This window comes from Cricetulus griseus (genome assembly GCF_003668045.3).
Source record: "Cricetulus griseus strain 17A/GY chromosome 1 unlocalized genomic scaffold, alternate assembly CriGri-PICRH-1.0 chr1_1, whole genome shotgun sequence".
In the NCBI taxonomy this organism is placed as follows: domain Eukaryota; kingdom Metazoa; phylum Chordata; class Mammalia; order Rodentia; family Cricetidae; genus Cricetulus; species Cricetulus griseus.
The window spans coordinates 42,878,849-42,950,937 of record NW_023276807.1 but is presented as its reverse complement, the minus strand read 5'-3'; the positions used below and the strand labels follow the sequence as shown (position 1 = coordinate 42,950,937).

The 72,089-nt window shown below is 41.8% G+C and overlaps 2 protein-coding genes across 2 annotated transcripts; one reads left to right on the top strand and one right to left on the bottom strand.

Moving 5' to 3' along the window:
• Nucleotides 1-3,067: 3,067 nt before the first annotated feature.
• Triml1 (tripartite motif family like 1) lies at nt 3,068-12,790 on the bottom strand. The gene is made up of 6 exons (XM_027391011.2): nt 12,365-12,790; nt 12,020-12,115; nt 9,467-9,688; nt 7,728-7,750; nt 7,453-7,550; nt 3,068-3,606 (listed from the first exon to the last, which is right to left on the bottom strand). The coding sequence occupies exons 1-6, from the start codon at nt 12,788-12,790 to the stop codon at nt 3,068-3,070; spliced, it is 1,404 nt and encodes a 467-aa protein (XP_027246812.1).
• A 24,900-nt stretch (nt 12,791-37,690) lies between these two features.
• Nucleotides 37,691-48,964, top strand: Triml2 (tripartite motif family like 2). The gene is made up of 7 exons (XM_027391010.1): nt 37,691-37,879; nt 38,402-38,497; nt 40,592-40,786; nt 42,794-42,934; nt 45,720-45,742; nt 46,086-46,186; nt 48,441-48,964. The coding sequence occupies exons 1-7, from the start codon at nt 37,691-37,693 to the stop codon at nt 48,962-48,964; spliced, it is 1,269 nt and encodes a 422-aa protein (XP_027246811.1).
• Nucleotides 48,965-72,089: the final 23,125 nt, after the last annotated feature.

Below are 72,089 nucleotides of genomic sequence, written 5' to 3'. Positions count from 1 at the left end.
CATAGTCCTAACAGGGCTGGGGTTTTGGCCCGAAGTCCAAGTCCTGCACTGCCACTAATGGTCACATAGAGGCCAAGGGTTGGAGCTACAATCTGAGGCCTTGGTGTTGTCTGGCGACCACACCGCTGCCAGAACAACTCCCACCTGACTGGCGGTTCCCTCCATCCAGAGCTAGGATGTTATCCAGGCCTAAGGTATGGCTAAGGGCCAAGTATGGGGCCATGATCCAACTGCAGCTGGGGTCTGTGTCAATGTCTGTGGCCAGTGGCACCTCAGGAGGTGTTAGGAATCATGCAGATGAAATCAGACGGCTATACTGAGCCTGTCCTGCTCTTCACTGCCCTGGGAAATCTGGCCTTACCTCTCCCTGTCCACTATAGCAAGATAACTGGCCCTTGCATTAAAGAGAGAGGGCCCCATCCCTCACCATAGGCAAGGATGAACCTACCCTGAGGGCATGCATATACGAGAGCTGAATCTGTCCACCACACGGGAGGTAGGTGGCCCTGACTGGCTAACACTCAGGCCCACAACTGGGCCATGGGTTGGCCCACCTGGCATATACACCGTCTACATCCTGCTGGAGCTGGTGAAGGGACTGGTCCTGTGGAAAGATACTCACAAGATCTCCAAGACAGAGATACCCCAGAAGAGCTCCAGTGAAAATCCAGTGAGGGTGGTATACCAAAAACCAGAGGCCTTGAACCAGACCAATGACTCATTGCAATGGACAGTTGCCACTCAAGCTGATGGGACAAAGAGTTATATGACATACCGAAGCCCTCAGTGTCTTCAGGACTGAAGAAGAGGTGATGGAGAGGCAGGAGAGAAGAAGCAGAAATTTTGCTGTTTCACATTCGGCTTTTTGTTTTGTTTTGGTTTAATGAGTTTTTTTCTTTTTTCTTGGTTTTGTTTGCTTGCTTCCTTGCTTTGTTTTCTTTCATGGTGGGGGGATGCAACACAGATGAGGGGGGAATATCGGGGAACCAAGAGGAGAATAGAATTGGGGTGCATGATGTGAAACCCCCAAAGAGTCAATGCAGAAGTAAAAAAAAAAAGTCCTTGGGAATACCTAAGCCTTTGTGGAACATATACATAGGTATGCAGCTATAAGCACAGGACACGGGGTCTGCCAGGAAACACAACTGGGGAACCCTTAGACACACTCAAAGGCTTGTGCACATGTGGTATAGCTACAAACAGAACACATTATATGTTCACAGTAAGGGAGTGACAACATAAATTGTAAATTGATCAAGTGTGGTGCTGCTCACCTTCAGTCCCAGCAGAGGGCAGGGGCAGGGGCAGGCAGCAGGAGGATCTCTGAGTTCAAGGCCAGCCTGGTCTACAGAGCAAGTTCCAGGACACCCAGGGCTGCACAGAGAGACCCTGTCGAAAAAAACCAATGGGCGGGGATGGGGGATGGAGGGGAAGAAGAGCTATTTAATTTAATAGTAAATATAAAACAAATCTACAAGTCATCTAAAGAGGTGGTGCCACCCCATCCCCATTCATTGATTGTTACTATATATGTGATGACAGAATGAAATGTAAGTGTGAACACAGAGAAGAGTGTTTTCTGTCATCTGAAGCCTGGTTCACATCTGCTCCCTACCTTTCTGGGGCACAAAGTTGAAGTGTATTACAGTAAAAGAGAAAGAAGATTTAGGTCTATGAAAAGGATGAACATGAACCATAACACAAACCCCAGTTACTGAATTCATGTGGACCTTGCATGCTGAGTAAATAGGGTTTGTTTTGTTGTTGTTGTCTTGTTATTGAAACAAGGTCCCATGAATTTTAGGCCTCAAACTTACTGTGTAATCAAAACTGATTTTGAATTCCTGATCCTCCTGCCTCCATCCCCACTGTGAATTGTGATTATAGTGATTACAGGCACGCACCACCATGTCCTGATCAAGATTAAGACCCCCCTCTCTCCTCTCTCCTTCTCTCTCTCTCTCTCTCTCTCTCTCTCTCTCTCTCTCTCTCTCTCTCTTCATCTAGTTTCTATTTTAGACAAAACCCATGACATTTTCCCCCTGAAAACCTTTAATTAGGCAGCTGTGTGGTAGTCAAGTCCTATCAGTTTGCTTGTCTTTTCTATGACATTATGATTGGTGACATTCTTCAGTGTAAGGTACATTTCTATTTTAAATAAGAGGGACAGGAAAATGTCAAAGGTAAAGACCACAGAATGGGATGCAAGTTTGCAGACCTCTTCCTGAAGGTGACATGAGATTCATCCAAAGGAGTTCCACCTGGACACACTTGCATCCTTCCAGACCCCAGCATTCTGAGATGAGAACGTTTAGTTCCCACCTTCCAGGAACTAAAAGACCTCTACTCTCAGCAAGTTCCATGTGTAGCCGACACCCTCAGCTAAAACCCAAGCCATTTGGCATCCGTTGCTGATGCATTCATTAACCAGACCTTTAGCTGCAATAAACTATAGAAAAGTCTAGGCTCTTAAGATCATAGTAACATAAATAGTCTGACGATGATCACAACAAATACAAACTGCACCATACACTTGTAAGCCTTCCTGAGGATGAGTATTCCAGGCCTCATGGAAAAAAGGTAGCTTTCCAAAGGAGGCTGAGTCCCAAGACTCCATCACCCACTCTCAATGGAAGAACTCTCTCATGAGGTGGCCACAGAGACAAAGCTACACATAGTAGACAAGAACACAAGCTGCACAGTGCTAGAAAAGCAAATAATCAGGCTGAAAACAATGCTGTGTATTTACAAAACTGGTCTATGACAGACCAACAGGTCAAAGAGGACAATAGTCATTCTGTATGTTGAGTGGCCAGCACACACAGGGTAGCTCAGGTAACGAACTGGGTTAAAGGCAGGGGATCGGCTTTCTGTTCTTGGTGTTGAATAGATTTTTAATTGACTCTTCACTGCAGAACTGGATTGGTGGGAAGTCTCTGGGGAGGGAGGATTTTCTTTTCTTTTTTTCTTTTCAGTTCGTCTGATGTGTAAAGGCTTTGGATGCTCTAACCACCTCAGCCATTAGGCTGGTCCTTGCCCTTGTCTTTGAAGGCTCAGGGCATGTCCCTCAGATGTGGCAGATGACAAGAGGGTCTGTGTTTGTCCCTTCATTTGGAAGACAAGGGGAGAAGATGGGTCTGAGAGCTTCATGGAAAGAGGTTGACGGGAAGCTGTAGATGAGGGTCTCATCTGTCACGTTGTAGAACGCTATATGTCCAGACTCATAGTCCAAGAACACACCCACCTTATGCACAGGCTCTCGGACGTGTTGACCTTTCAAGGGCGAGGAAACCCAGAGACTGTAGTCATCACCAATTTTTAAGCCTATAAGTGAGAAGAGGTCCCCAGGGGGCTTGGGGAGATTGCCCTTCCTGATCACAGAATCCTTACAGATGCCCACTTCCCACTCTGTCTTCTTTCCCACTTCCACCTCCCAGTAGTGTCTCCCACAGGTGAAGATCTGAGCTCCCAACACAGTTGCAGACTGATCAAATCTTTCTGGGTTATCAGGTAGTTGCTGTCTGGTGACTCCATGTCTCACACTTTTCAGATCATCAGACAAAACTAGATAGGCATTGGCTGTGGCTGGATCTAGAGTTACATCTGCTGCAAGAAGAGAAAGGAATGAGTCATTTGACATCCTTGGAAACTACTCCCTGTCTATATTAATTTTAAGCTAACTTCTCTTTTTTTTTTTTGGGGGGGGGGGGAGTGTTTCATGACAGGGTTTCTCTGTGACTTTGGAGCCTGTCCTGGAACTAGCTCTTGTAGAACAGGCTGGTCTTGAACTCACAGAGATCCACCTGCTTCTGCCTCAGGAGTGTTGGGATTAAAGGCGTGTGCCACCACCGCCCGGCTTAAGCTAATTTCTTTTTTTAAGGGATTGTCCCCTCCCTTTTACCATTTATTTGTTTGTGTATTTATTGTGTATACAGTTGTCTGCCTGAATGTATACCTGAACACCAGAAGAGGTCACCAGATCTCATTATAGATGGTTGTGAGCCACCATGTGGTTGCTGGGAATTGAACTCAGGACCTCTGGAAGAGCAGCCAGTGCTCTTAACCTCTGAGCCATCTCTCCAGTCCTTAAGCTAACTTCTTAATAGATAGTCGTGCTACTTTTTTAAAGATTTAGTCATTCATTTATACGGTGTCTGCTTGCATGTATCGCTACAGGCCAGAAGAGGGCACCAGATCTAGATCATCACAGATGGTTGTGAGTCAACATGTGGTTGCTGGGAATTGAACTCAGGACCTCTGGAAGAGCAGTCAGCGCTCTGAACTCCTGAGCCATCTCTCCAGGCCATGAGTCCTATTACTATTTGATTTTTAGACAGGAACTAACCAAGTAGTTTAGGCTGAGCCTTGAACTTGACAGTTCTCTCCCACCTCAGCATTTTCAGTGCTGGGATTTAGACATGACAACCAAGCCTAGCTAGGATTATTCTTTGAATGTATCTTAAGTGTTATCCAGGCAAGTACTTCCAGCACTCATAAAACTAAAGCAAGAGTATATGAGTTCAAAGCCTGCCTGGACTACATGGTGAGTGGAAGAATAGCCTGGCCTACACAGAAATATCTGGTTTCTGAATCAAGTTTGAGGCCAAACTACTCTATATAGTGAGTTCAAAACTAGCCTCATTTATAGTGTAAGACCCTATTTCAAAATAAGCAAAAAGGTTTTTTTAATGTAATTTCAATGAATTTAAATAGCCTTTTGAAAAGAAAAGGTTCAGCTTGGTGGTGGTGGTGCATGCCTTTAATCCCTGCACTCTGAAATGCAGGGACAAAATCTCTGTGAGTTCAAGGTCAGACTAGTCCTCAAAGCAAGTTCTAGGACAGCCAGGGCTACAAAGAGAAACCCTGTGTCAGAGAGAGAGAGAGAGAGAGAGAGAGAGAGAGAGAGAGAGAGAGGAAAAGAAAAAGTCCGCATCTAGCTAGACTTGGTATTTTATGTCAGTAATCCCAATCCTTAGAAATCTTAGGCAGGAGTATTGCCATGACTTTAAGGCTAACCTGAGATATGTAATGAGACTCCCATCTCAAAATATAAACAAAAAACAGAGCAGAATCTCTGAGCTCATTTCTTACTGCCCCATGCAACACACAGTAAAGCAATCAGAAGAGATAGAATAGTCATGTGAAGAGAGATTCTGCACACTCATGGGGGGCGGGGGTTAGCCTGGAAGTATAAGGAAAGTGGTTTTCTAGATGAGACAGTTTAAAACTTAGGTTATCTATCCGTACAAGGATGCCCTTGCTGTTAGCCATAGCAGGATTTCTGCAGTTTGGAAAGGAGAAAGACAGGTAACTGTTGTTGTACTCCTTCTAAATGCAAATCATTTCCTGTGCGTTAATGCATTTAATCATTGTGGCAGTCATAATTTTTCATATGTATAAATATAGTTTTATTGTGTATATATGTATATGTGTGTATACACTCATATATATATATATATATATATATATATATTTAAACTAACTAGGTATGGCAGCCATCTATGCCTATAATCTCTGAACTCAGGAGGTGGAGACAAGAGGGGTAGGAGTTCAAGGTCATCTTCAGGTACATAGTGAATTGGAGACCAGCCTGAGCTTCATAAGACCTTGTCTCAATTATTACAATAATAATAATAATTTAATATTTTAAAAATTTGTATAGAGCTACAGCTCAAGGATAGACTACTTGGCTAGCACCCACAAGGCCCTGAGTGCAATCCCCAATGCTGTGATAATCGTAATAATAATAATAATAATGATAATAATAATAATAATTTAAAAGTTAATACAGGCCAGGCAGTGGTGGTTCACGCCTTTAATCCCAGCACTAGGGAGGCAGAGGCAGGAGGATCTCTGTGAGTTCCAGACCAGCCTGGTCTACAAGAGCTAGTTCCAGGACATCCTGCAAAGCCACAGAGAAACCCTGTCTCGAGAAAAAAAAAAAAGTTAATCCAGACAAGATGGCACAGGTCTGTAATCCCAATACTTGAAATACTGCAGCAGGAAGATGGCCATAAATTTGAGACCAACCTGGGCTACATAACAAGACTCTGTCAAATAAATAAATAACAAGGGCTAGAGAGATGTCTCTGTGGTTTAAAGTACATGATACTCTTCCAGAGTACCCAAGTTGTATTCCCAGCATTCCTGTCTGGTGACTCACAATTTCCTGAAAAAAAAAAAAACATCTTCAGGGGATCTGACACCTCTGGCCTTCTCGGGTATCTAAATCCATGTTCACCCACACCCAGGGATACACATAGTTAATAGCAAATCTTTTTAAAAGAAATAAAACAAATTTGAAAGAGGGGCTAGGGGTGTGGCACTGTTGGTAGAATGCCTGTGCAACCTGCACAAAGCCCTGGGTTCAATCCCCAGCACTGCACAAAAGCAGGTGTAGTCAAACAAACTTGTAATGGCAGCACTTTGGAAGTGGAATGAGGAGGATCAAAAATTCAAGATCATCTGTGGCTACATAGGGAGTTTTAGGCCAGCCTGGGATATATGACATCTTGTTTAGTAAATGCATAACAATTAAATAAAAATAAATTTAAAAGGAAATTGAAATTCTTAGAGATTAACTTTACTAAGTTTACAAAATCATTTCATATTATAATAATTCTTATTTTTCATTATACCATGGTCAAATGCAGCTTTGTGTAAGTTAGCACCACAGTGACAATGTCATAAAGCATATGTGAGCTACTGGGGGCACTTCATCTCCACCCACCTGTAAGGAACTCACATGAGAGGCCTCAAAATCTCACTGACTCCAGACAGGATAATTTGCCCCCATTGAAGCAGGCAAGTTTGGGAACCCTGCCCCCATTTGGTTCTGAATTATTCCCATACACACCCTCTTGTAATTATGCACTTGGCATTCTAGTTCCTTCATCTGCATGCACTGTGTGCCCACACCCCTCTCCAATCAATGCTCGTAGTAACCGTAGGACCCTCTCCACCCCAATGTGCATCAGGCTATACATACACTCCCATCTTTGAACAATGGTATTAGTTTAGCATTACAGATAACAATCCAACTTAGTTTCTATTCAAATGTATTCCCAAAATATCTGGGTATGATAAATAGAGGAGCCTGCCTCAAACAAAGAGTCAAAGACTAACAACCAAGGTCATCCTGTGACCTCTAGACCCATTGAATAGCACACACACCTGCACACACACACACACACACACACACACACACACACACACACACACACACACACTACACTCACCCCCACTGCCTGCCTGCACAGGAAAATTAAAACAGAAAAATGTAACCCCGGCTTTTATCCTAACAGGAAGAGAGCTGACAAAGCAGGATCCTCTGCATGAGGTTACTGTCTGCCATGTGGATGGTGTGTACACATCACAGAATAAGGTGGCAAAAAAAAAGACCAGGACTCTGTGACAACAAGCAGAGCCTGACAGACAAAGAAATGAACTTACTGCTGAATTTTCTCAGCATCTCCCTCATCCCGGTGATGCGACATAAGCTCAGTTCCGTGATGGTGGTCTCTGGACATTGAAGCAACAATGACTCACACCTTCCAAGAGAAAAGAGAGTCTCATTCTCTCCTTACACATAGTACATGACCTGGTCCAACCAAGTGATCCATGGCATCTCTCCCTAACAGCATCCACATACTCATCCCCACATCATCACTATTTCATAGGCACCAGATCTCCATATGCCACACCCTGGAGATATGATGGAAACTCACCGATCCATGGCTCCTCTGACTTCCTAAGGATATAAAGAAAAGAAGGTTACTAGCTGTTCATGTCAATCACTATGGAACACTGAATCCATTTTCATCACAGACTATTGCTGGTTTCACAGACTCTGCTTCCATGGTCCTAGCACACCTTGAGAAGGTGTAACTGACAGGACAGGAGAGTAAAGCCCTCCTTCTTCTAGGGATGGGTCTATGATGAGCATATTTCTCACACTGTCCAAGAGGATCATTTTTTTCACATCCATGCTTTTAATTTTAAAAAATTAGCATCTTATCTGTAAGGTGTAAGGTAGGCATTTTGTCATGAAGGTGAGAGGACAATAAAGGAGTCTGTTCTTGAACCATATGGATCTCAGCCATGGACAGAATTCAAGTGGTTAGCCTTGACACCAATCACCATTACCCACTAAGCAATCTCTTGATGCCTCTTAAAAAGTCCTTTTTTTAATGTGTTTTAACATTATTAACATATTCATTATGTATAATAATGGGTTACATCCTGACATTTTCATAAATGCACATAATATATTTTGATGTACTCTTATGTAAATAAGGTATTTTGATCTTATCCTCTTATTCATCCTCTTCATCTTCCCAACGTGTTGACAATTCTACTCACATGACTTGTTTGATGACTCAATGAGTTTAATTAGGGTTATTTATGGATGCATAGATAAAGTATTATTTACAGAATATGGGCATCTTACTAGTGGCTACATCATTGAAAAAAAAGTCTCTCCCACCCCTAGCAACCATAACTGCCTATATATGCTCAGAGAAAACTGGGACTCCTAAGCCGCCTTCCCTTGTTCAGAATGAAGCCAAATATTATCGTCATGTCCCAGAATCAAAGATGAGCAAAGAAAAATGACCCGGTGAGCTGAGACCAAGCCCATGCTATTTTCTGATATCATTTAGTCATTCAGAAGACACAAAATTAGACAGCACTCTGTAGTCTAATGAATGAACTTCAAGCTGAAGTGGGTCCTACAGCTCATAACTGAGACAATGCTGATGAGTGCAATAGCCTAGGGAGGCAGTAGGAAAAGACAGGCCATGGACACGGCACAAAGAGTACATGGGTTCTGCCACCTGTTAGCTGTAGGACAAGCAGATCTCCTTAACTGCCATGGGTCTGATTAGTAACTATTGGCTACCCCAGGTCTGTTTGGGGATGACAATCACCTCTAGGCTACATGACACTAGTATTCACGTTCATTAGACCTTTGAGAAAGTCAGATTGACCATGCCCAGCAGCTTACACATAAATAATGAATTACCAGACAAAGCTAAGATTGCACAGGCAGGTTCAGAAGAAACTACAGTCATTCCTGGGCTTGTTTGTGAACAGTATTTTTTTCCTTGTTTGATTTCTCCCGAAATCAAACTCACTCCCCCCCACCCCCCACCTGAAACAGAGTTGGAGCCTGTCCTGGAACTTGCTTTGTAGACCAGGCTGGCCTCAAACTCACAGAGATCTGCCTGCCTCTTCCTCCTGAGAGCTGGGATTAAAGATATGCATCACCACCATCCACCTCTCCTCCTTTTCAAGAAATTTTCTTATCCAGAATATCAGTTCTTTAGGAAACCTTTTAAGACAGACCTTAATTTTTCAGATTAATACCAAAAAATATGTATTACCTAAGACTTGAAATACTATGGGCCACTACTCATTTCCTTTCTTCCATTAATTTTTCCCAATGTCCCAATGAATTTTGCCTCACCTCTAAAGTCAAGTTCTGACTGGTGGACTCAATCCGCCCAATCATTTTGCCGAGGCGTCTGACTTGCTGGGTCAGCTGGATCTCGTTTTCCCTCAGCTTCTTCATGTTCTCCTTTTCCTCCTTCTCCAGTAGCTGAAGCTGTAGCTGTTCCTCTTCCTTCAGGAACTGGTGCATCTTCATGTACTCAGACACGACGACCTGCTTGCAAGTCTTTGTCTCCTCCTACTATCACATGTGCACATAAATGCTCGAGCATGCACAAGCACACATGGTCACACACACACACACACACACACACACTAACAGAAACACTTCTGTCACCTATACCACATACTGACAAGATGAATGAAGAGTGAAGTTCTGAGTGGGTATGTCCACAATAATCAACACCAGCAGATTTTCTACTCTAAGAACTGTCTCTTCTACTGCAAGAAATGAAGAAAACAAATCAAAAAGTATGACATGTAGTCATCAGCACTGAATGAAAATAAAATTTCAAAAATAAATGTCTTTTCAAGAGGCATGGACTCTGTGATGTCTTGAGGTCTACTGAGAGCATGAGAAATATGGTTGATAACAATAAGGTATATTTTAAAAGTTGTGAGATAGTATACTTTAAGTGTTCTCATAACAAAAATGATGAATATGTGTGATATAACATGTTAATTGGTTTAATTTAGCCATGCCATTGTGAACATACTGTATTATGTATCATAATTGTGCATGACTTTATTTATGAGCTAAATAAATGAATGGAAAAAATGTCTTTTATGAGCTAGAGAGATATCTCAGTGGTTAAGGTCACTGGCTGTTCTTCCAGAGGACCCTGGTTCAATTCCCAGCACCCACACAGCAGTTCATAACTGTCTGTTACTTCATTTCCAACAGATCTGATACCTTCACACCAATACACAAAGTAAAGTTAAATACATTTTTTCAATTGTCTTTTGGGGTTTTTTGTTTATTTGTTTGTTTGTTTGCTTGTTTTGAGATGGTCTCACTATGTAGCTCTGGCTGTCCTGGAACTTACTATGCAGGCCAGGCTAGCCTTGAACTCACAGAGATCCACTTGCCTTTGCCAAGTGCTGGGATTAACGGTGTATGCCACTACACCTGGTGAAAATAAAATGAAATTTAAAAGAGGAAAAATTTTGAAAATAAAATTAAAATTAAAAGGTGGAAAATTATGAAAATGAACTTAAAAGGAGAAAAATCATGAAAGATGTATATGTACATTATTAGACATTTTATTTATATTATATAAATAATATCATATGATTGTTATATATTATATAATTATATAATCATAGTTATATGATTATATAATTATATAATATTTATTATGTTATATAAATTAGTCATATTATTATGTTTTAAAATATTGATTTTAATATTTGGCATCAGATACCATACTAGAAATTTATCACAGAGTTGCACCTAACTTCTAGATCTAAGCCAGCATGGTGGCAGATGACTGGAAAACCCAACACTCAGGAGACAGAGGCAGGAGGATGGATGCAAAATTTAAGGTCAGCCAGTTCATCTACAAAGGGAGTTCCTGGCCAGCCAGAATCATGAAGCAAGACAACAACTAACAAAACAAATAAGAAAAGAACTCAAAGTCTGCCACAAATGGTGGTACACCACACCTGAAACCCCAGCAACTTGAGGGGCTAAGACAGGGGAAAAAAAAATCAGTTCGAGTCTAGCCTGGGATACATAGAAAGAACCTGCCTCAAATAAATTCCTCAGAGTCTATTGGGAAATTCAAATATTCACTCTGAGGGCATGAGTATACAATAGCTCATGGATGCATGGGTGTGTGTGTGTGTGTGTGTGTGTGTATGTGTGTGTGTGTGTGTGTGTGTGTGAGAGAGAGAGAGAGAGAGAGAGAGAGAGAGAGAGAGAGAGAGAGAGAGAGAGACAGGGTCTCCTTGTTCACTGCTGTGTATAGCGAGCTAGCCTGTCTATGAGTTCTGGGGATTGTCATGGCTCTGCCTCCAACAAGGGGTTACAAATACTTGTACTTCTAGTTTTTATCTGTATATCCAAACTCAGGTCATCGGGCTTGCATGACAATTGATTTTACCCACTGCGCCACCTCCCCCTGTGTCATATTGAAAGTTTAATTCTTTGCTTAAACTACTAGGCAATTCAAGTCCAAATCTGTGACTAACCTTAGGCATTCGTTCCAGTATGATTCAATCTACTATTTTGCCATTATTGTCCCTTCCGCTTTACTTGCCTTTCATCTGCATGCAATTTTTCCCTAAACATTTGAAAGACTCATTTTTAAAACTGGCTTCCATCCTGTCTTGCAAATCTGTTGCTTATATTTTAAGTATTAATCAGATTCATCACAGAGGCTAGACCAGGAAGATAAACAAGGAAACATCAATCTACCTGTGCTGAGAGAATTTGAGCAGAACTGTGATCTTCCCAGGTGAACACACAGAGGCAGGGAAACCCCAAAGCAGGACTCAAAATGTTCCTTCCCCCTGACATTTCACCAGGTACCACACACACAAGATCAGACATCAGACAGACACTGACCTTACACAGCATCACTCGCTCCTTCTCATGATTCAGTATGGTCTGAGCTTCCTTCTTTTTTTTCCGTAAAAGGTTGATGATATCCTGGAGTTTTTCCTACAATAGAAACAAACCCCTTGGCAAACAGCAGAGTACCCAGTGTTGCAAAGATCAGGAAAACTAGTCACTAGAAAGATGACTGAGACTCTCAAAGAAAGAGTGTAAGCAGGATCCAAGCTAGTGTGTGGTGAACTACTGGAAGATGTATGCCTATGCCTATGGCTGTCACCAACAGAGGCCACTATGAGAATTAAGAGATCAAACCAGTTCTGTGCTCCAAGATTGACTGTGAGCCACCCAACTTACTTTGTGTTGCTCCTCAGCCTCGCTTGAGAAATATGTCCTGTTGATCCCATGACATTGTGTTGAGAAATTAATTACACTCTGTTCATCATCAGAGAACACCCAACTGGCTCCTGGTGTTCTCCCACAGCTGCTCTGCTCATCCTCGTTCTGCAGGACCTGGGATCTTAGCTGCCTGCCAATGCTAGCCAGTCTCCCTAGTCTTTCATTGGCTTGGAAATGAGGGGATCCCAAAGTCCTCCAGCACTCCGGACAAGATAAAGGTGTGTTATGCTCCTCCCAGCTCTTGAGCAAACACATCAGACAAAAGCTGTGCCCACACTCGGTGGTCACTGGACCGCTGAAATAGTCCAAGCAGATGAAACAGGTGAGTTCTTCCCTAAGGCTCTCCATCAAATCTACTGTGGATATTTTCTCTTGGATAGACATCGGGACAAAGCTAGTCCTGGGATTACAGAAGTACTGTTCGGTCACAAATGGGTGATCAGGTGCTGTGTTGTTTTTACAAGAAACACTTGTTCTCCTCTGTGCCTGATTACACCAAATGATATGTGCTGTCCAGCACAAAGCCAATTGTGACTTAATGTGGAATTCCTGCGCACTGACTCATCACCAACCCCAAACTTTTATTGAATCACTTCTATGCATACCATACTCGAGATGCTGGGGATCCAACATCATTGGAAATGTTTAGTTAGTTCCTTTTCATAAACAACACCACAAAACCATGTAAACACACAGATCCCATACTCAGAGGATTAATTACTTAGTGTAACCCAGCACAAAGAGGGTGGCAGCCTCTGCTACCTGAATAAGAAGTCTGATCTAAATCCTTCAGGAGACCACTCAAGAAAATTAATTGGGAAAGAAGACAACTTGTATAATATATTCTTTCTATCAATAAACCTTTTTCTCTGCTAAACAAAAGCTTAAACTTTCAGCACAGTTATCAGGTACTCAGTACATTTGTTTGCCTTCACCCTAACAAAGAACTATTCCACTGAACTATTCCTTGACCTTAGATGTACAATGAATTAAGTTATGCTTATCGCTCAGTCCTAAAAGACCAGAATGCTCACCCCTCTGACATGAAAAGTAGTTCAAGTGATAGTCTTGAGCATTACCTCAAGAGACCACTGCACCATGGGATGGATAGAAATAATATCTTTGTATAAATAAAATTTAGTTTATTTTTACCTTCCAGTAAAGTTTAAACTAGTCATAAACCACCTTATTGTCTTTCATTTCTTACTTGACAGAAATTGAATGGGCAGACATTTTTCTTTCAATCTATGGAAAAGTAAATGTATAGCAATTTATGTAGAGAGACCTCTGATTAATGCCTTGTGCTATAAATTCAGTGTCACATGATCATGAGTCCTTATCATGCCCTCCTTTCACATGCTATTTGCCAGGAAGTGTTTCTTAAGCTCCCCTTAGTTCACCATAACCATGTTTCTATTCTTGACCTGTTACTATCCAGCATTGTAACCTTCTGTAGGTCTGTATTATCCAAGTTATCCCATTAACCTTTTTTGGGGGGGAATGGAGACTTTTAACCTTGAGTGCTAACTTTTAAGGATTAGTCTTCTTTTCCCACTCACATCCAAAGAAGGTGTTGTCTTATCTTCAACTGTGACTAAACCTCACATTTCTAGCCAGGTGGTGCCCACTTTAATGCCAGCACTCAGGAGGAAGAGGTAGGCAGATATCTGTGAGTTCAAGACTAGCCTAGTCCACAGAGCTAGTTCTAGGGCAGGCTCCAAAGCTACACAGAGAAACCCTGTCTCGAAAAACAAACAAACAAAAAACCTCACCTTTCTGAAGCCGTTGATCCATCACCTCTTGGCCTAGTGGTGGAGATCCATGGTGAACACATTGATTCTAATGTTTTAAACATTTATACACCTTTTTCAAAACTAGGATTTAAAGAACCCATCAAAGAGTTGTGTTGTTTTCCACAGGATTAGAGTGGCACCAGTAAGGCACCTTAAAAGCACTATGGCTTAGGTGATTTCCAGGCAACTAGATGGGCACAGCTTCCACACATTAGGTATTAATCATATGCAAAAGTCTTCTAAAAAATAAATCTGCAATAACTCTAAATTAAATGTCATTACAGGAAAAAGGATTTGGGAAATGCTACCACCATTCAAAGTAATTCACATCCCAACCTAGAAGGAGTCACTAGGACTAGTCTCACAGTTGAGTTGGACTACATCATAGAGCCCACATTCCAACTTTGGAATTAGAGTGGTATGTTCTACTTCAATTCATATTATGGTTCCATTGCAATCCTTCTTCCTAATAAACACCTGTCTTTTGTGAACTTCATAGATAATCCCTGTGCCTTGTTCATTTCTGACCAGGAGAATTTTTTCCCATGTGTCCAGGGATCAACATGAGGAAGTTTTCAAATGAGGTATGATGCCCATACTTCTAGCACTCAGGAAGACAAACCATGATGATTACTAGTTATGGGTCATCCTGGGCTACAGGGCAAGGTCCAGGCCAGAGCAGCCTGCAGCATAGTGAGACTCTGACTCAAAAACATTAAAAATGTTTTAAATGAACAGAGGAGTAACTAACACTACTGCACAGCCAAAGTCTTCTACTTGGCTGGAAATAGAATGGTCTTATACCCAAATTACCTTCTACAGATGCAGATGCAAATTGAGGCTCAAATAAGTTGAGCTGAACCTCCATGCTTAGGTCAAATCAGAATAGGAAACATGAATCTACTCCTCCTACCAAAGAGGTCATTCTCTTTGTCAACACACTACACTACATCTTGCTGTTGACTTCAACACAAAAAAATTCCAATTATTGCAAATAAATGCATTCTCTGATGGAATCAGAAGAATGTCATTAAGGCATGAAGGCTACACCCACTGGCACAACTCTTTCTTAGAAACATAGACTTTATTATTTCTCTAAGCACACTGCATAGGCTATGTTCAGAGATGTGCTAAATTCACAGAGTGACCCAGCCTTCCTAAAATAGTCTCTACAACCCCTCAAGGAACTGTCTCATGACTCCTGAGGCCAACACCTCAAGTATCTTCCTTTGCAGACTCACATCTGTGATGAGGTAATGCGAGGGGATATCCCATGGTCACAACTGTCACCCAGGTGTGGCTAAGGTTGGAATTGTATGGGAAAAAAAAGAACTTCAAAGATATAATAAGGCCTTGCATATAGGGAGGTAGTGGGATAGATTGAAGTTATTTGGAAAATAACTTGTATGAAAGCCTAGTTTAAAGATATAACTGTCATTTCATATCAGTGTGGAAAAAAAATAGATTATTCAACAAATGATTTAGGACAAGTGCATGTAGCCATCTGGAAAAGTAAAGCTGAATCTCTACAAGCAACTTACCCAATATGTATTCCATGTGAAACCCTGTGTGCTTGGGAGTGTGTGTGTGTGTGTGTGTGTGTGTGTGTGTGTGTGTGTGTGTGTGTGTTCCTCCCAATTATGAATTTCAGCTTACTTTGCTTTGTGTTGCTTTGTCAACATATTGACTTTATTTTTAATTTTAATTTATATGTGTTTGTATTTTAGATCAGGGTTTCTTAACTTTTTTTTTACTTTGCAACACTGTTTCACCCAAGAAATTTGTATGATCCTGGGAAAATATTTATATAAAATAGGTAGGCAAATCAAACATTTACAGATGATAAAGCATAACAAAATGTGTTTAAGCAAATCTTTACCATACATACAATTTTACTATTTATGAAAGATGAAAAAAAAATTTCATATTAATGAAATGGATATTCTTGTTTATTTTTGCATAAAGAATGAATCCTAACTGGATAATTGATGCTGCAGGACGAGAGCATGTTCAATGTTTTTCAGAGTTCATCTATTTATGTATTTCTTTTGTTTTGTTTTCTTTGAGACAGGACTTCTTTGTAGCTTTGGAGGCCATCCTGGAACTTGCTGGCCTCGAACTGGCAGAGATCGGCCTGCCTCTACCTCTCAAGTGCTGAGATTAAAGGCTTGTGCTACCATCACTTGGCTATTCTTGTTTTTTGCCTTTGTTTCTGTTTTGATTTTTTTTTTTTGAGACAGGATTTCTCTGTGTAGCTTTGGAGCCTATCCTGGCAATTGCTCTGGAGACCAGGCTGGCCTCGAACTCACAGAGATCCGCCTGCCTCTGCCTCCCGAGTGCTGGGATTAAAGGCTTGTGCCACCAATGCCCGGCTTGTTTTGATTTTTTTTAAGATTTATTTATTATGTATATAAGTGTTCTGCCTGCAGACTAGAAGAAGGCACCAGATCTTATAGATGGTTGTGAGTCACCATGTGGTTGCTGGGAATTGAACTCAGGGACCTCTGGAAGAACAGCCAGTGCTTTTAACTTCTGAGCCATCTCTCTAACCTCCTTGTTTTGTTTTTCTCAGAAGCTCATGTGGCCCAGACTGTCTTCAAACTTGCTGCGTAGCTTAGGCTGGCCCTTGGGGAGCAAACCACAACCAAACCATCACACTCTATTAAAACAACTTAGGTTGGGGAGTGGGGTAGGCATGACTTTGCAAATATGATGGCATTTTATTTCATTCCCGAGTAAGTTCATATTCTCAGACTAGTATGATCTGAGGTTAATGACTGTGACACTTGGGTTCAAAATAATTAAAACTGTCACACAACTTGACAGTTGGTTGCAGTTCTCAGCTAAAAACTAAACTGGGGTGATGGGAGTAGGAGTGGAAAGGGTGAACTTGCCTAACGAAATTTAAAGAAGACTAGAAGGGCTAACGCTTAGTTAACTAGAGAATTGTAAAGGGGATAGTCACTTATGGTCAGCAGCAAGATTCTTGCTTAGCTGGATGGATAGATTTGGTTGGCATAGGGAGATGGGTAGCTTATTTTTATATTCATAGACACAAAATATGGGCATTATGGCTTTGAGGTTCCTGCATTATATCTGAATGGAGGTTTTTCTTTTATTTTGTTTTTGTTGTTGTTTTCAAGACAGGGTTTCTCTGTGTAACAGTCCTAGCTGCTGTCCTAGAACTAGCTCTGTAGACCAGGCTGCACGAACTCACAGAGATTTGCCTACCTCTGCCTCCTAAGTGCTGGGATTAAAGGCATGTGCTACCACTACCCAGCTCTGAATGGAAATTTCTTTTTTTAATTTATTTTTTTTATTTTATGTGAATCAGTGTTGTGTTGTTGGTGTCAGTCCCCTAGAACTGGAGTTACAGACATTTGTGGATGATGGGAATTGAACCCAGCTCCTCTGAAAGAGCAGTCAGTTACTCTTAGCCACTAAGCCATCTCTCCAGCCCAGAATGGAGATTTCTAATCAGTACATTTACATATGAGTCTAATGGTCAGCAAAATTATCTAAAATTTATATACAGGGTTTGCATCAAGAAGGCAACTGAGGAGCCAGCAAGATGGATCAGCATGTAAAGGCACTTGCCACCAAGTCTGACAACCTGTTTGTTCCCCAAACCCATAAAGTGAATGAAAACACCAAATTCCCACAGCTGTCCTTTTATCTAAACAAGTACACTGTGGCAAGTGTGCAGGTATGCTCACAGGTGCGTGTGTGCGCACACACATAAATAAATAAATAACAAATGTTGAAAAAGAAAGCAATTATGCTCTTGAGACCCTTTTCCTCCTACTGGTTCGCCTTGTCCAGCCTTGCTGTGACAGTCTGTGCCTGGTCTTATTGCATCTTTTTATGCCATGTTCAATTGATATCACTGGGAGGCCTGCTCTTTTCTGAAGGAGAAGAGGAGGGAGTGGAAGCTCAGGTCAGGATGTATTGTATGAGAAAAGAAGAAAATGAAAGGAAAAGAAGACAATTGAAACCCATAAAATAGGTAACTATCCGGAAAATTCAAGTAGAATTGAAGGTCCACTGTGGTGTTATTTTGTTTCTGATCTAACAAATGATGCTTGCCTGAAGATCAAGGTGCAGAGCTAGCCACACTAGTTAGCCATAGATGCCAAGCAGGGATGGCTCACACCTTTAATTCCAGCACTAAGGAGGTAGAAATAAGAAGGAATATGGCTGGGCAGAGAGGAATATAAGGCAGGGCTGTTAGTCTGAGGAAGCAGTCTGAGGATCAGGCAGTCTGAGGAGGCAGTCTGAGGACAGGATCTCCCCTGGGGTCTGAACATTGCCAGAGGTAGGAACTCTAGTTGCCAGTCCCTCTGCTTCTTTGATCCTTCAACTTTCACCCCCTGATAGCTGACTCCAAGTTTTTATTATTAAGACAAAAGAGAATTCATCCAACAATCCAGATTATATTTTGTTGTTGTTGTTGTTGTTTGAAATAGAGCCTCGGGTAGCCCAGGTAGAGCTTGAAGCATTAAATAATCAAAGATGACCTTGAAATCCTCATGCTCCTATCTCTGCTGACCTTGAAGTCCTCATGCTTCTGTCTCTGCTGACCTTGAAGTTCTTATGCTCCTTTCTCCACTGGAGAGGTGGGATTATAGATGCATGACATCATACACAGCTTTAAATTTATTATTTATCTTTGCAGTACTGGGGATCAAACCCAAGGCCTGCTGTATGCAAAGCAAACACTCCACCAACTGAGCTACATCTGAAACAAGCTCTCTGCCCATGGAGCTGCATCTGCAGCCTGAACAATCCCTGCTCTAATGATCATAGAAGGCAGGTGAAAATCAAAGGTCAGTGAACTGCCCAGAATATTGAGGGAACTTCCCCACTCAAAGGAGAAGTCAACTGACAGCCTAGAAACACTATGTAAAATAGAGGGGTGTTTAACCGGAAAATCACATTGGTTTAAACAGGCGTCCTCCCCCAGCACATTAGAATGTTTCCAAGTAAAATCAGGTAGGCAATGTACAGCCAAATGCACAATGTACTGATGAGGTGATCTGTTTCCACACTGACCATACATTCTATGAACTGATGCGGGGTAGTGGGGACAGCAGAAGTATAGTGGGAAATTACTAATACCGAGTCAGGTAGAAATATAAGGGTATTTAATAGGGAAAAGCCTTACTTACAGAGCAACCTAGCAAGCAGGAGTGGCAGCAGTCTGTCAAGCAAGTACCAAAGTGAAAACCGAAAGAGAAAACGCAGTATCGCTCTATGTCACCCTGACCACGCCCTCGAAAGTATGGTCAGGCACACCTGTAGCCAGCCCCTAAGTAGGCATGGCTACAGCCTCCCCTACACAGAAGGCCTCACTGTGTAGCCCACGTTGGCTTTGAACTACTATGTAGTCCAGACTGCCTTGAACTCTCTTTGTAGCCCAAACTATCCTAAAATTTACAACGATCTTCCTACCTCAGCTTCCCACATGTTAGAAGGAAAATTGTGTGTAAAAGGGTTGGATATTTCGCTGTTGCCAAAACACACTTCTGCCCTTGCCATATAACCCCAGCATCTCCTCACTTCCCCAGACTGCCTGTCGAGTAATACAGCAATATTTACTATGTATTTGGTTGTTACTAGAAACTTCTGACTTTAGCTCTGGGCTGTGTGTGTGTGTGTGTGTGTGTGTGTGTGTGGCTATTAACATTTTTTAAGCATATGGACTGAGTTGAATAGTGATTGAATTTTCTCCTCTAACACATCGAAACACTTATTTTTAGCACATGATTTGGCAGAGTGTGAAGAGCCTTGTTTGTTTTCAGGAAAACATATTGCATGGAGCAGAGATGCCAATGTGGTGAGGAAAATACCATTGTATCAGGATCAAACTCTAGATGTTAATGAAAAAAAAAAGTGACTCAAGTGTATTAACAGCCAAAGATTGGCAAAATCTATCGAATAACGTGTACACTCCCACACTTGTACACATGTGCCCTGTGCTGTTGTGAGGGAGAAACTACAAAGCTCATGGGGTCATTTATGCTTAAAAAGTCAGTGATTCCTAGGAGCTAAAGAAGATGGTTCTTGCAGAAGACACAGCTCATTTCCTAACTTAGATACCAGGTGCTTTCCTACCACATGTAACTACAGCTCCAGGGAGATCTTGACTCCTCTGGCCTGCTTAGGTACCTGCCCAGATTTGCACAGACACACATTCACTAACAGTTTAAAAAAAAGAAAAATCAGGCAGTGTTGGTGCACGCCTTTGATCCCAGCACTAAGGAGGCAAAGACAGGTGAATCTCTGTGAGTTCAAGGCCGGCCTAATCTACAGATTTACAGAGTGAGTTCCAGGACAGCCAGTACTGTTACACAGAGAAACCCTGTCTCAAAAACAAAACAACAACAATAATAATGATAATAATAATCTTTAAAAGGAAAATAATTAGGACTGAAGAGAAACTCAGTAGCTAAGAGCACTTGCTGCTCTCTTAGAGGACCAGAATTAGTGTCCCAGTCCCCAAGGGGTGGTTACCAACCCACTGTAATGCCAGATCCAAGGGATCAGGCACCCAAGCACATGTGACAGACACACAAACATTAATATACACACGGAAATCAAAATAGATCTTTAGCAAGAAAAGAATCTAGTGTGTCATACTTGGGGCCTCTGACAAGATTCCAATCAATAACCTAGCAGATGCCTGCTCATTATGGAACTTTAAGCAGGCTGCAAAGAAAACTGAACTGTATGAGATGCTGTCTCAAAGAAACAAAACAAACTAATCACACACACACACAAACACACACACACACACACACACACACAAACATAAACACACAAACACACACACACACACACAACACACACACACACACAAACACACACACAAACACACACACACACACACACACACACACACACACACACACACACACACACACACACACACACACACACACACACACACACACTGGTTTTTCAAGACAGAATTTCGTCCTGGCTGTATGGGAACTCTTTTCGTAGACAAAGCTGGCCCGAACTTACAGAGATCCACCCTTCCTCTGCCTCCTGAGTGCTTGAATTAAAGGTGTGCACCACCACTGCCTGGTTTCAGAGTAATAATATTAATAGTAGGAATTTTATGATGGCAGCTGGGCATGGCGGTGTATGCCTACGATCCTAGCACACAAGAGGCAGAAGCAGAAAGATTGTTGCAAGTCTGAGGCCAGCATTTACAGTCAGACAAGTGATAGCTACTGCGTAGAAAGACCATGTATTTAAAAAAAAGAATATAATATATATATATATTATATATATATATATATATATATCATGATAACAAACACCTCTGGTCCCACAGATGTTCAGGAGACTGAGGCTGGAGGAACACTCTAGTATGGGACATCAGTTTGGGTCCCAGTGCTAGACCTAATCTCAAAAAGGAAATAAATATGTCCCTGCTTAGAGAGGTTTAAATCAAGAAATTTAAATATTTAATACTTAAATATATTGACTATAAGGCTGGAAAAATATTTGGTATGTATATATGTGTATATGTGCATACTAAAATTGATGACTACAGCTTTATAAATGTCCCCCAAAACATGGTAGAACTTCGTTTTCTATATGTCTGTGTGACTATGTGTATTATGAGATTATCAAATGAGTCTATAGAAGACCCATCTTCAGTGTACCAGGGCACCTAGCAATCAAAAGGTGGCGACAGAGAGAACAGGTATAGAGGTCAATTGGCATCCTCTCTAGAGTCGGGATAGGGTTTTCCCCCAACTGTTTTAGAGGCCAGAACCGCAGATTCATTGGCCTTGTACCCAAGGACACCTTATGCCAATGGTTCTGATGGATTCTCAGAAATTTGGCCAAACCAGGTATGTTGGTGCATGTCTTTAATCCCAGCATTTGAGAGGCAGAGGAAGAGGCAGGCATATGAGATTGAGGCCAGCCTGGCCTACATAGTAAGTTCCAGGACACCAGGGTTGTTACACAAAGAAACCTTGCCTCAAAAGAAAAGAAGGAGAAGGAGGAGGAAGAGGAGGAAGAGGAGGAGGAGGAGGAGGAAGAGGAGGAAGAGGAGGAGGAGGAGGAAGAGGAGGAAGAGGAGGAGGAGGAGGAAAAAAGAAGAAGAAGAAGAAGAAGAAGAAGAAGAAGAAGAAGAAGAAGAAGAAGAAGAAGAAGAAGAAGAAGAAATCTGGCCTTTAGTTGAAAATTGTATCATTGATTTTTCCTCATCCAGGGGTCTTCCCATTTATACAAAGGAACCACCAGCATCCAAGGGTCTCCAACTTTTAGGCAGCCATTCTTGGAGTGTGGCATAATCACATGTGCCAATTCTCCTATAAATCCCCTCTCATCTACCAACTTACGATGCTTCTGATTCAGTCTCTCAAAGAAAGCCTCACTAATCGAATAAAATTACAGTTAGCTACTAGTTATCAAATGGGAACCCTTTCAGGAATGAATGAAAAGATACCAAAATACAGTGGAAACGCAGGATTCGGTCAGACCTACAACAGAGGCCTCTGTGAGAGATGCTTATGGAGGATCTAGTCTGAGAGAAGAAATAAAACTGAACCATTAGTGATTTGTGCTCATTTAACTAAACATGTGAAGACATTCACATCACTGTCTTGTATAGGGGCAAATAGGATGAGTCTTAGCCAAAAAAATACCTTGTGTCTCTAACAAACTTTTGACTCAGGAACGGGGTCTCTTCCTTCAAGGAGGGTAAATTTTATTCTCTCATCACAGAAAAAGAGAAAATCAAATACTATCTAAGTACATTTTCATTTTAGGTTGAGTTCTCATCCGTGGCTATCCTAAGACTTGTTAGAGATTACCATTCTAGTCTAATAAAATAATTTTGTGGCAGAGAACAGACTTCTTGATCTGTCCTCCAGATCTGTTTTCTGCTTCATCCAACATAAAAAGATAGTGCTTCTTGCCGGGCGTTGGTGGTTCACGCCTTTAATCCCAGCACTTGGGAGGCAGAGGCAGGCAGATCTTTGTGAGTTCGAGGCCAGCCTGGTCTACAGCGTGAGTGCCAGGATAGGCTCCAAAGCTACACAGAGAAACCCTGTCTCAAAAAACCCCCCCAAAAAAAAAAAAAGATAGTGCTACTTAAATAATCCATCTCTAACAATTTCTTTTCTTCCCTCAGGCACCCAGAAGTATTTCACTGAAGTAAGTGCCTATATTCATTTTCTAGTGCATGATAACAGATTACTAGAAATTTAGCATCATAACCCAGCACCCATTCATGCGGTCACAGCTCTATGGCTCTGCTGTACAGCCTGGGGTGACTGGATCCTCTGCTCTTGTCTCAGGAGGTCAAATTAAGCTAGTGTCCAGGATGTATTCTTATCTGAAATCCAAGGCCCTCTCTTCAGTTCATTTACATTCATTGAGCGTGCACGCGCTCATGTGTGGAAACATCCACAGAGGCCACAGTCATTGGAGCTACAAGTAGTTGGAGCCACCCAATATGGGTTTTGAAACTGAGTTTGATATCTTTCTTTCCTTATTTCTTTTGATTTTTCTAGACAGGGTTTCTCTATCTAGCTTTGGAGCCTGTACTGGAACCTGCTTTGTATACCAGGCTGGCCTCAAACTTACAGAGATCTGCCTGCCTCTGCCTCCAGAGTGCTGGGATTAAAGTCATGTGTCACCATTGCCCAGCCTGAATTTGATTTCTTTGCATGAACAGTATGTGTTCTTAAGCTGTAAACCATCTCCCCAGCTTCCCAAAGACACCATTGTCTTGATGGCAGTTGTTTATAGCTCTTTATCACTACTCAGAAAATATATACCATCCCAGTACTCAGGAGGCACACCAAACAACAAAAAGGACACATGGCATGTGCTGCCCTCCATCTCTCAAGATACCAGCTTCTCAATAAAAGAAGGCTATCCTTGAGGAGGTTGGACTTACCTCACTCTTTGAAGTCCCAGCATTCCCTGTCCCTGCTTCCTCTTCTGCCAAAATGTGAAATGGTGAGGAGTCCCAGCTCTAAATTCCTGTTATGTAGACCTGACTGCGGCCGTACTTTTCCTGCATGCTGTGATGGACTGCTTGTGGGTTTGGGGGGAGGGGGGTTGTTTGTTTGTTTTTCAAAACAGAGTTTCTCCAAGTAGCTCTGGCTCTCTTGGAACTCATTCTGTAGACCAGGCTGCCCTTGGACTTAGATTTGCCTCACTCAGCCTTCTAAGTGTTGAAATCAAAGGCATGTGTCACCATGTCTGGCTGCCGATGAAGTGTTTACCCTCTCAAACCATGAGCAAAAAGAAATCTTTCTTCTCTTAAAAAGAAATAAGTAAACAAATGAGGGTGGCGGCGGCGGTGGCGGTGGTTGCATAAGCCTTTAGTCCCAGCACTGGGAAAAAGAGGCAGGCAGATTTCTTGAGTTCGAGGTCAGCCTGGTCTACAGAACGAGTTCCAGGACAGCTAGGGCTGTTACTCAGAGAAACCCTGTCTCTACAAACCTGAATAAATAAACAGGGTTGGTAAGATGGCTCAGGAGGAAACGGCATCACTCCCATGCATGATGATTGCTTCCATCCCTAGGATCCATTTAGTGGTAGGAAGAAGAGACTCTGAATGTTGTCCTCTGACCTCCACATGTGCTCCATGGCAGGAGAGTACCCACACACAGATACACATGTACATACAGAGTAAATAAACAAACACAATTTTGAAAATAAATAAATGAACCATGTTTTTGTTTGTTTATCTTTTGAGATTGCACTTTACTATACTTGTATGTGTATGGGTGTTTTGCTTATTTGTTACGTCTATGTACCACATGTGTGGCGCACCCCTCAGAGGCCAGGAGAGGGAGGACAAGCCCCGCCCCCAGGACTGTAATAATAGACAGTTGTTAACATCAGTATGGGTGCTGGAAATTGAACCACAGTCCTCTGGAATAGGAGCCAGTACTCTGAGCTCTTTCTCCCCATAAATGTCATCTTGAGGTCATTTGGTTTGGGCTGTTATTTACAACCTTAAAAATCTCTTCTATCCACAAACTGTGTTTCTTCAGAAAAAGCAGGATACTAGAAGGTGAGAAATTTGCAAATCTTCTCTGAATTCCACCTAAACAGTATCCGTTCCAATCTTTCTATAGTCAAGGGAAGGCATATGCATTAACGGTATCCACAAAAAAAAGGAAGGGAGAAACAGGAACTGTTTTCTGGTAGGAATTCTCTAAACTTGCTAGATGTGACGGCACATGCCTTTAATCCTAGCACTTGGGAGACGGAGGAAAGCAGATCTCCAAATTCAAAGCCAGCCTGGTTTATAGAGTGTGTTCCAGGACAGCCTGACAGCCAGTGTTACACAAAGAAACTCTATCTCAAAAAATAAAAGAAATGTCTAAATTGTGAATAACTCTGGGCGTAGGCACTATCTCGGGATTATTAGCTTCCCCAGTGTGCTTTTAGGGTCTGATCATAGTAAGGATAATAAGAATGGACGCAAGTCTCTCAGGTAAAGCTAAGCAATATTTTTCCTTCCAATGCACAGATCCCTGTATGAGAAACCAGTCTTATTTCAGTGTGTCAATTGATTTGGAGAGTAGAGTTAACAGTGTCAAGTGGGACGTGGAAGACCATCTTGACAGATTTGTGAACGAGTGAGTGAATGAATACCTATAATCTTATGACTTGGGAGGTGGAGACAAGAAGATCAGAAGATCACATGTATTATTGCCTACATAGCCAGTTTGAAACCAAAGCCTCAAAAATAAGGATATATGGAAAAATAAAGAAACACACACACTGACAGATTTTTTTTTCTTTTTGAAAGACATGATCTAATGTAGCCAGCCCGACCTATGTAACTTAAGATCACTTTGAACTTCTGGTCCTCCTGCCTCTACCTCACAAATGCTGGGATTATACATTTATGCTACCACATCTTGCTTATGTGGTAATGGGACTCAGGCTAGGAGGTTCTTTGTGTGTGGGGGGGGGGGCAGGAGGAATTTGAGACAGGCTTTCTCTGTGTGACAGTCCTGACTGTCCTGGAACTCACTTTGTAGACCAGGCTGATCTCAAACTCACTGAGACCCACCTGCCTCTGCCTCCCAAGTGCTGGGATTAAAAGTGAACACCACCACCGCCCAGCTGAGATTCTTTAATACTAGGCATGTACTGTACTAACTAAGCCACATCCTCAGCCCCACAATGACACATCCGATGATCCTGTCATCGTGGGAACTTGGAAATTTACCTCTGCGCTGTATTATTTGTAGTTGTAGTAGAGGGGTATGACTTAGAAATGGGAATTTGTAAGGTATCTTCAGATAGAGAGAATATGTATGTCTTTCTCCAGCTGAGATTTGGAGTTTGCTCAAGCATTTGGCAAGCAGCCTGTTAGAAACAAGTATGCTACTTGATATCCAGGCACTATTTTACTTTACAGTGGTGTCAGGGACTGCTTGCTAGTTCCCTTGGCAATTTTGAAATTAAGACACTGCTTCTCATTACCTGGGAACCCACAAAACACTCCAGTTGAGGAAGCAGGTAGGCTAACCTCGAAACACTGGCTGAATATAGCCTCTTGCTCTGCCTGCCCTGTAGGAAGAACTGACACACTGAGTCACATTTGCATTCTGCCACAGAAAGGATGAGCAGTAACGCTTGTGCATCCTCCATTTGTGTGACTCAAAATAACACTGGGAAGCGCCCTGATTCCTGTGACCCGGATGCATCTTACAGCCCACCCACATTCGTGTAGAGCTTCTGCAAATCCGTGTCTCTGTCCTTAACATAATTTTCTCCCAGTCTTTTTGTAGAAAATAAACCCCTTACAATGAAAAAAGAAAGGAAGGAAGGGAGGGAGGGATGGAGGGCGGGAAGGAGGGAAGGAAGGGAAGAAGGAGAGGAAGGAAGGAAGGAAGCAAGAAAAGAAAGAAAGAAAGAAATAGAAAGAAAGAAAGAAAGAAAGAAAGAAAGAAAGAAAGAAAGAAAGAAAAAAATATTCAGAGGTAATTTTCATGTGAATGTAACAAGGACAAAATTATTTTCAAGTTGTGGGATCTGAAGAATCTAAACTGAGGCTGATTGATTTGTACACTACCAAGTCTTGGAATGCAGGCATCTTTGTTGGCTAGCTTAGGGCAGAAGAAAAGAGTGGGGTTTTGGTTTGCTTTTGTTTGGAGATAGGCTTTCACTCTGGAGCATGGTGGCAAACTCTGGGCTATCCTCCTGTCTCACAGCCCCTGGAGTGCTGAGACTATAGGTGTGACCTACCACGCCTGCCCTCTGTCCTCTGTCATGATTACCGATGTTCCGCTACTAACAAATAATCAGTAGTTTTCATCTAGTGAATACCCGATTAAATGAATAGCTGGCTATAGTTTAGCATCCATCATTCTCATTTCGTCTCAGTATTTTTTGTCATGATCTTTTTATGCTGGCAAAACTTGACCTTTATCAGACCGACAGCTATCACACATGGAATCATTCTCATTGTGCCCCGATTTCTAACACCTTGACATTTTAAAAAGAATCAAAAAAGAAAGAAAGAAAGAAAGAAAGAAAGAAAGAAAGAAAGAAAGAAAGAGAGAGGGGGGAAGGAGAGAGGGCGGGAGGGAGGGAGGAAGGAAGGAAGGAAGGAAGGAAGGAAGGAAGGAAGGAAGTCTTTTGTCACTCTGCAGTTCCACTGTCACTCTGGCAGACAGAGCCTCCTGAAACTGAGCTGTTTAAAGGCCATGTAAAATTTGTCATGGAATTAAGTGTGTTAAAGGGAAAACCTTTTTCACACTATTTAGGAATAATATTGCAGGCTGATCTGAGTTTAGATTTACGTCACTGGATCTGAGAGAAGATATCTAAGTCTGATTTTGTTGTTGTTCGCCTCCTGCCTTCCTCTACTTGCTTGTTCCTTCAGAGAGGAAGTCCAATACTGCATTTTTCCATTTTCAGGAGCCCTGAACTTCATAAATCACCCCAACTATATTCCATCCTGTGAGACTAACACCCAGATTTTGTAAAAACAAAGAAAAATTTATTTTTATAAGAAAAAAATTTCAGCCGGGCATTGGTGGCACATGCCTTTAATCCCAGCACTTGGGAGGCAGAGACAGGGGTGAGTTCGAGACCAGCCTGGTCTACAAGAGCTAGTTCCAAGACAGCCTCCAAAGCCACAGAGAAACCCTGTCTCAAAAAAAACAAGAAAAGAAGAAGAAGAAGAAGAAGAAGAAGAAGAAGAAGAAGAAGAAGAAGAAGAAGAGAAAAAAAAAAAAAAACTTTCTATTCAAGTTGATGTTGCTGACATAATACCAGCTAGTTGAACACATTCATGAAACTGAATTTTCCCTCAAACCTGGCAGTTTGGAAAATTCCTTCTAACAATGCTGCCGGTTGTCTTTCAACATGTGTGTTTCAGGGTCTTGGGGCATGCTGCCCTAGTCAGCTGACTGTAGCTTTAACTGCAGCACTTGGAAGATGCAAACTGGAGGATTAGGATTTCCACACCAGTCTCAGAGTCGCCTGTGCACATGACTCCGCTCTTGGTTTTTTTTTTTTTTGTTGTTGTTGTTTGTTTGTTTTGTTTTGTTTTGTTTTTAAACAGTTCCGATTAAACAGGCATGGTTCATCTGGAACTTGCTACATAAATAAGTCTGGTCTCGAACTTAGAGATCACTTTCCTCTTTCTGCAGGTGCTTCATTTAAAGACACTCACTACCACAATCAGCCGCAATCTTAAATAACAAATTAACCTGGAAAAAGAAGCCAGCGATTAGGTTTCATTAGCTTCCATCTTATCTGTTGTTTCCTATCTTTAAGGGACCCAGATAGTACTTTCAACTGTGCCCTTTAAAAAGGTTGGCATTGAAGAATGGAGCATTTGGGCCAACGAGGTGGCTCAGCAGGCAAAGGCTCTGGCATCTCAGAGTTTGTTCACCAGCCCCCAAATAAGCTTCAAGGAAAAAGTCAACTGCACAGAGTTCTCTGACCTTGGGATGTGCACACACAACCACATATACACGCCGTGCACATACAATAATAATAAATTAATTTTTAAATGAATAAAACATATGGCTGACCAGAGAGGTATGCCAGTCACTCTATTAGGGGTCTCTAGAACATGGGCTCTCAGCCTTCCTAATGCTGTGACTCTTTAAAAAAATTCCTCTCCTTGTGGTGACCTCCAACCGTAAAATTATTTTTTTATAAAATTATTTTTGTTGATACTTGTTTCGATAACTGTAATTTTGCTACTGTTATGAATCATAGTGTAAATATCTGTGTTTTCCGATGGTCTTAGGCAACCTCTGTGAAAGTGCATCTCTAAGTACAAGACCACACTTGTTACTTGGCAAATCCCAGACCAGCCATGGCTATAAAATGAGAACTGTTTCAAAAAACAAGAGCGGAGTCATGTGCACGTAAGCGCAGGTGTCTCTGGAGGCCACAAGAGGGCACCAGTTCCCTTGAGCTGGAGTAACAGGCAGCTAAGAGCAGCCTGACAAGAATTACTGCGAACTGAACTCTGGTCCTCTACAAGAGCTCTAAGTACTCTTAGCACTGAGAGATCGTTCCTGTCCCTGAATTCCTGCTTCTAATGAACAGGAAAATCTAGAGAAAATGAGCCAGATAGAAGCCAGCCCTTCCTTTCCCGGCATGGCGCTGCAGTTTTCAGCACCAGGGAAACTAAGGCAGGAGGATTGCCAGAAGATTGAGGTCAGCTTTTGATAAATAGCAAAAGGCTGTCTTAAAGAAAAAGAAAAGGAAAGAAAAGAAAAAGAAAAATAGAAAGAGGAAGAGAGATAGAGAGAAAGAGAAAGAGAAAGAAAAAAGAAAAAAAGCCAGACGATGTTGGCGCAGCACTGGGGAGGCAGAGGCAGGCAGATTTCTGAGTTCCAGGCCCAGCCTGGTTTACAGAACAAGTTCCAGGACAGGCTCCAAAAAATACATAGAAACCCTGTCTCAAAAAAACAAACGAAAAAAAGAAAGAAAGGAAGAAAGAAAAAGAAAAAAGAATGTATAAGTAGCACACAAGATTGCATCTTTTCCAGAACTCGGTCACATTTAATTTTCAATAATTAACAAATTCAAGACTACACTAAGCTGTGGCGATGGTCAGAAAGTGAGGAGTGTGCTAGGTCAGTGTTTATCCTCTGAGGTGGTCATAAAGCAGGGCTTCCAAAAAAAAAAGAAAGAAAGAAAGAAAAAAAAGAAAAAGAAAACACGAAGAAGCTACTGTGCTATGAAGGATAAGGGAAAGGTTAGGATTTGAATGATTCTGCAATCTCAGCACTTTGGAGGCTGTGGGTGGGGGGTGGGTAGGAGTGGCTAAAAAGTGAGGCTCAGTCACTAAAGAAATAAAAAAATAAAGCCAAATAGAACCGAGGCTTAGAAGGGATAAAGTCTATTTATAAAAAGAAAAAATGCTATAGGAATACCAAGGACTGAAGGTGGCTTATCTGAGGAAGGCTGGGGAATTCCGTTTAGAGAGAGTGTGGGTGTGGAGAATCTCTGGAGATAGGAGAGGGACTAGGGTACTTATCTGGAAGATCAGAAAGCCAGATAGAAGGATGTGCTGGTTGTCATGTCAACCGCTTTAAAATAATAAAACAAATAAAATAAAACCACTCTCCTTTGTTTAGGAAGGATTGGTGTATAACATAATCCCTGCCAGAGACAGAGCTGTAAAATTAGGACACTGGACAGATTTTTCTCTTCACTGGACCTCGAGCCTCCCATCTGGGACACAGCCCTGAGGCAGACAATTATCAGACACATAATGCAGTGGCCCTTCCCCCGCAAACATTCTGGAGACCCCCTACAGAGAGAGTCATTGTTCTTGGTAGAAAGTATGTGACAGTTAAGATAAGAGGCTGAGTGAGGCTAAGAAAAAAACCGTGGAGGAATCCTGGTATTAGTTTAATGACTTGCATTCCTGCATACAGGAGACTCTGCCTTAAAAGGCCTTAAAAGTACTTTTTTTTTATTTTATAATTTTAATTTTGTTTTTAATTGCCTAATGACACTGCCAGTTTTATTATGGCATTAAAAAATATATTTAGCTTTAATTGCCCCTCCCCCCTCCGCCTCCTTCCTCTCCTACATCTCCCTACATTAAATCCTTAATGCAGTTTTCAGCACCAGGGAAGCTAAGGCAGGAGGACTGCCAGAAGTTTGAGGTCAGCTTTCGATAAATAGCAAAAGGCTATCTTGAAAAAAAATAAATAAATAAAAGGAAAGAAAAAAAGCCAGACGGTGTTGGCGCAGCCTTTAATCCCAGCACTCGGGAGGCAGAGGCAGGCGATTTCTGAGTTCCACGCCCAGCCTGGTTTACAGAGCAAGTTCCAGGACAGGCTCCAAAGCTACATAGAAACCCTGTCTCGAAAAAACAAACAAAAAAAACCTTGTATTCCCATTCCCACTTTCACATCCCATACGCTCTATCACACCCCAAAGCCTTTGTGTCCCTCCCTTGGACTCCCATAGGTAAATATAAGTAACTTTTAGAAGCTACTGTGTATCTCTGAGAAAGATCCTGCAGTGTTTGTCTTTGTAAGCCTAGGTCACCTCAATGTAATCCTTTCCACTTCTATCCTTTTTCCTGTAAATATTACAGCGTCTGTTGTTGCTGCTGCTGTTATGCTTTTTGAAACAGGGTCTCTCCATGTAGTTCTGGCTGTACTGGAACTTGTAAGTAAGCACTTCACGAGATCACTGGGCACAGACAATCTCTGTGGAAGGAAAAGGTTGTAATGCAAAATGGCAGGCGCTTCGAGTTAGCAGAGGACAATGCCGGCTGCAAAAGCTTATTGGGTTTTATAGGGTTACAGCAGTGGGCAGTTCAGACACTGGAATGGACTCAGAAAGAGGAAATGCAGGGAGTTGTGGCCAGACGGATTGGGTGGTAGCAGCTGTGGTTGGGAGCGGCCCCCTAGCTGTGAAGGATCTCTGAGAACAGCTTTGGATTTGTTTCCTGGGAAAACCAAGTTCAGATAGGACTCGAACCACCATCCTAAAGTATTGTCTTCAGCCTGCTATTTGGGGGCCTGCTTTAAATACCTAACCGAACTCACTATGTAGCCGAAGCTGCCCTTGAACTCACAGAGATTGTCCTGCATCTGCCTCCTGAGTGCTAGGTATAAGGATTCAGGCATCATGCTGGGCAGCCCCTGTCACCTGGCAGAATGAACTCAGAAAGTACCCTGGTCAGCCCAGATGGAAAGGACCCCTTTAAGAGAAAGTCCTCCGCCCACTTAGGCTCCCCTTCCAGCTCCTCTCCTTCCCTCTGTTCCCCTGGGCCAATGGACTTTTCCTCCCCTCTCCCTTTTCTAATAAAACTTCTCACTTAAGCTCTGTCTCCTGGCATGTTTGTGTGTGTCCCCCTCCCCACCCCCAGTCACCCTCGCCTGCCTTGGAATCCACCAAGGTTCCCCACGCAAGGTTCCCCTCTGGCTTTATCCTAACACTGGGATTAAAGGTCTGTGTCACCAAACCACTCTAATTTTCTTTCCTTTTTTTAATGTATGTATGTATGCATGCATTTATTTTTGAGACAGGGTTTCTCTGTGTGACAGCCCTGGCTGTCCTGGAACTCACTTTGTAGACCAGGCTGGCCTCAAACTCAAAGAGATCCGCCTGCCTCTGCCTCCTGAGTGCTGGAATAAAAGGCGTGCGCCACCACTGGTCTCTTCTTCTTTTTCTTTTAATTGCTTAGTAAAAATTCCAGAATCTCTTTCTCTCTGAACAAAGCTGACCTGAACTCACTTCATAGCTTCGACTCCCTTCAAATTTGCAGCAATCCTCCTGGCTCAGTCTCTCAAGGCAAGGATTATGGGTTTACACTGTCCTAATTGGCTGAGACTGAGATTACCGTTGAAGGTCAGTGCTTTACAGGGTTTTCTAGAAATTCTTTAGACATGTAAATTAACCTACGAGTCCAGGGTTCTACTGAGTCAACAGTCCTGGAGGTGGGGCCAGGAAATAGGTTTAACTAACTCAAGCCAATCACAATGGTCCTAGAGGTTAACTATGGAGATCTGATTGACTTTTACCCAGGAACGACTGAGCTCAATACAGACAGAAATCTCCGGTCTCCTTCGTCTATTTTTAAAATTTCAGGAAAGAGGTGAGTCTTCCATGATGTGTTGTGTCCTTCATCGTAACTTTTTTCAACTACTAATGTATTTATTTTGTGTGCGCATGTGCAGGGCTGGGAGCCTAGTGGAGATGGGGCAAGCATGCATGGTGGTCAGGTTTGCCGGTGTAGTCGGCTCTCTCTCTCCGACCCCGTGGTTCTTGGGGGCCGAATTCGGTCATCAAGCTTGGCAAAAGTGCTTACACACTGAGCCATTACACAGGCCCAGCTTTTTATTTCAAAAATTATTTATGTTACATGTATGGGCACTTTGTCTGCATGCAAGTCTGCACACTGCGCTCGTGCCTGGTGCCAGCAGAGTTCAGAAGAGGGTGTTGGAGCCCCCTGGAACTGGATGGCAGAGGCGACTTGTGGGCACTGGGACTCGAAGCTCCATAGGTAGCCCAGACTGGCCTGGAACTGGCTTTGTAGAGCAGGCTGGCCTCAAACTCACGGAGATGCGCCTGCCTCTGCCCCCCACCCGGAGTGCTGGGATTAAAGGAGTGCACCTCCTGACCAAGCTTTTTTTAAAATGAGATGTAGTTTGCTTTGGACTGCTGGCCCCTTTAGAACTCACAGCAGCTCCCCCTGCCTTAGATCCCAAGAGCTGGCGTTACAAGCCCGGGTGAACCATCTTGCCTGGTCAACTTCCTCAGTGTTAGTATACTTGGAATCTCCATAGATGGGTGATTGACTGATAGATAGTAGTGATAGATAGACAGATGACGCAATAAAAAGGATAAAAGAATATGTGAGAGGAAGGCCAGACAAAGGAAAATAAAACATTAGGAGAAAACAAGCATGAATGTTGTGATTTTGTTTTTTAAAATTAATATTTTTCCTGTCCTTTGATATTGCTTTAATACTTTGCTGATTGGTGGGAGATTTTGTCATGACCCCTTCCCCCAACTGCCCCAAAATATTGTTTTATTTTTATTTATTTGTTTATTTTGGTTTTTTGAGACAGGGTTTCTCTGTAGCTATGGAGGCTGTCCTGGAACTTGCTCTGTAAGACACACCTGCCTCTGCCTCCCGAGTGCTGGGATTAAAGGCGTGCACCACCAATGCTCGGAGACAAAATACTGATTTTAAGGATGACTGTGGTGTTACACTTAATCCCAACACTCAGGAAACAGACAGGAGGAACTGAGAGTTCCACACCAGTTTGGTCTACATAGCAAGTTTCCTGACAACCAGGACTACATAGAGACATAGAGAACCCCTGAATATGCCGGTTTTTAGAAGACGTGGTCTCCTCTAGCCATGGCTGCCTTACAGAGATCTGCCTGCTCCAGCCTCCCAAATCCTAGATTAAAGAAAGATGCCACATGTCTTTAATATTTTTGAAATATTGAGTGCTTAATATGCCAGGCCTTAGTCACCTTTATTTTTAGTTTTATTTTTATTTTTTGAATAGTGTATGGTTTTGCAGTTTTGTGAGGCTATTCCAGGCTATTCCAGTTATGGCTTGTCAGAGAAGTTGTTTCTTGGTATCTGCTTGGGGCTCTGTCTTTAACAATGGATGGGTTTGGTTGTTAGCTTGAAATCTGACCTCACACAGGTGTGCATTTGGAAAAACAGGAGACTTTTTTTTTTTTTTTTGGAGACAGGCTTTCTCTGAGTAGATATGGAGCCTATCCTGGCAGTCACTCTGGAGATCAGACTAGCCTTGAACTCACAGAGATATGCCTGCTTCTGCCTCCGGAGTGCTGGGATTAAAGGCGTGTGCCACAAACACCCAGCCTCCTTTCTTTATTTCTTTTTTTTTTTTTTTTTTTGGTTTTTGGAGACATGGTTTCTCTGTATTGCTTTGGAGCCTGTCCTGGAGCTGTGTAGATCAGGCTTGGTTTGGTTTCAAATTCACAGAGATCCTCCTGCCTCTGCCTCCCCAGTGCTGGGATTAAAGGCGTGTGCCACAAACACCCAGCCTTTCTTTCTTTTCTTTTTTTTTTTTTTTTTTTTTTTTGGTCATTTTTGTAGAAAGTCCCACACAGGTTCATCTTGGACTCATTCTGGAACTCAGGTAAGCCTCAGTTTATGATCCTGCCCTGGTCTCCCAAATAGCTGAAATCCTGTGCTTCTCACCTAGCTGTTTTGTCGTGTGAATTCCTTTTTCCATGCATAATTGTGAGGCAGAATACATTAGTCTTTTGGAAATGGCCTCTTAGTTTCCAGTCCTTCCAAACAGTAACATTTCAAGTTCCTACCTTTGCATCCCAAGTACTGAAATTAAAGGAGTGTGCCACCACCGCCCAGCTACATCTAGAGATGTAGCTTACTTTTTTATTATTATTATTTATCCATTGGTTTATTGGTTGCTATTCTCAAACCTGATGTTGTTTTTTCTTTTTCAGACATGATCTCACTCTATAGCCCAGTCTGGCTTCAAATTCAAGGGAATCCTCCTAGGTCATGTCTTGAGTTTTTATCAAAATCTCAGTTGTTCAATTTTACCAATTGGGATCCGGGTGCTGAGTGGAAAGCTTGCTAGCTTAGAGAAGCATGGAAGCCGGGTGTTAGTGGCACATGCCTGTAATCCCAGCACTAGGAAGACAGAGACAGGCAGATCTCTGTGAGTTCGAGACCGACCTGGTCTACAAGAGCTAGTTCCCGGACAGCCTGAAAAACCGCAGAGAAACCCTGTCTTGAAAAACCAGAGAGAGCAAGACAAACAGACAGACAGACAGACAGACAGACAGGGCAGCTTGGAAAGTACCCAGATGACCTTCCTCCTCAGCAGACATCCCAGAAGCCTCCTCAAACAGAATGTACCTCCCTTCTACTTCCTGAGTGCTCTCTATCTGTCTTCCTGACTCTCTCTTATTCTCTATGTTATTTCTTAATCCCTCCCCCCCCATGCAGACAGGATTTCTCTGTGTAGCTTTGCAATCTGTCTTGGAACTCTGTTAGACTAGGCTGGCTGGCCTCAAGCTCACAGAGATTCGCCTGCCTCTTCCTCCCTAGTGCTGGGACCACCCCCAACCGGCTTTTTCTTAATAACCCAATGTTTACTTCCTGTCAACTGGTTGCTTACTTAGTCTCTGGACCTGTGGTTGACATTATTTAACTCTGTTTATGATACTCAAGCAGAAAGCTCTTAAACGTGTGTGTTAGGACTGAGAAACACCACAGCTAGAAACAGGTTTTGCCTAATGCAATCCGGGGGTGTGATCCAATGTCCTGTAACAATTCAGATTTTGGGTGGGCATGTGTACGTGTCATGATGCCCAATGGGCGATTTTTTTTTTTTTTTTTTTTCCGTTTAGGGTGATCAAATTGAACCCAGGGCCTCACACATGCTAAGCAAGCACTCTGCGACTGGTCTGCATTCCCATCCCTGGTGTATTCTTAAGTAAAATAAGCCCTTTTGAAGCTAGGACTATACATTCATAAAGACTATTGGAACTGGTTGCTACTACTTAATAATGAGTCACAGCCCATTTTATTTATTAGCCATCAAAGAAAGTGTTGTTTTTTGTTTTTGTTTTTAAAGACACTATATGGACACAGTTTGTCCCTGAACTAACTCTCACAGCACTCTTGCCTCAGCCTCCAGAGTGAGGGAGATTACAGAATGAGCCACCATGCCTGAAAAATCCTTTAGACAACCTCTACTTTAAGATCTATGTAGCTAGCCATGATGGTGCATGTCTTTAATCCCAACACACTCAGGATGCAGAGCTTCAGGGCAAGACACTGTCTAAAAAATAAATAAATAAATAAATAAATAAATAGACAACTAAGCACAGTATTTAAGAAATTTATGTATGTGTTTCTTAGTTGTTTGGGACAGGATTTCAGTGTGTAGCACTAGCTAGCCTGGAACCTGCTATGTAGACCAGGCTGCCCTCAAACTCTACTAGATAGCAGCCTGCCTCTGCATCCAGAGTGCTGGGCTCCAAAATGCTCACTGTTTCACCTGGCAAGGTTTATTTTACTCCTAATTGTGGAGGGTGGGGGGTGCAGGTACCTGAACATAACTGTAAGTACCCAAGGAGGCCAAAACTGTTGGATCCTCTGAAGGTGGAGTTGCTCTCTTTTGTGAACTCCAGTCCTCTACAAGTGTAGTACATGTTTGTAACCTCTGAGTCATCTCTCTTGACCAACAAGAAGATATTCTTTAAGAACATATGTTAAGAATATGTGTTACCGGCGGGGCGTTGGTGGCGCACGCCTTTAATCCCAGCACTCAGGAGGCAGAGATAGGTGGATCTCCTTTCTCAGAACCTGCCTACTGAAAAGCTGGCCAGACTCTGCTCCACTGAGGTTGCCAAGTGGGCCTGCTTCAGATCACAAAGAGCATCTCCTTGTCTCCTCCTATTCATCTGCAGGGAAAACTGTCACCACCAGAAACAAGCAGACCAGTATTCATAAGCAGCACTGACCAGAATGTCCCAAATGCCCAAGCCCCAGGTACTGCGCAGCACCGCAGAGGAGGCCCTATGTGGAATACACCTGCAGCCATTGCATTTCTTCTGTGACGATGAGGAAATCACAGTTTGCCGCAAATGTGTCCAGTCTCCGGAGCACATGCAGCATGAGGTGTATGGGCTACAGGAGGCTGCGGAATATTATAGGGTAAGGGAAACCGAAACCAGTCTGGCTAACTCCCGATTAATGATTGATTGATTGATTGATTGATTGATTGATTGATTGGACAGATAAGTACTTGTTCTCCAGAAACAATCCTTGGGAGTTGATTAAGAAATACCACAATAGCTAGTCTGTTGGTATCCAGCACTCGGAAGGCAGAGGCAGGCAGATCTCTGAGATCGAGGCCAGCCTAGTCTATAGAGCTAGTACCAGTACAGGCTCCAAAGATACAGAGAAACCCTGTCTCAAAAAACGGAAAAAAAAAGAATCCTCGGGTCAGCAGATTGGTGGTGGAACTTGCCTTTAATCCCAGCACCATGGGGCAGAAGCAGTCAGATCTCTGTGAGTTCCAAGACACTAGGGATTACACAGAGAAACTTGGGGGCGTGTGTGTGTGTGTGTGTGTGTGTGTGTGTGTGTGTGTGTGTGTGTGTGTGTGTGTGTGTATGGTTTCCTGTACTCATACAACGAACTTAACCTGCAATTCCGTGGTCTGTTTCTCGGTAGAAGTTACTCCAGGAAACACTGGTTATGTTGGAGGAGAAGCTGGAAGCAGCTGAAAGCTTACTGGCTGATGAGCAAGAGAGAATGTTGATGATTCAGGTGAGGTTTATCCTGCTTCTGGGGAGAGGGAGCCTATCAATAATAGAAATTAGGTAATACAGTATCAACAAGCTGAAAAAGATAGTGGAGCAGGAGAAAGTATTTGGAATCCATAAAGGGAAGGAAGCTAATTTTTTTCAGATTTATTTATTTATTTATTTACTCTGTATACAACATTCTGCTTCCATGTATATCTGCACACCGGAAGAGGGCACCAGATCTCATAACGGATAGTTATGAGCCACCATGTGGTTGCTGGGAATTGAACTCAGGACCTCTAGAAGAGCAGTCAGTGCTCTTAACCTCTGAGCCATCTCTCCAGCCCAAGAAATTTTAATTCTTAATTAAGCAATTCTTTACCATATCCTACTAAAGTGACAATATTGAACATATAAAATCAAAGTCACTGAATTTTGATGTTTCATTTGTGTATTTAATACATGACTCTGCATGTAGGTAGCTCTGTGACCCCTTCTGCACATTAGACTGTCGTACTTTCCAGTTCCTGTTCCACAGCAAATGCCTGTCAGTCAACTGTTTGCAGCACTTAGCAGCACTATCAATGTTCGGTTTAATGGCATAAAATGCATTACATAAGTTAGCCCCCTTAAAGATTTATTTTTATCTTTATCGTATTTAAAGATTTATTTTAGGGTTTATTTACAAATATGTTTGATCATCTAAGTTTTGTGTCAAAGGAGATCAGAAGTAGGCATTGAATCAGTCCCCTAGAGTCAGAGCCAAAGCCATAGCTGTAGGCAGTTGTGAGCCAACTGGTATGGGTGTTGAGAACTAAACTCTGGTCCTCTACAAGATAGCAAGTGCTCTTTACCACTGACTCATCTCTCTATCCAGAAGACTAATTTCTTGATAAAAAGCTCTTCAAAGTGAAGAAAAAAAGAGAGGGAAAGAAGAAAGAAATTTAATTTTAAAAATGACCAAAGAAACAAGTTCACAGAAAAGAAAGTGCAAATAATCTTTTTTGTGTGTTAGAAATAAATCCTCCTGTTTTCTTTTGAGTTTAATTTTTTGCTTGCTCTGTTTCTTAAACATAAATTAAACAAACAAGCAAACAAAGAAAAAACTAGGGCTGGAGAGATGACTCAGAGGTTAAGGTCTTGAGTTCAATTCCCAGCACCCACATGGTGGCTCACAACCATCTATAATGAGATCTGGTGCCCTCTTCTGGCCTGCAGGGATACATGCAGGAGGAATGATGTATACATAATAAATAAATGTTTAAAAAAAAAAAAAACAAACAGTGACATAGAGCTAAAGTTGAGAGGGTAAAGCCTGAATTTACATGGTGACTTCCAGGCTAACCTAAGCTGACTTAGCGAGGTCTGTCCCAAAGGAAAGCACTCCAAAAACCAACCAACAACAACAAAAAATCACACACACACACACACACACACACACACACACACACACACACACGGGGAGACAGAGAGAGAGAGAGAGGGAGAGAGAGAGAGCGAGAGAGAGAGAGCGCATATTGGGCAAGGGTGATGTGGCTCAATTGGTAAAGTGTTTGCCTACCGCTCATAAAGCCCTGAGTTTGGACCCCAGCAAAACCATGCATGGTGGTGATGTCTGTAATCCTAGTGCTAGGGAGATGGAGGCAGAAGGGTCAGAAAGACCAAGGTCACTCTCAGCTACAAGCAAGCTTGAGGCCAGACTTTATCTCCAAAACAGAACAAAAAACCTTAATGTGTTTGTTAGAATGTTGCTCATGTAGGAGAACACTCCTGATCTCTTTAGGCAGGGGTCATAGTTTCCTTAGCTTTTTTGTTTTTTTTTTTTTTTTGAGACAAACTTTTCAAGGAGTTCATACTGGTCTCAAACACTGCTTTCCCCTGCCTCAGCCTCAACTGCCCTAAGACTATAGATCACACCTAGCCTTGCTTCCTGGGCTTCCTAAAGTCGGTGAACATTCCTCCACCCACACAGTTGAGTTTACGGTTTTGATGATACCCTGGGTGAATCGTCAAGGAATCCCCTTTGTGGTTGTGATGTGGTTAAAGAAGAAGGTTCACAATTGTTGTCATTTTCTTTTGTTTAACCTGAAATCTGTAACACCTATGTTTGAGAAAGGAAGAAGAGCAGAGGTTTAAAGAGATTGTCCAGGCTGAGTATAAGATGAGGTTCCTGTTACTGACTGAACAGATGGAGCTGCCCTCTCTTAGACAGCCAGCCTGCACATTTGAAAAGGATTTGAAAGAAGCTCATGAGAACCAGCTGAGGAAGCTTAGTACTGAGCTCAAGCTCAAGTCGCAGAAAAAGCTACAGGTGAGAGAATATTCTGGAAGTTATCGATAAGCAGTATATCCGTTCCCAAATAAATTATTCAGTGACAGCCACATGTGTGCAGAGTGTATGTGTGTTCTCACCTACAATTCTTTTATATGTCTCCATCCAAACAACTATAAATAGAGAAGCAAGGAAGGTAAAATTGTATATATTCATTATCTCATATTACACTGCTAATATACTTGCATCCATGGAAAGATACATGGCTAAGATTGTGGTGATATATTGTTGGTGATCTAATAAAGCTAGCCTGGAGATCAGAATGCATAGCTAGCCATAGCTATAGAGGCCAGGCAGTGGTGGTACACACCTTTAATCCCAGGACTCAGGAGACAGAAGCAGATGGATTTCTGTGAGTTAAAGGCCACCCCAGGCTACACCAGAGTGAATCAGTCTAAAAAGAGAAACAGCGCTCACACAAAGGGGATTTCAGCACCTGGGATCCCACGCCTTTAATCCCAGCACTAGAGAGTTATATAATACTTCAGGGTCTCATGAGGCTTTCAGTCTGAGGATTGCTAGAGAGAGTAGTCAGCATTCAGCCACGTTGAGGAGAGGATCACCCTTTCAGCCTGAGGAAGAGTTAAGAGCTAGTGGCTTAGCTGTTCTGATCTTCAGCTTGAACCTCCATATCTTTTTCTGGGTTTTTATTATTCCTGCTGCATTAAGACAGCACTGAGCGTTAACCGCAGAAGACAGGTCTCTGGGACTCAAATTTGAGTTCTAGTAGATACTAAGTAGCCTTTAGGTAAACTTGGGCCTGAACAGCTCCATATCTAACCTAATTTCTTTGGCTGTGAAATGGAAATAGCAATGGCCTCTAATTCATAATGCTGCTGCAGGTTTTGGCTGAGATAATCCACAGAGAGCCCTTAGACAGTGCCTAGTACATTTTAAGCCATCTGTAAATAGCAGGCACTGTTATTACCATTGTGATCTTTAATGACAACAGGAGATTAAATGTAACCTATAGCCCTCTACGTGAGCCTTGCAGCATGACCTAGGAGGCAGCTAGCTGTACAAGGGAATGCTACTTGATATGAGGCAGGGAAAGCAATACTCTAAGTATCAGGGAAGAATTCTCCAAGAAAGAAACAAGTTGCCAGATGAGAAATAAAATCTAATGATTTTTTAACTAATTAATATAACCATGTGCTAATGAGATTAAGTGAAATCTAATACCTTTATGAGGATAAAAAAGAAAACAAGTGATCAATAGTCTAATTATATAAGCACCTCCTAATTACTAATTAAAGTATAAATTTAAAAATTTAATTTTGAGAAGCCAGGCATTTTTTTAATCCTAGCACTTGGGAGGCAGAGGCAGGCAGATAGATCTTTTGTGAGTTTGAGGCCAGCCTGTTCTACACAGCCAGGGTTATACAAAGAGATCCTGTCTTTCAAAACAAAACAAAACAAAAACTGGTTTGGGGACAGTGTCTCATTCTGTAGCCCTAGCTGGCCTGGAACTTCCTTTGTAGACAGGCCTGCCTTAAATTGACAGAAAGACACCTGCCTCTGCCCTGGGTGCTGGAATTAAAGGGATACCATGCCCTAACTTACAATTTTAAGTAGTGGTGAGACATTGAACTTCTGAAAAAAATGTCACACCAGAAAGAATGTGGTATGTTTTGGGGTGCAGATTATACGAACAAATGCCTACTTTAATTTTAGCACATTAAACAATGGATACAATTCTACTTATTTGTTTATTTAGAAATGAAATCTTAATCTGTAGACCAGGCGGGCCTGAACTCAAGATCTTCTGCCTCTTGTCTCTGCCTCCCAAGTACCTGGATCACAGGGTGTGCTGTTACCTCACCCTACTCAAGATTCTATTGAAAGACACCTGTTTCACAGAGAAGCAAATCTTACCTGACTGTGTTCATTCCTCAGAGGAGGAAAGCAGGTTTACAGGACAAGGTAGAAAGAGTAAATAAGAAAAGGTACAAATGACTGAATGGTAATGAAGACATGTATCTACAGAGACTTAGCCACGTGGGGAGAGAGAACATGAACAAACTGAAGACGAATGAAGTCTGTGCTTCTAAGTTCCTCTGCAGCCTCCAGGAGACCATCTCGGAACTGGAGAGGAAGTGTGGGGAATCTGCAGTAGCACTGCTCCAGGTAACCCTGGAGAAAACCCTTCCTTGACAGCATTTGAGAACTGAAGGGGGGGGGGCAGAACTCATTAGGGTTCACTTCCAGAATTCCGGTGAGCTTCAACCCAATGTGAAGGCTAGGCAGCCACTGCACAAGGAATACCGTTGATGGGACTATAAGCAGCGTAGCCATATGGAGAGTAGCATTGAGCTTTCTCAGTCCCACTTCGGGCATATGCATGTGAAGGGAATGAAATTTTGTGCCAAAAAAACTTCACAGTACTAGGAATGGATAAATGTGATGCAAATAAATGCATCATGTGTGGATCCTTATCTTAAGTGTAAGCCAAGCATAGAAAGGAAAGTACCATAAGATTCCCATTCATATGTAGAACTTAAATGGCTGTCAAAGAAATTGACAAAGTATGATTAACAAAGACTGGGGGAAAGCTGGAGAGGGAGATAGCAAGAGAGGTTGACTGGGTATTGAATAGATGATTGATAGATGCCAGGAATAAGCTCTGGTGTTTTACTGTATAAGAATGTGACAAAAGATAACGATAATATACTGTATTTCTTTTTATTAAAAAAAAAAAATCCTTTGAAGCTAGTGGGTCTCTTGAGTTCAGGCTAATCTGGTCTACATAGCCAGTGCCAGGCCAGCAAAAACTACATAGTGAGACTTTGTCTCAAATTGAAAAAATATTTGGTCCTTTGAGAATTCAATATAATGTGTTTTCATCATACTTACCACCCCAAACTTTTTCCGATCCACCCTTCCCACCCAATGTTTATGCTGCTCAAATATGCTTGGATGTGTTGTTCCATTGAAGAGTGGTTGCTTTACCAGGGGCTACACTATAAAGAAAACTGTCTCCGCCTCTCCTAGCAGCTAGTAGTTTCTAATAACTTCATGACTAGGGGTGAGATTATGTGTCCAGCTCACCTCATCATGCTGGGACTTGCAAGGTTTTGTGGATGCTGTCACAACTGCTGTGAGTTCATATGTGCAACTGGCCTCCTGTGTCCAGAAGACAATATTTTCTTGTAGTCATTTTCCCCTCTTTCAAATGACCCTGAGCCTCTCTCTCTCTCTCTCTCTCTCTCTCTCTCTCTCTCTCTCTCTCTCTCTCTCTCTGTGTGTGTGTGTGTGTGTGTGTGTGTGTGATAGATGCTCTCTCTCTTTAGGTATGTTTTATAATGTTAGAATAGTGAACTTAGATCAATTTTACCATAAGACAAATATTTGAGGAGCTAGACATGTTCTGTCTGAAGCATCTCAGAGTAAGTTTGAAAACCAGACACAATAACTCATGCCTGTAATGCTAATGCTTGGGAGGATGAGGCAGGGAGATTACTGTGTGTTGTAGGCTAGCCAGGGTCTCAGCTGAGCAGTGCTGATATACACCTTTAATCCCAGGACTCAGGAGGCAGAAGCAGACAGATGGATCTCCTTGAGTTCAAGGCCAACCTGGGCTACAGAGTTCCAGGACAGGCTCCAAAGCTACACAGAGAAACCCTGTTTCAAAAAAAAACAAAAAACAAAAAAAAAAACCTTGTCTCTAAGTGAAATAATAAGTTTGAGTTATGGTGTGCCTCTCACCCATCCAATAAAATACTCTATGAAAAGAATAAAATGTATCTCCAGGCACTGACATAGTCTTTAAAATATCTCATTGAATGGGCAAGAAGTGATGCACAATGGCTTCTTGTTCAGGGTTTAGAAAATAATTGGTATGTAAATCTGTCCACGATTGTTTACATTCACAAACACTGTCAAAAAGACAAATATCCTCTACAAAGTAATGACCCATAACCTGGAAATGGGTGGGTAGGGGGATTGTGTAACATCTACTTTTGTCTGTTCTCATATATTTCATACCTTGAAATCCTCACCTTCAGGGGTAAAGGTAATAGAGATGCAATCTTCAGGAGGTGATTGTTCATGTCAGGTGGCGCTCTCCTCAACAGACCTTCTAAAACGGCCTAAGAGAGCCTCCTGTTTGGCTTCACCATGTGAGGGAAATCTACCTCACTAGGACCGCATCTGTGAATGATCAACCTCCAGAGTGTATGATAAAAATTCCTATTGTAACAAGCTATTCCAGTGAGGGTGTTTAGTACAGCCTGAATGGAGTAAGTAAGTATTAACAATGTTATGTAGCAGCATGCATTGTCTTTTCAAGAAACTAGCTACTAAAAACAATTCTATTAAATTCTATTCATATTCCTCTGTCCTTCAGGCACTTATCTGAAAAGCTTTGTGTTCATTAGTGGTAGTAGTGGGAATTGAGCTACTAGGCAAACACCACTTAGCTGTAGACCTAACCCCAACTCATAATATTTAAAACATTAAAAACATTTTAAAATAAATAATAAAACAACCCACTGTAAAAGCCTCTGTAGGTAACCCCTGAGGAAATAGTTCAATTCTAGAGCCTAACCTATTTCCAGACAACATGAGCAGGTGTGACCCAATTAAGTTCAGCTCCTGGCTTGGCTCCAACTGCCCTCTTGGCCTAGTGACCCTCCATCTGCTCTTCCCAACTCTTATTCCCCCAGCAACAGAAAGCAAATACATTGGTACCGTTTAAAAGATGAGTGCTCTGAATAAGTCACCAGGGTGAGGGACAGGTGATGCTTCTCTCAGGAATAGAGTGTGTGTGTGTGTGTGTGTGTAGTGAAAATGAGAGCCTGCTGCTGTGTTGAAGTCATATACATAGTGTTATACTCTTAAGTGTGTTGGGCATGACTTATAAATACTTTGGCTCAAGTATCCAGTACTAATCTTGTCTCATTTCCCCCCATAGAATGCAAACCTCTGTTTAGAAAGGTGAGTTTCTGGAAACCATTGGATGAAAACAGGTCTGATGTCTTGGACATATGAGGGATGAGAATGCTGGGCAGAAATGAGGTTATATCTATGGATAAAACTTAATGAAGTCATCTGGGCGGTGGTGGTGCATGCCTTTAATCCCAGCACTCAGGAGACAGGCAAGAGGATCTCTGAGTTCCAGGCCAACCTGGTCTACAGAGTGAGTTCCAGGAAGGCTCCAAAACCACAGAGAAACTCTATCTCAAAAAGCCAAAGAGAAAAGAAAAGAAGTTAATGAGGGTCCATCCTTTGAGAGAGGCCAGACTGACATTGTTCCTTTTTTTTTTTTTTTTTTTTTAAGGGGTGAGTTTCTATTGTTTCAGAGCCTAAAGCCAGCTCATATCACAGACCTGAGTTCATGCCTGTTAATAAAAATGAAGAAGGGACTACTAAAGCTCCAAAGTAAGTGGGCATATTCATGAATATTGTTATACCCAAGTTATGTTTGCAAATCACATGGTCATTCCCACCACCAACAAAATTCTTATGCACATTTTTTTTTAAGTTTTCTATATGCTGTAGGCATTTGAATGGTGCTGGGAGATGAACACCAGCATGTGTGCTAAACACCTACTTTACCAATGAGTGACAGCTCCTGCTCCCTATTATATGGGTGTGTGGTGTTTACAGATTACTTTAAAGTTATTTTACACTCCATGTCTAGTAATTCCTTTATCTAGCTCTCTCCCATTAAATTGTAGTTTATTTTAAATAATGTCTAGTTAATTAAAAGGGGGCTCGTTTTATCTAGGTACCCTCTGCACTAGTTTTGTATTTTGTGAACATATATTTACTGGTTTTTAACAGTGGGAGTTTCTTTGTTCTTAAGATTGTATCTCTAGTAATACCTGAGGCCGGGAATGAAGGCTATTTTTTTCCAGAGAGAATCTACATTATTTGTGCTAATCTTCTAGAAGTCTTAAGAACCTGTGAAAACTTGCAATTTAACTTGAGCAGTGTGGCTGCTCTAATAATGTGAAGTGGACTGCCAGTCCAGGGCTGAAGTTAATTTCCTTGCTGAAGTTAAGAAATGGAATTGGCGCCGGGCGTTGGTGGCTCCACCTCTAATCCCAGCACTCGGGAGGCAGAGGCAGGCAGATCTCTGTGAGTTCCAGAACAACCTGGTCTACAGAGTGAGTGCCAGGATAGGCTCCAAAGCCACAGAGAAACCCTGTCTCGAAAGCCAAAAAAAAAAAAAAAAAAAAAAAGAAAGAAAGAAAGAAATGGAATTGGGAGAACCTTGTGCCAGTTAACCTCTCCACTGTTGTACTGAAACACCATGACCAGGGCAACTTATAGCAGAAAGAGTTTATTTGGAGCTTGCAGTTTCAGGGGCTTAAAATTCACAATGGCAGGGCAAGGTGGCAGGAGGAAGGAGCCTAGAGCAGCACCTGAGAGCTGCCCTCAGATAACCACAAACACAAAGTAAATAGCACAATTCTTTGGACACTTCAAATCCACCCCCCAGTGACATGCCCTCCTCCCGCAAAGTCATACCTCCTAATCCTTCTCCAAAAGTTCCACCAACTGAGAACCACATGTTCAAACATGTAAGTCTATGGGGACCATTGTCACACCATATACGTGCCATTTATTAGACTGAAGTAGTCTAACAAAAGGGATATAAATTATGGATACTGCTTAGAAATCCACCTTGTAGAGTGATCAGGTTGAAGTTCCATTTCAAATTCCTATATTCTTTTTCTTTGTTTTTGGTTTTATATGACAGGGTTTCTCTGTGTAGCCCTGACTGTCCTAGAACTCACTCTGTAGATCAGGCTGGCCTTGAACTTAAAGAGATCTGCCTGTCTCTGCCTCCTGGAGTGCTGGGATTAAAGGTGTGCACCACTACCGCCCAGCTAATCTTATAGAAGATTAGCACAACATTTCTTACCAATGTTGGCTTTTATTTAAGGAGTAGGTCATGACCATTCAGCAGGTATTTAAAACTGAGGCTAGGAGGTATCTTGTGTGGCAGGAAATGCAAGTAGGAAGAAGAAAGTCATTCAGGCTGCCTTGAAGTATTTCAGTATTTGGTGAGGAAAGTGGTATGAGTTACAAGAGGGTATGTATCACTTTCCTTTGATAATAAGGTGTTACCATGCACTTCTTGTTCTGAAATGGGTGTTCTGGAGTCCTCTAGGTGTTCTTGCCTCTGCTAGTTTGTTTTCCTTTGGTCCACGTAATGCTGAGGGACCGCCATCAGAAGTCTTAGGAATATGTATCACACTCAGTAGTTATTTACAATACCTATAATGGAAAAGCTCTCCATCCTGTACTGTTAGCAAACACTGGTGCCTCTGGAAGCATCATATTTACAAAAGGTCTCTAGGGGATGTCACTTAGAGATATCTAGATGTTACTGGCTTTTAGCACAATTTTACAGACTTTGCATTGAAGATACACTTCTAAATCTGTCCTTATTCTATCACCATTTATTTGTTATTTTTATTTTTCTCTTACTCAGCAGACAACAGCCCTTTTCATTATTAAATCAGCATAATCCCCCCCCCATGTTGTCCATGTCTCTGGTTTCAGGGTTCTCCTAAATTGCCTCTGCCACGTGTCCCTTGTTTGGAAGCTGCTACATGTTAGAAACCATTGCTCTGGCATAGTCTGCTTTACCCTAAGATTAACTGAAGTTCTCTTCTTGCAGGAAATATAACTTTGGACCCAGACACAGCTCATCCTTCCCTTGTCTTATCTGAGGACCTGAGAAGCATGAGATTTGGAGATACACCACAGAGTATGCCTGATGCCCCAGGGAGATTTGACTTCAGAGCTTCCGTGTTGGGTGCAGAGAGCTTCAGCTCAGGGAGGCATTATTGGGAAGTGGACGTAGGACAGGCAACACAGTGGCAGTTGGGCATATGCGACTGTACAGAGATAGCTCAGGCTTCTGGAGATAAGTTCTTGCTCATGGGGTTCATGATGGGGACCGATTATACATTCTGGGTCTTTCCCCCTTTAAGAAAGGTCTGTCTGAGAACACAAATGCACAAAGTTGGAGTCTTCCTTGACTGCAGCTGTGGCCAGGTATCCTTCTACAATGTGACTGATCGATCCCTCATTTATAGTTTCTGTGACCTTACCTTCCGAGGAGCTGTTAAACCTATATTTTCTCTTTGTATTCCATATGGAGACATGAGTTCAGACTCTCTGACAGTCTGTCTCCCTTAAATTCATTCCTGAAATGCTGCTGGTAGCTCTTCATCTTCCTGTGTGGGAAACCCAAGATCACAAGAGACTAGAAAATAGGATCAAGACTTCACAAAGTACTTGTGTAATTAATCCAATAAAGCCTCAAGACTTTTGTGGTTTTCAACATGTGTTCAGTGGAAGAAGTTATATTTAAGTTGAATAATGATGGGGTTATCTGATGGCTCAGGCGACCAAAGCACTTGGCACCCAAGCCTGACAACCTGAGTTCAATTTCTGGACCCCACAGAATGAAAAGGGAGAACGGACTCCCAAAAGTTGTCCTCTAACGTTCATATGTGTACTGTGACAGATGGTTATTGCCCATACGCAACTAAATACACAAATAAAATGCAATAATAAAAACAAGTGATGAAGGATGGTAGCATTGAATATATGATCATATATGAATACATAACATGATCGGAAAACTAGAGAAAGATTATAGTCTTGTTTGTTCAGAACTAGAATTTGAACTGCAGGCACATTTTTAAGAACCCTTGGGAGAGAAAGTCTAATTGGGAAGGGGAGCAGTATGGTATGTTTATCTCCCAATGCATTTTGAATGGATCCTGTTGTGAATACATGGAGGGAGGCATCCATTTATTTACTGACCATGGGCATCGGAACTTAGAAGAGTTATTTCACAAAGAGAAGGATCTTGTGATTTCCCTGGACATTTTATCTGAGTAATGAAGTGTCAGAGAAGAATGTGAATATTTAACTATGTTATAATTGTGTATCTGTGTGGGAGTAATGTGCAGGTGAGTGCTGTTGCCTGTGGAGATCAGGCATCTCACCATCTCACCTCTTCATCCTAGAGTTAGAGATGGTTGTTACTCAACATGTGGGTGCTGGGTCCTCTGGAGGAGTAGCAAATGCTCTTAACCACTGCACCACCTCTCTAGACCCTACGGTAATGTGTTTCTTTTCCTTCCTTCTTTCCTTCCTTCCCTCCTTCCTTCCTTCCTCCCTCCCTTTTTTCTCCATTTTTTTTTTTTTAATGTGTGGAGGTCAGAGAACAAAGTGTGGGAGTCAGTTCTTTCCCTCTACCTTGTCAGTCCTGGGGACAATCAAACGGTCAGGTTTGGTGGCAAGCACTTTTATCCACTACACCATCTTGATGGTTCCCCAAATAAAATTTCTTTTCTATATTTTTAAATTTTAAAATTACCTTATTTGTCTAGAAGTTTTGCCTGCATGTGTGTCAGTACACCATGTGTGTCCTTGGTGCCCATGGAGGCCACAAAAGGGCCTCAGATTCCCTGGAACTGGACTTTACAGATGGTTATAAGTCACCATGTGGGTACCAGACATCAGATCTGAGTCCTCTGGAAGGGCCCAGTGCTCTTAACTGCTGAGCCACCCCTCTAGCCCCACCAAAATTAAATTTCTTAAACTGAGGAACTAGGGAGATGGCTGTGAGGGAAGTGCTGTTCTGGTACAAGGGCCAGCACCCAGAGGAAAGCATTGTAGCACACATGTGTAGCCCTAGGAGTGGGGAGACAGGCAGATCCTGAGAGCTTGTTAGCCAGCCAGTGTAGCTTCCAGAGCAAGAGGTCTTGTCTCAAATATGGCAGAGATCTATAGCAGAGAACTGAAGCCAACCTCTACCCTACACACATGCACACACCATACACCTATTAATGAACCTAAAACATCCAGGGCTTTGAAATACCTTCAATCCAGACAGTTTGTATCTATTCTTGTCTTTGGTAGCCCACTGGAAAATGCTTTAGCCACCAAGAAAGAGCTACTTAACTTTGGAGGCAGGAAGTACATTTATTTCTAATATCCAAAAAACAAAAGCCCTTCCATTCTAGCCATTTTATACCCTTCAGGACACTCCTTAAAACCTCCACACACAGGCTGTAATGCCTATAAATATCTTCCTGATCTCTTTATTTTAGATACGATGAAACTGTCAGACTCGTGTTTTCCCTAACCCACAAGGAACTTCATTTCTAAGCTTCGTCCCATCAGGAGGGTATGTGTGGGTCTACTACACAGTCTAATTACTAAAATGGGTTTACCTTTGAGCAACAAAGTACAAATTTACCCTCATCTAGATCAGTGGTTCTCAATCTGTGGGTACCAACCCTTTCACAAGGGTCATTAAAGACCTTTGGAAAACCCAAGTATTTACATTATAGTTCATAACAGCATAATCACATTATGAAGTATCAGAGAAATAATTTTATGGTCGGGGTCACCATAACATGAGGAACTGTATTAAAGGGTCACAGAATTAGGAAGGTTGGCAACCACATAGATGATTTTTCTGTTGTAATAAGCTGGTTTTTGTTTGTTTTGTTCTAATTATCTCTAAATTTCTTTGGACATTTATGGAATCCTAGCCTAGAGACTAAGGATTGGCAAACTTATTTCTTCAAAAGTCGGTTAATTACTCTTAAATTTTTCTAAGCACATCATCTCTCTTGGCAGCAACTCTACTGCTGTGGAACAAAGAAAGCCATGGGCCCTTCTGAACGGAATTTATGTGCATGTTCTCCAATAAAACTTCATTTACAAAAGAGAGGCCAGAGTTTGTTGGCCCCTGCTGTAGTTTATTTCCTCTTTTCAACATTTTAACTATCTATCCCTCAGGCAAGACCTAACAAAATTGACTTGAAGACTTGAAAAATCGTGAATGTATTTCCCTTAAACAGACTTTCAAACCTACACCTCCCTCTAGCTACTGTCCTAGTCTCTCTCTGTCTCTGTCTCTCTCTCTCTCTCTCTCTCTCTCTCTCTCTCTCTCTCTCACCTCTCTCTCTCACACACACACACACACACACAGACCAGAATATGTTCTGTGATCTGTTGATTTGTGCCATACCTGCCTAAATCCAGTCCAATCTGTTGTCTATGTTTTTGTGCCTATAGGTCTCAGTGATACCTTTCATATTGCTAAATCCTGGGATTTCAATTTTCACATTATTTGAACCCGGCAGTAGTCAAGTAGTCAATACTATTAATCCCTTGCTCTTTAGGAAATTCTCATTTTCCTCCCACTATTGTGGCTGCAGCTTCCTTTCCTCCAGACAGTCAGGCAACCAGTGATTACTTGATGCTCTAGCCTATGACCTCACTTACCATGTAATTACTGCACTACTGGGGATTGAACTCGGGGCCTCAAGCTTGTTAGGGAAGCTCTGCCATGGAGTTATGCTCTCAACCCCTTGTAAACTCTTTTGAGACAGGTTTTCCTTGGTACTCCAGGCAGTCCTTGAACCTTAAAGTTTCTTGCCTCAACCTCCTGGAGTGCTCAGATTGTAGGCATGTGCCACCAAACCTACCTTTTCAATGATTTCTTTGTAACTTTTGGTTTCTTGTTCTTCAATGCTAGAGGTTGAATTTACAGACTTAAGAATTCGAGATGCTCTATCACTGAGCTCCATACCCAGCTGCAGCTGCTTCTGATGGTCCTAGAATGAAAGCAACACCCATCTCTCAAGCTCTATCTCATCTGACACCTTCCTTGTCTCTGTGCTGTCTACCACCGTATTACTCCCAACTTGTAACTTTTAGAAACTTTATTCTCAAATTTAGAAACCAGAAGCCACTACAACAAACCATTCAGCCAGCAATATTTCAATTCTGTAGGCAAATGTACTTTGTTAGTTGATGTTTGATGAGTGTCCAGACACTTAAGTTGCTTGTTAATTTCTAGAATTGTTAGTAGAACAGAGGACTGAAGTTCAGTTGCTCTGTGTTGTATTTGTGAGTTTCGTATCTACACGTTTGAAGTTCATGTTTTCTGTTATCATTTGTTTGCTGTGTTGGGAGTCAGAATTTAGGGCTTTACACCTGAAACACAAGGGGTTCCAGGATAGCCAGGGCTACAGGAGTTCAAGATCATACCTTAGCTACACAGTGAGCTCAAGGCCTGCCTACCCTACAGGAAACATAGAAAAAGGCTAATCTTGAAACACCATCTCACCAATCCCTACTTGTGACACAACACAGTTGGAATATTCCCACTTTGGTGATGCCTCTGCTTACTAGACTAGAGTCTAGGAAAACACATGGTATTGTTCAGATTTTCACATTCCAATGTTAAACAGCCCCCCTGTGTCCTGAGTAACAGTGCATATCGAAATTAAGTAAGAAAAGCAGTAAGGAAATAATGTGGATTATTGAGCAGTGGGGTGAGTGACTAAACAATTATCTTAAAAGGGGGGTGTACCTATGTAAAACCAAGAGTAAAGAATATTCAAGTCTTGCTGACTATGGAATTCATTCATAGAACACATGTGTAACATGTGGATTTGGTAAGTAACACCGCATAGTGGAAGGAAAAAATAGAAAAGAATATTCAAGTAATATACAGGTGACATGGTTTACAGCATTTAGCTGCCAGGACTACCATAACAGAATTCCACCTGGCTTCTATGATACCATGCCGTTTCATGCAGCACTGGGATTATCCACCACTGGAAAAATATCTCTATTGAAAATACTGGGCATGTAAATTGGCTTAACATTTATTGAATAGAAAAATCTAGCTTTACTCTATATCTTGGAAAGGGGGCTCTATTGATATTATAGAGAAGTCAAGCTTTGAGATTTTCCATAGTTGAACTGACATGTCTGGGTTAAGAATTAAGGGGAAGGGCTGGGGCGATGGATCAGTGGTTAAAAGCATGAACTTCTCTTGCAGAGGACCCAGGTTTAGTTTGCAGCACTCACATGGTGGCTCACAATCGTCTATACCTGCAGCTCCAGGGAACTGAATGCCCTCATCCAATCTATGAGGGCACCAGGTACATGTATACACATGCAGGCAAAGAATTCATACGTACAAAATAAGAAATAAATAAATCTTTAAAAAATGAATTAAGCCAGGCGGTGGTAGCACTCACCTTTAATCCCAGAACTTGAGAGGCAGAGGCAGGCAGATCTCAGTGAATTCGAGGCCAGCCTGGTCTATGGAGTGAATTTCAGAACAGCTAGGACTGTTATACATAGAAACCCTGTCTTGAAAAAAAAAAAAGATAAAAACAATAATTAAAAAAAATCAAGGGGCCAGGTATTGGTGGCACACGCCTTTAATCCCAGCACTCGGGAGGCAGAGGCAGGTGGATCTCTGTGAGTTCGAGGCCAGCCTGGTCTCCAGAGTGAGCGCCAGGATAGGCTCCAAAGCTACACAGAGAAACCCTGTCTCAAAAAAAACAAAAACAAAAAAATCAAGGGAAGGCTGGCAGAAATCCAGAGCAGCTCTTTTTATCCTTGGATGACAGACAGACAGAGCAGTCTGGCTGACACAGACTTACCTAGACCTCTACAAAGCAAAGATAAAAGACCTCGGCACACTTAATTTTTAATCTGTGTAAATTAAGAAAGGGGATTATCAGGTAAAGGAAGCATAATATATCCATACGGAATAATGAAAAAAATTGAAATTTATGTTATCTGATTTAAAAAAGTGATGAACCTATCAAAGATATATTGAAATTAAAAAGCACATAGATGAGGAATAAGGAATAAGGGGCAAAGGTACCATTGTAGTTGTGTCTTGACAAATTGAACAGTACGTAAGAGAATGGGATTTTTACCCTGGACAGCATCAAATATGAGACTGAAAATTTACTGTCACGTAGGAAGAAGCAGTTCTCTGCAGCAACAGATCAATGTAGTAGGATGTTAAAATTGCTAAAAGGAACAACTTGAATTTAAATATTATGTCTTTTTACAATAATAGCTTATATTTCCTATCAGCCAGGTAAGATTCCCAAATGCGTTCTCTGTTACTTCAGGCAATCCTCTTAACAGTAGGAGGGAGATGTTTTGCCTTATTTTATGGAGACAGAAATAGAGCCAGAGGGCTCAAAATCAACAGCCACAGCTCAAACATTTGAGAACAGCCTGTTTATTCTTTCCAGCCACAGGGATCTTATCTCCTCAAAGGTATTTACAGCCAGGTGACCAAGACTGGCTGGAGCAGACAGGGAGGCTGAGAGCTGCAAAACTGTGAAAGTTAAATTCACATTTCTGAAGAGAAGCAATTGATGGGAATTGAATTTGAAATTGCTTCCCACAAATAAATTTACATATTTTGGTAATAGCATTTTTAATTAAAAAAATAGATTAAAACCTTAGGTGAATAAGCTTTTCCTCCTAAATAAGTGTTTTAATGTGTGTTGGATTCCTCCAAAGGAAGTTTCTACCCAGCTAAAGATTACCCTGCATTGTTTCTTGTTTCAGATAAGAAAGCTATGTGGCCAAGGCAGATACCAGACATACTAGTGGGTTCCTGTTTGCAGAGGGGGCTAGACGGAAGGTCACTTCTTCACTCTTTTATTTATTTATTTATTTATTTATTTATTTATTTATTTATTTATTTATTTTTGGTTTTTTTGAGACAGGGTTTCTCTGTGGCTTTGGAGGCTGTCCTGGAACTAGCTCTTGTAGACCAGGCTGGTCTCAAACGCACAGAGATCCGCCTGCCTTTGCCTCCCGAGTGCTGGGATTAAAGGTGTGCCCACCACCGCCCAGCTCACTTATTCACTCTTAATTGCTGATCTGCTTGTGATATTTCTTCTTTCCTTTATTATTCTGGTAAGAACTGACCCCAGGGGTGCCTGGCAGGTACTTTGCCGCTGTCTAGTAGCAGACGCCTTTTAGTATTTCTGAAGCAAAAGCTACATGTGATGTGGAGAGTGAGAAGTTCAGGGAATTTCCGGCTAGAAAGGACCCATGTGAATGTCTTCTGAAGTCACTGCCTCTGTGTCTTCTTAGAGCAGCTGACTGCTTACTGTGGAGAGAAAAGCAAAGATACCAATTAGCTTTGTGGGGAGTACTTGGGGCACAGGGAAAGTACCTTAGTTAGTTCACTCCCATAAGAGCAAACTTCTCCCCCGATTCCCCAGATGCTAGGAGAAGGGCGTGTTGTTTCTGCCAGGAGCTTCTTTTTATAGATTTCTTTTTGTTTGTTTGGTTTGCTTTGGTTTTTGAGACAAGATTCCTCTGTGTATCGCTGGCTGTCCTGGAACTTGCTGTGTAGACAGGGCTGGTCTCAGATCTGCCCTCCTCTGCTGGCATTAAAGGCATGCAACACCATGCCCAGATAGCTGATTTTTTTAAGGATTCCTTTTGTAGATATATTAATATGGAATCTTGATCAGGAATTAATAGCTTGATAACAATGAAAACCTATGTCATTTAGGACTTCTTATGCATCTCAAGTACAAGATAAACCTCCCTTTGTGACTGTAAGGAATCTAATCTATGAAGAACAAGCTGCCATTCTGAATGAGTCTCAGTCCCCTCTCCATTATTTCCTTGCCAAGTTTTTCCAGAGGTTCAGTCACAGCTATGTAAATACCAGGTGGATCAGCCTCTTAGGTGTCCCAACTTTGCAGATGCCTATAATCCCCAACCAGCACTCAGGAGATGGTGGATCAGGGACTTAAGGTCAACTTCCGGGTGTTGGTGGCACACACCTTTAATCCCAGAACTCAACAGGCAGAGGCAGGTGGATCTCTATGAGTTCGAGACCAGCCTGGTCTAGAAGAGCTAGTTCTAGGACAGCCTCCAAAGCCACAGAGAAACTCTGTATGAGGAGGGATGAGCAAAGGTGTCCAGACCAGGATGGTAAAACCCACAGAAACAGCTGACCTGAACAAGGGGAAATTCTTGGTTCCCAGACTGTTATCTGGGAGACCAGCATGGGACTGATCCAGACCCCATAAATGTGGGTGTCAGTGAGGAGACCTTGGACATCTAAGGGGCCTTTTGAAGTAGATCGCTACTTATGCCTAGCACAAGAATAGACTTTAGGAGCCCATTCCACATAGAGGGTTACTCCCTGAGCCTAGACACAAGGGGGTGGGCCTAGACCCTATCCCAAAGGACATGACAGACTCTGAAGACCCCCCAAGGAAGGCCTCACCCTCCCTGGAGAGCAGAAAGGGCATGGCATAGGTAGGGTGTTAGTTGGGGGGAGGGCAGAGGGAGAGGGAAGCAGAGGGAACTGGGGTTGTCATGTAAAATAATCTTGTTTCTAATTTAAATAAAAAATGGAGAGAAAGGGGAAAAAGGTCATCTTCCTATACAAAGAAAGTGACAGGCCAACCTGGAACACAGGAAACTATCTGAAGGGGGGTGAGGGTGGAGATTAGTCAAGACCAAGGGCAGCTCTTCAGAGAAGCTTAAAGTCTTGACAAAACTAAAAATACATCAATGGACCATATCAACTAATGTTGGTTTGCACAGGTTGTCATAGTGAAGGAACCAGCTTCCTTTTGGCAGCCATAACAGCCGAACACGTGCTTGCCATAAACCTGCCTTGGTCACGTAGAGGTCAGATGCCTGTCTCGTGACAAGGAGCCAATCGGAAGTTAGCTGGTGGCGCTATGCTTTATGACCCTGGGTGTGCTTTACAGACAAGCGCACAGCAATGACATAGAGAGCATAGCAACCACCCTGGGAGGGCCTATGAGCCATAGCAACCAGTTGACCAATCAACACAGGGCAAGCCCTCCAAGCCTGGAAGCACACCAATCGTGAGCCTGTGCGTAGGCCTGTGCGTACCCCTAGACACTCCCCTTACGCTGCCCTATAAGATCTTTTGGGAGACGCTAGGAGCCGTCTTTTCTCGCCATCCACCATGGCGGGTGGGTGAAAGACCCGAGCTAACATGGGGTTAGCTCGTTAAATTAGAATAAAGCCTTGTGCAGTTTGCAGCAAGCTTTCGCCTCCATTCTGTGTTTGGGGTGGCCGCCGCCCTGGGCTAAGATTCTGGAAGCCTCAGCTTTCTGAGGGTCTTACAATAGCAACTTAATATAATTAGATGATTATTCTTATAACAATGTACTTAATAATAAAGACAGAGAGGTATCTAATCTTCCCAGAGTGTGAAATGCTGGTGATATGTTACTGTATAGTTTTTCCTCTAGCAATACTGAAATGCTCCTGCCCCCCCCCCCAAGTGTGAAATTGAAAACCTGTGCATTCTAGGCTAATGGTTTGCCAGCTCAACAACTATAAATAAGTTGTAGGCAATGTTTTGACTATGGATAATAACTAGATAATAAAGTAATAAATAATACAATTTACATAACTAGATAATCTTTGAGAGTATAGGACCTGTCAGGTACACAATGTAACAACTGATTGAGGATAATAACTTACAATGCAGACTCAGATTTTTGCCCACAGGTTAAAGATGTGCTCTGTGGACAGATAATTCTGTATCCCAGGTTATTAATGAATTTCAAATCTGCTATTATTAGAGCCGAGAGGCATCCATCATACCCTATTATCACTCCTTCTTACAGAATATAAAAGAGCCAGGCATGGTGACACACATCTTTAACACCAGCACTCAGAGGCAGAGGCAGGAGGATCTCTGTGAGGTCAAGAACAACTTGGTCTACATATTAAGCTCCAAGACAGCCAGGACCACATAGAAAGACCCTGTCTCCAAACAATAAAAAGAATGTAAAAGAGAAGAAGCCTTTGTAGGGAACACCCTTGCATACATGGGAGGCACTGAAAGACACAATGTAGAGCAAGATAGAATCATAGAGGATTTCACAAAATCCTTGCTACAGTATTTATCTGAAATAGGCAGCCATGAGCACTGCCTGGTCATTCCTTCCGACTGCCAGTTTGGGGTGGGAAGAAACCATTTCTTCTTGGTATCATTAACTTTCATGGGTCACATTCACAGGTCTCAGGAATTAGTATAGATAAGCAAGACCTTTTTGAGTAACTTTCCCTCAACCTGATGCTAGAACTTGATGCTAGGAAAATGAATAAAAGAAATATTAACTGTTTTTTTTTTAATCTAGGTGCAAAGAATTGAACCCAGAACCCTAGGCATGCTAAGCATAAAATATATTTTACCAGCAAGCAAAGGAAAAGGTGATCTGTGGGTACTGAATTACAGTTAGATGAGCCCAAGAAGTTATGGGGTGCTGTTGTACAACAGGGTAACTAACTATACACAGCAATTATGCACTGCACAATTCAAAAATAAAAAAAGCTAGATGGAGGCAGGCCGCTGTCTCAAAGAGCCAAAAGAACATTAAAATAAAATAAAGAAATAATAAATGGTTGGAAAAATGTTTTTAACCTGATTTAAACATTATACACAATGTTTTGAAGGGACCAGCTTCCCTTTCGGCAGCCATAACAGCCGAACACGTGCTTGCCATAAACTTGCCTTGGTCACTTAGAGGTCAGATGCCTGCCTTGTGACAAGGAACCCATCAGAAGTTAGTCACTAGAAAGTCAGATGCCTGCCTTATGACAAGGAACCAATCAGAAGTTAGCTGGTGGCACTATGCTTTACGACCCTGGATGTGCTTTACGGACAAGCTCACAGCAATGATGCACAAAGCATAGCAACCACCCTGGGAGGGCCATAACAACCAGTTGGCCAATCAACACAGGGCAAGCCCTCCAAGCCTGGAGGCACACCAATAGTGAGCCTGAGCATACCCCTAGACACTCCCCTTACGCTGCCCTATAAGATCTCTTGGGAGGCCCTAGGAGCTGTCTTTTGCTAGCCATCTGCCATGGCGGGTGGGGGAAAGACCCGAGCTAACATGGGGTTAGCTCGTTAAATTACAATAAAGCCTCGTGCAGTTTGCAGCAAGTTCTCGAATCTGCCTGGTGATTGGGGTGACCGAAGTCGTGGCCTGGGACCCTGGATACCTGAGTTTTCCGGGGGTCTAACAGTTTATTTCATATAAACTGTATGAACAGCAAGTCCAATATGGACTTACAATTCTTGATATGTTTCAATTAAAAAATATATTGCAAAGTGAAACAAAAGGTAGATATTGATCTCCTCTTGCTCAGAAGAATTTCAAGATAGAAAGAGCAGCACGGCAACTTTCAATGCACAAATGATTAACAGAACCAGGAGAGGAAGATTGCCTTGTTAAGATGGGACAAGGAGGGAGGTGGGTGAGTTGCTTGGGAGGGGTTGGAGGAGGTGAGGGAGTGTGGTCAGAGTATATTGGATAAGAAAATTTGTTTAGCCAGACATTGGTGGTGCTCGCCTTTAATCCCAGCACTCGGGAGGCAGAGGCAGGCAGATCTCTCTGAGTTTGAGGCCAGCCTGGTCTCCAGAGCAAGTGCCAGGATAGGCTCCAAAGCTACACAGAGAAACCCTGTCTCGAAAAAACAAAAACAACAACAACAACAAAAAAAAACAAAAAAAAAATTTAAAAAAAAAGAGAGAGTTTATCTGGGTTTTAGAACAATGCAGGTAACTTGTAGAAGTCCACCTAGGCAAAAGACAATACCATTAAGTCATGGGGAATAAAAAGCCAGCTTGAGTAGAGAATTTACCAGTTTGGGATTCCAGGGAGTCAACGTATTCAGTGAGTGAAGGGACAAATAGGGTTTTAAAAACTTCTACTGTGTGACAAATCACCTAGGGCTCTTGCTAACAGGTCTGTTGGGTCCTCGGAATGAAATGGGACAGCATTTCTGAAAAATCCTCAGGTAGTGCTGAGGTTGCCCTGGAAGTAACAGATCTGAACAGTGATTGGAAGCCCTGGAGGTGAGGGGGGTTCTTGTAACTCCAGTGAGCCATGTCCTTGGAGACCAAGTGTGCCAGATGGCCTTTCCACTCCAAAGGGCAAAGAAAAAAAAAGGAAGAAGGAAGAAAGAAAGAAAGAAAGAAAGAAAGAAAGAAAGAAAGAGAAAAAAAAGAAAAAATGTTGCTAGATGGAAATAAAGGCTCCTTTGCTTCACATTGTTTTCCAAGAGAAACGGAAACATTGTCTGAAGATAAAAAAATCAAATGTAAAAAAAAGTCTTTTATTTTTATTTATTTATTTATTTTATTTAACCCGCTGGGATTTCCTTTCTTACTCCTTTGTCGCATTGAGGTTCTTTTAAGAACAATGTGCTAGTGATAGAATCTAAGCTAAGGTTAGTCTGGAAAAGCAGCCTATGACGGCTTAAGGGCATTGAGACCTATTGCCTAAAAGGAAAGAATTAGCAGACACATTACTTGGGTAGAATGGATGTTTCTGAGGAGACAGAATGGCCTGTGGGCACATCTATGATGGAAAAACTAAAAAAGCAGTGGGGAGCCCTCCATTTTATCATAGGACTGACATAATAAAACTGCTGGAGTGTAGTATAGTCAGCCTTTGGTCAAAGGTGGTTTCTTAAATTCCTCAAGATGTGCTTTGGGTAACTTCTTGAGGTGTGGTTTTCTATTGATCTGGGAGTGGAATGCATCAGGGGGTGACTGAGATGTGGGTCTCTCCCAATCAACAGGTGGTCCACTGGGATGCCTCTGCAAAAGTACATGTTTGGTCCAGGGACCTAAGTGGTAGAATGAATGAAGCAAAGGCCAGTTATCCTCTGACCTCCACACACATGGCATTACGTCACTTTTTACCCTAGATATCCCTTGAATTTCACATTTTCGGGCTTCAGCCTCCTGAATAGGTGGGATTACAACCCTCTATCACCATTCCTGTTGCTTCAACTTTTGAGAGACAGGGTCGAATGTACCCTCTGCTGGCCTTGAACCTTCTGTGTAAACAAGGATGACCTTGTATTCATCCTCCTATCTATCTCCTCAGTACTGGGACCACAGGCATGAGCCAGCAGGCCTGGTTTGGTGGAAATTAGCTTCTTACATACTAGGCAAGCACCCTTACCAACTGAACTGCATCTCCGACCCTCAGACTCTACTTTTATTTTACAAAAACAAATAACTGCATATTCCTTGGGGAACTGCTTTCTTGATATTCTAAGATGTAGTGTTTGTTACAAACTAGCCTTAGCCCAGGTGTTGAATAAAAGATCAGCTCTAACTCCTCCCTTGGCCTATCCCATCCCTGGGGAGAAAGAACTCTCTGAAGGAAATTGCTTGCATTCTCATCAACCAGAGACAAGACTGCTTAGTTCTAGTTAGCTGCAGGACCTGACTCCTGGTGAGTCACCAATATGCTATGAAGTGGGCCTCTGGTCTTTGTTGAATGATCTAAGAAAACAACTGGATGTTTTCTCTACACATAACAAAGGAACTATGGTCTTTCTTCTTTAAAATACTGTCAGGACAATTTGTTGTTGTCTTTCTATCTTTCTTCTTTCTTCTTCTTTGTTTATTTTTTCTAAAGATGTATTTATTTATTACATATACAGTGTTGTGCCTACATGCCAGAGGAGGGAACCAGATTGAATTGTAGATGGTTGTGAACCACCATGTGGTTGCTGGGAATTGAACTCAGGACCCCTGGAAGAGCAGTCAGTGCTCTTAACCTCTGAGCTATCTCTCCAGCCCTGTTTTTTTTTTTTTTTTATAGCTCTAAATTTTGTGCTATTGAGTTTTTTTAAGCTGTCATTATATGAACACCAATAATAACTATCCCCTGTATTCTGTCATCCAAATACAACTATAATTAATTTGATGTAGAGATAATTTCTTGTCATTGCTTTTCTCTGCTAAGATTTTAATTTGTATAACTGAAACTGTCTTATGCACATTATAACACGCACTTAATTTGCTCACGCACTAATTTGATGGTTAAATTACAAGTCCATGTGGAAACTTGATCCTAAAATCTGTCATTTGAGAAGGCAAACGTTGTAGTACAAGCTTGTAGTCCCAGAACTAAGGAGGACAAGCAGGAGAATTGATGGTTCTAGGCCATCCTAAGCTTCTACCAAAGCCTTGTCTCAAAAACAAAACAAGACAAAACTTTGTTATTTAAAGATGTGCACTTCCAGCCGGATATGGTGGCATACTTAATCCCAGCACTCAGAGGCAGGTGGATCCTTGAGTAGGTGGTCTACAGTTTGAGTTCTGGTACAGTCAGGACAGCACAGAGAAACAAAATAAGATAATATACATATGCCCTTCCTCACATCTTTTCCTCCATCTAACTAAAAAACCATTCCCAGAGCTGAATGAAAAAAAAAAAAAATGAAATAAGAAAAGAAAGGACATGGCTGCTCCTAGGTAGGGTGGAAGAGAAGGTTTATAGTAGATATGAGGGAAACACAGCCAGAAACAGAGACATCTGGGAGTCCAGAGTGAACAAGGCCCTGAGCTGGGTTGTGTGAGGAGGGGAGAGGGGAGATCCCTGAGACCAGGAGAATAAAGGGTAGACTAGAAAGGGCTGGGCAACCAAAATAGCTGGATTATATAGGGAAGGGCAGCTGTGGGGAGGACAGCCAAGCCCCTGGGCTGGAGAAGTTTAGGGTAGTGGGTGGAATATGCCAATCATACTCTGTAACAGTTAGGGACTGAGGGATGCTGGGAGAACTTGGCCACCAGGTTCACTTTGATATGTTAAATAGCCACCTCAGTCATTTGTTCTGGGGTTGAAACCTAACAAGAGCTTGTAAAGACACAATCATATTTATATTTATCATGTATGTGTAGTATATGTATATATGTCTGTGCCAATATTTGTGTTCATGAATCTGCATGTGTACCATGGTACACATGCAGAGGTCAGAGGACTGTCTGGAGAGTTGGTCCTCACCTTCCACCTTTTATCCAGGACAGGGTTTCTCTGTGTAACAACCCCAGCTGTCTTGGAACTAGCTCTATAGACCAGGCTGGCCTCAAACTCACACAGATCTGCCTGCCTCTGTCTCCCTAGTACTGGGATTAAAGATGTATGCCACCACCACCCCGAATCCTTCCACCTTTTTTGAAACAGCCCCTGTACCCCTTACTTTTCATAAACTAAGCTTCTGGAGATTTTCCTGTCTTTGCTTTCCATAGGACACAGGGGAATACACACAGCCATTCTCCATGTATGACTTCTATGTGGGCTCTGGGGATTTGAACTCAAGTCCTCATGTTTTGTAGTAGGTGCTTTTATCCCCTGAACCATTTCCTTTTCCCCAAATTTCTCAATAAACCAATTATAAGCCAGGTGGTGGTAGCATATGTCTTTAATCCCAGCCCTTGGAAGGCAGTGACAGACAGATAGATCTCTGTGAGTCTACAGAGTGAGTTCCAGCACAGTCTCCAATGCTACAGAAAAACCCTGTCTTGAAAAACCAAAAAACAAAACAACACAAAAGAAAAACAGACTTTGTCCCTATTTTTACAAAATGATAGATCATAAAATCCCTTTAAACCATTTATCAATCTATTCATCTGTCCATGTTTTTTTCTCATTATTTTGTTATTACAACTGCTTATATATTTAAAAGCACATTAGTGCATTTTATAGACTTACTATGATAAGCTCACCTGTCTTTTCAACCATGATGGGTCACTCCTGTAGTCCAGCACTTAGGAAGCTTACTTACCACTATAGTCAAGAGTTAGTTCAAGACCACGTTCAGTTATATAGTACCTGGCTAGTAGGGCTACACAGTGAGGCCCTGTCTCAACATTTAAATAAGTAAATGACAAAAACTTTACTGGGATCTAAGTGTTCTACTGTGGTAACATAAAAAGGACTAAGACATACACATATGCACATATAAATAAATACACAAGGACTAAGTAGTAATAAAATGTCAATGAATCCATCACTCAGCTCAAAACCAAAGAACAGGTCGTCACCAGAACCTCAGTTTTCTGCAAGTTTCTGCCTGATTGGCTCTTCCTTCCTGCCCACAGAAAACTCACTCCACTGAATTACCTGTGTCTTATTTAATTTTTTTACATTTATTTATCTATTTGTTTATTATTAATATTATTATTGGGTTTTTGAGTCACGGTTTCTCTGTGTAACAGTCCTGGCTATCCTGGCTCTGTAGACCAGGCTGGCCTCGAACTCAGAGAGATCCACCTGCCTCTGCTACCTGAGTATACCACCACCACCCAGCTTCTATTTGTTTATTATTGAGTGTGTGTGTGTGTGTGTGTGTGTGTGTGTGTGTGTGCTCGCACACATAGGCATGAGCATCTTCCATGGTTAGTATATAGGTATGGAGACAACCAGCTTTGTGGGAGCCAGCTGTCCCTCTCTATAACTTAATCCAGGGATCCAACTCAGGTGAAGAGACATGGAGGCAGACACCTTCACTCACTGTGCCATCTCACTGCTTTCCTTAGCTTTTCACTTGACTATCTGATTTCCTTGGTTTATGATGGCTTGATAGGAAATACAACCTTTGTGTCCAATATTTACTGTAGATTTTCCCAGCTGATGGTTTTGGTGTTGTTTCACGTATTTTTTTGCCAAGTAGGTAAGTCTTAAGTTTCTGGGGTTTGTATTATGGTGGGAAATCCTGCCCATAGTGCAATTGCTTTTAAAAGTCTGTGTCTGTGCACCTGACTGCACATGTGCAGTTTTCTACTTTTCAATTGGTATCTTGGCATAAACAATCTTTTTTTTTTTTTTTTTTTTTTTTTTTTTTCTTTTTGGTTTTTTGAGACAGGGTTTCTCTGTGTAGCTTTGGAACCTGTCTTGGCACTCAATCTGGAGACCAGGCTGGCCTCGAACTCACAGAGATCTGCCTCTGCCTCCCGAGTGCTGGGATTAAAGGCATGTGCCACCATCGCCTGGCTGGCATAAAACATTTTCTGCGTTTTGTCTACCCACCGGTAGAATTACACTTCACATTGTTTGAGACCACAGACACAGCCTTTCGTTTCCCTATTCAGCCACATCATCAATAGAATTTCAGTGTTCAAAACCTCTGGTTCACATGACGTTTCAGCTAAAGATTTTATAGGAAACAGTAATTCAGAATTTAAACAATTCAAAGTTTAAACAATAACTGGCTTTAGAACTATGCTCTAGGATTTAAATACGTGGTTGTTACTTTTAAAGGACATTAGTGACAGTTTGGAAGAGTTGGATTGACTGCCTCAAAGCCTACCACCTGGAGAAGTTAAATCACGATGGTTAACACTGTAATGGATTGCTTTCCATGTTCTTCTTCCTTTTTTTTTTTTTTTGCTCAGAGACAGTTTTCCTCTGTGTAGCTTTGGAGTCTGTCCTGGGACTCCCTCTGTAGACCATGCTGGCCTCGAACTCACAGAGATCTGCCTGCCTCTGCCACCCAAGTACTGGGATTAAAGGTATGTACTACCACTGCCCAGGCTTCCCATATTCTTACAGGAAATGTAAATGTAGGCATATTTCATATTCAGAGTAAGCCATGTTAGCTTATTATATTCTGATTTCATTATATTTATATTATTTTCATATAACATAAAATATATATATATGAAAAGCAGAAAAAAAGATTTTTTTCTGATGTAGCCATATAATAAAGATCTCCAGTAAAACTCCTAAGTCCATCTTCATGTCGCAAAGATGAGGTTTAGATTTAAATAGGAAGTGAGAGGCAGGCAATGCTAAGCATCCCTGGTCTAAATGTGGTCCTGTCTGTCATCCTTCACTCGGTTCTCATCACTCCAGCCGGTTAGTCTGACAAGTCATCATAAGTGTGTGAAAGCTCTTTTGGGGAGACAAGTTCCTGCTGGCACTAGGTTTCAGCAGATCTTTTCCTTCTCCATCCTAAGATCCCTAGAGATAGTACAAATTCTTGGTCCCCATTGTTTCACTGGCCACAGGGACTGGTGCAAGTGGTGTCATTATGCTGTGTTCTTCCCTGCCTGGTTGGCTACATTTCCCCACTCTGTTTTCACATTAGTTTTGAAGTGAACTATGCACATGGCTGGACTCATTCTTACACTTTGATTCCATAGGTACTGTTCTTATATGGCATTGGTCCTGTCTTTCCTGTAGGTACTGTTCTGATATGGCAAATACACCCGAGTTCTTCTGTTAGAAGTTGTGTTTTAAGAATTATCAGCATCAGGCTACAAGTGATCTGTTGTTTTTTTGAGACAGAGTTTCTCCATGTAGTCCAAATGAGCCTGGCCTTGAATTCATGACAAATTAAAATTAAAGTTTACTGAAAAGGTCTCCAAGTTGGGCCTGGTGGTGGTGGCACACGCCTTTAACCCCAGCACTCAGGAGGCAGATGAAGGTAGATCTCTGTGAGTTTGAAGTCAGCCTGGTCTACACAGTGAGTTCCAGGACAGGTTCCAAAGCTACACAGAGAAACAGAGAAACAGAGAAACCTTGTCTCGAAAAACAAACAGCAAAAAACCATGAACCTGTCGATGACCTTAACCTTCTCATGTTTCTACCTCCATATCTAGAGTGCCTGGGGTTATAGGAGTATACCACCACATCCTGTTTTTTGAAGTGTTTCAAGTCAAACTCAGGGTTCTGCTGCCAACATTCTAAGAATGAACTACACCCTTAACCAAACAACCTTGTCTTATAAGACATCCTTTATAATAGCTTATAAAGGAAAAACAATGCCAACAAGAGAGTGTCTAAATAAATTAGAAAACATATGGTGACTAAACAGAAGGTAAATTAGAAATAGACAGGTCGGCCAATTTAAGAAATAATAATTTTAATATGATTTAAGTGAAAAAAACAACTTCCAGAAACAGAACAAAACAAAACAAAAAACCTTTTCGTTTTCTATGTAGAGACTTCAGGGCTAAATAATTTACACGGATCATCTCATTTAATTCTGAGAACTCTGATTGCTAGTATATAAAAACATTCATTACAAATGCTTCCTGGGTAAGAGTTTGCCTCTAATGGGAGTGAAGCAACAGCCAGGACATTTGTGGAATCATTTCCTGACTTTCATGCTTCAGTTATTTTTCAATCCTTAGTAAGTTTATAGTTTCTTTTTATTTTCTTGCTTTTATAGAACTTTCAAACCTACTGAACACAGAGAGAAGAACATAATGAATCCCGTATGTCAGCATCTTGGACTTGTGAGAACTGGTTGATTTTTTACTGTTGTTTCAGTGTATCCCCTGCCTTCTCCTCCTCTGATGACAAGTTCTGAGACCAATCTCAGATAGACTGTCACTTTACCAATGAACTTCAATGACAAGTTGGACGAGACAAAATAAACCCCCTCCACGGGCATCTTTCCGCCATTGAAGTAATAGTTCTGTCCTGACAAAAGGGCTCAGTGGGTAAAAATGCTTGCTGCTCAAGCCTAAAGATCTGAGTTCAAATCCTAGAACTCACAGGAGAGATCCAACTCCTGAAAGTTATCCTTTGACCTCTGTATGTTAGCTCTGGTATGTGAATGTCTGAACTTAACACCCCCCCACACACACACACACTAAAATGAAGGTAACAGTTCTATTAACTTTTTTGTCCTTTAAAATGTCTTTTCATGGTACTGTGTTTTTTGTTTGTTTGTTTGTTTTTGGGGTTGGTTTGTATTTTTTTGTTGTTTTGTTTTGTTTTGTTTTTGTGTTTTGAGACAGGGTTTCTCTGTGGCTTTGGAGGCTGTTCTGGAACTCGGCTCTGTAGACCAGGCTGGTCTTGAACTGCCTGCCTCTGCCTCTGCAGTGCTGGGATTAAAGGCATGTGCCACCAACACCCAACAACTGTGCTTTGTAGTGTGGATACAGCACAAATTACAAGTTTTCCTACCAAAATATACATTTTAGTTGCCAATTTTCAGTTGAAACAACACGGCAATTATCTTTGTACAAAATTTTACCCTTCCCTGCTCCCGTACCCCCAACAACTTTCTTTCTGTGTAGAGTGTCTATTTCGGAGAGATGTCCACAAATGAATTGATTGGACATCTAACTTATCCAAAATCCATATTTGCCATGACAATATTCTTGTGTCCTAATCTGCCAGCCACTTTTTATCTCACTCATACTGAAATCAAAGTCTTACAATGACTTCTAAGAGTCACTGTGGTCCCCCATTTTATACCTCATCCTGTACCCTACACAGTCATATCTCTGGCCTTTTCTCCATCCCTCTGTGTCAGCAATGGCAGGCTCTATTCTGTTGTTCAAATACTCTGTGTCAACCCCTGACACGTACTGCCCTCACAAAGTCCCTTGTGGCACATGTAAGAGATGAGTTTACAGGGCTGGAGAAATGGCTCAACCGTTAAGAGCACTGGCTGTTCTTCCAGAGGACCCAGGTTCAATTCCCAGCACCCACATGGTACCTCATACCTGTCTGTTACTCTAAGATCTGACACCCTCCCACAGTCATACATGCAGGCAAAATACTAATGCACTGAAATAAATTATATAAAAAAGACAAGTTTACTTAATCTGAGAAAGCCTTCTTCAAATGACTGAAGACAAGGAGGAAAGGAACAAAAGAGTGTGAGAGAGAACTTGTAGAAAAACAGTGGAAATACTTCATAATTTTATATAAAAAAAAGACATTGATAAACATTAAACCTACCTGGACATGACATTTCCTATTCTAGAGATTAGCAAATGTTTAATATTTTAGTAACTAACAGTTAGCAAGGCTATAGAAAATTGACACTCTTCTGTCAATTTTGTTGGACTGCCAAGTTTTCTTTATGTCACCACATGGCCCTGTTTGCTATTGTGTTCAGGGCTGGATATCTGAACTTTCTTTTATGTAGAACCCAATTATTTCCCCTCATTCATCAGATGGTAATTTGGTATCACCTCCACTAGGAAGCATTCTTTTTGTGGTTGTTTTTTGTTTGCTTGCTTGCTTGGGTTTTTTTGTTTTGTTTATTTTATTTTGTTTTTCAAGACAGGGTTTCTCTGTGTAACAGCTCTGACTCTCCTGAAACTCACTTTGTAGACCAGGATGGCCTCTAACTCACAGAGATCCTCCTGCCTCTGCCTCCCTAGTGCTGGGATTAAAGGAGTGCACTACCTCTGTCTGTCTGGCTGTTTTTTCTGTTTTTTTTTTTTTTTTTTTTTTTTATCATAGCAATAGAGAAGCAAACTAGAACAAATGGGATACTGTAAAGTGCATGACATGATGCTCGATACAGCCCAGGATTACTGTCCTCATTCAATTACATTTATTATAACAAAGCAACCTGTACCCGAATGTCATGTGACATCTTTACCCCACATTGTTTTTAGCTATATTCTATATAAACTCTAATTTATGTGTTTTCCCCCAGTGACTGACTCCTTAAAATTAATTGTCTACTTCAACCTTGTACTACATTAGTTTCTACAAAATTTTGAGTTTTGTAATATATTTTCTGCAACAAATTATTTAATAAAAATGTTTCTGATTCTTACCTTAAATCTCAAGAATATGCCACTTGACTCAGTCCTGGGGAGATGCTGAGATAGATAACTACTTGATTCCATCATCTCCCTTCTTTATTTGTCTTGAAATTACATCCATCAGAGTTATTTCTGTGGCTATTTTCATCATTAACTGAGCTCTCAAATGGTAAGGATTGTGACTCTATTGCCAGTGATCACCAAGATACTTTCCCAGAACAGCAGCTCAATACATATTTGTTAAGTGAACCGAGCTGGTTTTGAGAACCTACATTGATTGAGGAATGTGTTAGGGATGTTGGTAGAAACCAAAGCATAGGCAGACATAGATAGTCAAGGAGATTGCAACCTGTCAAAGGGGCACTTTTGTTTTCCTATAAAGATGCGTATGTTGTAAAATTTATAGGAATATTGAACATAGGTAACTAATTGTCATGATTGGGATAGTGAAGATAATAAAACTTGGAGGTGAAAATTACATTGAAGCTGTATTTTGAGAAGAACGCAGGCTGACACTATGTATAAGAAATATCTCTCCTGACCCCTCTTCCATTTATTTAATTCTACTCACAAAAAAAATTGCCTGCCCCTCCCTCCATTTAGTTTCTCTCATCCACCACCTGCAGATAATATGCTCACACTGATTAGGGTTCTGATCTAAGATGTAAGGAAAAGCTAGAAAAGGCCATGTCAGCAAGAGAATTCTAAGTGCAAAGCCAGCCAGGTGGAAATTAGGGTAACCTGTGATGAGTGCAATTCTAGTGCAATAGAAAACCCTGAAAACTAAGCTGGGCTCCATAAAGAGTTCCTGAGAATTACAGAAATGCAACCACTAATGTCTCTAAAATGTGAGAATGTTAGACAGAGAACATTAAAGTTACAATGTGATTCTTTTAAGTTATAAACTCTAAAAACTTCTAAGTGGGATGACAATGTGTGGGAGATGTGGACAGCATGACAGATGCTTCTGCTCTTCTCTGTGGTCCCTGGAAGCATACTCTGATCTAATTGATCTAATACCTGTGGAAGGAAATGCATCAATATCGTCACAGATTGCAGTGCATTACTCCTTGGTCCAGTGATTCCCTTCCTGGAATAGTACTATTTGTGTCTCCCCCAAATACAGTGACTAATGGGATGTTGCCCGGCCATCTCTAAGGTTGTGATTGGGATTAAAGACCTCATGCAGCAGCTTTCAGCATATTTTCCTTTCTCTGTACCAATGTGAGGACACTACTCCTCCCCTCTGGAGAATATGAAAGCAAGGAGTCACTCTGGAAACAGACAGAAGCCTCTGCTAGCTGACTAATATGGCAGGGTCTCCATCATGCCCCTCCTCTTAAAAAACAAACTACCCAGTCTCAAGTATGCCACCATACATGAGCCATGGCAGACACACAAAGGATATATTATAGAGCATTGTTTAAAATCACAAAATTCCCAAAACTTGCACCACTATCAGCATTATCAAGTCAGCACAAGGGAGCACTCGGCTGCCAAGTGACTGAAACAGGAGGAGTACCAGGAGTTTGAGAGCAGCCTGGGCTACATAATGAAGTTCAGTTTAGCCTGAGCTGTCGTGAGACCTTGCTTCAAAACAGCAACCATTACTACCACTGTTGCAAACAAAAACCAGGAAGAAACCAGAACACCAGTTTGACCTGCTGTACAAGATTAAAGACATGCAGCCCAGTGTGCTGACCCTTGGTAGTAATCTCATCACTTGAGAGATGGAGACAGAAGGATCAAGTGTTCAAGACCAGTCTGCGCTGTATGACACTGTCTTAAACAGCCAAAAGAATTAAAGATAGGTCAAGAAATACCATGTTGTCTTTATAAGGAAATATTTTCCAGAGGCTAATATAACGTATTAATACAGCAAATGATAAACAAAGCTAAGTGTCTTAGTTAGTTCAATAAAACACCATGACCAAAGCAACTTGAGAGGCCAGGTGTTGGCATATGCCTTTTATCCCAGCACTTGGGAAGCAGAGGCAGGCAGATCCCTGTGAGTTCTAGGCCAACCTGATCTACAAAACTACATAGAGAAACCCTGTCTTGAAAAAAAAAAAAAAGCAACTTGAGGATCAAGGGGTTTATTTCATTTACACTTCCACA

What these genes read in the sequence shown, in the direction of transcription:
- Triml1 (XM_027391011.2), bottom strand. Translation starts at nt 12,790, where the DNA reads ATGTCTATCCAAGAGAAAATATCCACAGTAGATTTGATGGAGAGCCTT. An exon ending in GTCAGAACTTGACTTTAGAG is followed by an intron (nt 7,751 to 9,466) that starts GTGAGGCAAAAT and finishes TTATATCCTTAG; the next exon opens with GAAGTCAGAGGAGCCATGGA. An exon ending in GTCAGAGGAGCCATGGATCG is followed by an intron (nt 7,551 to 7,727) that starts GTGAGTTTCCAT and finishes TTCTCTTGGAAG; the next exon opens with GTGTGAGTCATTGTTGCTTC.
- Triml2 (XM_027391010.1), top strand. Translation starts at nt 37,691, where the DNA reads ATGTCCCAAATGCCCAAGCCCCAGGTACTGCGCAGCACCGCAGAGGAG. An exon ending in AGGCTGCGGAATATTATAGG is followed by an intron (nt 37,880 to 38,401) that starts GTAAGGGAAACC and finishes GTTTCTCGGTAG; the next exon opens with AAGTTACTCCAGGAAACACT. An exon ending in CTGCAGTAGCACTGCTCCAG is followed by an intron (nt 42,935 to 45,719) that starts GTAACCCTGGAG and finishes TTCCCCCCATAG; the next exon opens with AATGCAAACCTCTGTTTAGA.